Source organism: Mytilus galloprovincialis, chromosome 6 (assembly GCF_965363235.1).
Source record: "Mytilus galloprovincialis chromosome 6, xbMytGall1.hap1.1, whole genome shotgun sequence".
NCBI lineage: Eukaryota > Metazoa > Mollusca > Bivalvia > Mytilida > Mytilidae > Mytilus > Mytilus galloprovincialis.
The window spans coordinates 14495926-14547051 of NC_134843.1; the positions used below are offsets into that span (position 1 = coordinate 14495926).

General features: G+C 32.2%; 3 protein-coding genes across 3 annotated transcripts in view; 1 reads left to right on the forward strand and 2 right to left on the reverse strand.

The window, feature by feature from the left end:
- Positions 1-4989: 4989 nt before the first annotated feature.
- Positions 4990-17807, forward strand: LOC143077996 (uncharacterized). The gene is made up of 7 exons (XM_076253030.1): positions 4990-5085; positions 8629-8763; positions 12292-12390; positions 14560-14592; positions 15555-15662; positions 16512-16570; positions 17672-17807. The coding sequence occupies exons 1-7, from the start codon at positions 5034-5036 to the stop codon at positions 17735-17737; spliced, it is 552 nt and encodes a 183-aa protein (XP_076109145.1). The 5' UTR covers positions 4990-5033; the 3' UTR covers positions 17738-17807.
- A 4576-nt stretch (positions 17808-22383) lies between these two features.
- LOC143077998 (uncharacterized) lies at positions 22384-34157 on the reverse strand. Its single transcript, XM_076253031.1, has 8 exons — positions 34140-34157; positions 31711-31897; positions 30840-30949; positions 29203-29310; positions 25767-25859; positions 24087-24200; positions 22887-22945; positions 22384-22527 (listed from the first exon to the last, which is right to left on the reverse strand). Exons 3-8 carry the CDS (start codon positions 30889-30891, stop codon positions 22489-22491), a joined length of 465 nt encoding a protein of 154 aa, XP_076109146.1. The 5' UTR covers positions 30892-30949; positions 31711-31897; positions 34140-34157; the 3' UTR covers positions 22384-22488.
- A 6589-nt stretch (positions 34158-40746) lies between these two features.
- LOC143079008 (carboxypeptidase B-like) overlaps positions 40747-51126 on the reverse strand; it is a 21061-nt gene continuing 10681 nt past the window's right edge. Inside the window, exons 10-12 of the mRNA XM_076254107.1 lie at positions 42892-43094; positions 41656-41740; positions 40747-41076 (exon numbers count right to left, since the gene is read on the reverse strand). Of these exons, the coding sequence (XP_076110222.1) occupies positions 40883-41076; positions 41656-41740; positions 42892-43094 (482 nt within the window). The 3' untranslated portion in view covers positions 40747-40882. The remainder of the gene's footprint in view (positions 41077-41655; positions 41741-42891; positions 43095-51126) is intronic.

Here is a 51126-nt window from a genome sequence, read left to right on the forward strand (position 1 = left end):
TATCAATAATTATGTTATAAACATTGGACAAACATTACATCTATCATGGTTTAATATGGTATATAGGCATTGGTTGTTAACTTGTGTTTCCTTTACTGTTTTCACTTAAACTGGCAATTTTTTTTTTTTTAAACGCATAAGTTTGTGCAATATAAAATATTAGAAATGCTGCTGCAATTTAAAAAGTATGACAAAATTAAAGAATGCAACACAATAATTCGTATGCTTCCCATTTCATTGTTTGTATTTACCTCCATCAGTAGCACTTACAAAAAGACTATTTGTAAGTAAATGATACATACAAACTAAAACAGTTGAAGAGCTGAAGGACCCACAAAAAGAGATGAAACATATTTTATGATTCATTTATGAATTTAGAATAGACACTTTAACAAAGTTTGTTTTTAATAATTTTTTGGCACTAACTTGCAATTGAAAACCGAATTTTGAAAGAAGCAATCCAAGGTCGTGCTAACTATATAATATATATTCTATGTTTTTGTTTTCTATTATACTAAAACTGTTTTGTAACATTGACAGAGTTATTTAGCTAAAACCAGTAAAGATTTAATATTGCTGTTTTGTCTCTAGCTACAGCTTTCATCTCTAGACTATAACTTTGTCATGAACAACGTTGTCAAGGGACTATGTGCGTGTGAAGTATTTTCACTGATTAACCACGTTTCTCGGAGGGTTAGGTTCAAATAAGCGTCAAATACTCCGATTCACCTGTGTCAACACTAAAGTTACTACACAGACACATATTTTCCCCTTAAGGTAGCACAATACATAGATTTTTGTAATTCCAATCTCCAACCTTTAAAATTCTGTTATTTTCTAAAGACTGAATATAAATTAATTAAAGAGATATGCATGGATAGATAAATGATTAATCTTTTAAATGAATGCAATAGTTTTGTTATGCCACCATTATGAAATCAATTATTATGCAATGAATGGCAAAATATTGGTCAGTTCACTTGAATTAATTTAGCTTAATTTAACTATACAAGAAATTTTAACGAAATCTTAATCAGCACAGCAGGAGCCATTCAAGAGAGATCATAAATTTACAGTATAAATATTATTTTAAATTATATTTATTCAGCTTAATTTTCAATTAGCAAATAAAATTGTTAAAAAAAAATGCAATTGTGTCATCAACAAGCAATGCAAAGTTTGCTATTTTGCTCGGCTTGTCGCCTGAAAAATAGTATGTTGACCCAAATTTATTATGTCATTTTCAAAAATAATCTATAAAAAATCTACCTTTCAATTTTTTTGGGATGCTATTAATAACTAGAAGCTAGATAACATGGATAAGTTCAAGTATGGACATCACAACCTAGCAACTAGTTATGTAACAATTATGTAATAATGAAATTAACATCATGTACAGAAATATTTTTAAAAATCGGTCACAGTATTATTTTGTTCCTGTTCAATTCTATTCAGTAATTCTATGGGTTTTTTTTGCGATAACCAGTGGCAATACAAACTGTAGATCGTAAAGTTATACAGCAGACAGAGTGCCTACTTGTTGTTTCTTTGTTTTCAATTAATAGTTGATTTGTTTCCCTCGGTTTTAGTTTGTAACCCGTATTTGTTTTCTCTAAATCAATTTATGACTTTTGAGCACCATTATACTACTGTTGCCTTTATTAAATTCTGGTAAAGGATAAGACAATTATATCAGAGAGAATAATACCAATAACCCACTATAAAACCATTAATGATAATATAAAAGAATATTTCGACATGCTAACCACAGAAAAACAAAGAATTCATTCATCAATTTATGACTGTGCAAAAACACAGCATATTAGTATAACGAACTGTGTGTCCGACAAGTGTATCAACGCCACAAACAGTGACGTCACAATTACATTCCTAAAAATATGATGTGAATCGAGATTAGGTTTGTTAATATGGTATTTGATTGATTTTATAACAATTACAAATACTGCAAACGGAGTATATATCTCCCAGTTGATACGATATTCCCGGGGCTTGTATTTCCTATCTTGCTTTTCTTGATAGAGGGTTGCTGCTCACAAGAAAGCTATTATTCCAAGAGTTCCAAATAGTTAAGTTTAAATGTTACCTTTTTAAAATTTTCGAACGCCATCACGAGTTGGTTTCACAGATTATATAGGATATGTTCCTTATGTCGTAACTACAATCCCCTTTCCTTTTCACGAATGTGACCTATTGAATAAGACTTTTTATCGGATTTGTAATAAAATGAGCAACACGACGATGGCAACACATGTGGACCAGGATCTGCTTACCCTTCCGTAGCACCTGAGATTACCCCAAGTTTTTGGTAGGGTTCGTGTTGCTTAGTCTTTATTTTTCTATGCTGTGTCTTGTGTACTATTATTTGTCTCTTTGTCTTTTTCTTTTATTAGCCATGGCGTTGTGTAATTAATTGTGCAACTAACCGCACCATCTAACATTGTTGGTCTTTCCTCAAAATCAATCTGTGTAAAACAAATAAATCCTGTGCACATAGTTGCTTTAAACTAAACTATATAAAGGGACTTGGTGATTAATTATCTTTACTTTTGCATACAAACAGAAAATACAAAATAGAATTACAACTACAAACAATTTTAGTGGGAAGTCCATCTGTGTGAATATTTAGGAGGACATCAAGGTATCAAGCAGTCCTTGAAGTTTCAGTAGTATCTATAAATTCAAGTTCACTGAGGTATATGACAAGCAGTCACAGACTGAATAGCGGTTTATTCTGTGATAGGGTATCAATCAATATATCTTAAAGTACAATTAAATAATTTTACAAGGAGCTCTTTCATTTTGTCTTTTAGAAAGTTCTAAATAAATTCTGCTTCATACGAGTAAAAAACTCAAATCGGCCAGTAGGGGTACATAATTAGTACTTATTGCAATACCGACTATCTGTTAAAATATAAAACCTCCAAAGTCCAGCATTTTGATAATATCATCTTTAGTATATTTTCTGGTAGAATCAGTGTGGTTCGTCAAAAAATAAAAAACAAGCAAAACAAGAAATTTGTCTCTACGATTCCCATTTTGATAGAAAAAGCTCTGTATAGTTAGAAGGTGAAGTCGATCGTTCAATTGAGTATTAGGAATATTAGCGTAAAGCGTAGAACAATCAAAAGTCTTAACGTTGGTGCAAAATTGCAGAGATTTTGATCAAATATTTAGCAGTTTATCTTTAGAATTTTTGAGAATCAACATCTAATTAACACCACTAGAATTTCGATTTGCAGACGATTTATATAAAATTGCAATACTTAGCTAAACAACCTTCGCACTGTTAACCATTCTGTCGACAATGATAACATTAATGGTACAAATTTTACTGCACCTGATGTCCATTGTGACATTAAATGTCGTCCTGTGATTACCGAGACCAACATTTGAGGAAACAAAAACAAAAGAGCTCAAAATAAAACAGGAACATATAGAATGACAAAAGCTTGGCAAGTTAGCAAAGGTTTGCATCGGTGTGATTTCTCTTAATATAAAATATTTTTGGAAATGTCTAAATGAAGAATGTTTTACCCCCTGAACTAATATTTCCGTGCTCCGTGCAAATATCGAACACAATGTCTAATTTAACGATGTGTTATATACAAATATTGGAATCGTCGATTCAAATTTCTTTTTTCAAGTCTTTTGAAGACATTTTTAATGAAAAATCAACTTGAGTTTGACCAGCAACACATGATGTTCATTAACAATTTATTTATTTCAGCTTGCGTTACACTAATATATCATCCGGAACTAGAATTTATAAAAAAAACTAACAGAAACGGTTTCTTCCGTCTCAGTTTTAGACTATCAACTCTAATTTGACATAAGCGTTCATCTCAGTATCAGAATCCATGACAAACGAGACGATTCTAAATTTGAATTTGCTTTTCCCAGTCTCGAATGATCAGCAGCATATACTAACTTCACCTGCATATGAAAAATACAATTTCCAATTTTTTCGGTGTATTAGCTTAGGTCAGGTCACAGCAGGTCCCGTCCTATTTTCTAAACAAAAAATCTTCGGAAGACATGAAAGATACCATATTACGTATAATGCAACATGTTCTTGAAGGATGCCACATGTGGAGCAGGATCTGCTTACACTTCCGGAGCAGCTGAAATCACTCCAGTTTTTGGTGTGGTTCATGTTGCTTATTCTTTAGTTTTCTATGTTGTGTCATGAGTACTATTGGTAGTCTTTTTCTTTTTTAACCATGGCGTTGTCAGTTTATTTTCGATTTATGAGTCTGGTATCTTTCGTCCCTCTTTTTTATAATATCAGTTAGCGTGAGTCTGTATTTACACATCCCGCCATTTTATTATTGTACTATGATAATCTTTTATTTACTAGTCCTTTATTTGTGATTATGTGCTTAGTCTATAGATAAACTCATCATAGAGTGTCTGCATGTCATTTTGGCTTTCTTTATTGACATGTATCTTATAGTGATTAGGATTATAATATGATAATGAATGCTATACTCCAAATTATGACATTTATATGTTTTATTTTGACCTCATCTATTTGTTTTTCCTTGCACATTGTTGTCGGTAGAATGACAATTTATGCGACTGTCATGATAGTGAAAGATATAGTTTATTATAAAACAAGATTTTATCCTCCATTGTCCACATATGTTAATGCTTGTACTGAGTAAGGAACATGACAGTTATTTTCCTTTCGATTCTTGTGTTTGAGATTTTAATTTTTTTCTTGTAATAAGGCACTTTTGGTTTAGATTTTTACTTGAAATAGGTACGTTATTTATGATATTTTTTCTTTATCAGGTAATTCTTATAGCTTCTCTCTTGACATGCATAGACAAACATATGTGGCATACTCTATTTGTTACCAAATAAATAGTAAGACACCATTTTTATACACGAATATTTCTTTAAAAAGAAATGATCGTATGATAAATTGTTTTCTGAATTTTTTTTCTTTCTCTAGAAGTGATAACAGCTTAAGCTCAGCTGCAGGCGGCGCTGAATACTATTATCTGTGTATGAGGATAACGAAAGTTTCTGCAAATTCTTATTATTATTACTTATTAGCAGGTATGGTCAATTTATTGTCAATTCAAAATTCACAAACCGGCAATATTAATACGAATAGGTCTTATATTACTTCGACTAAAACAACCTGAAATAATATATGATAGCTTTTGAATTGGGTATAAAACCCAAATTGGTGGATTTGCAAATAAAACAACTCTAATATTTTCAGAGGAGAACTTTACCGTCAAAATGCTTTCAGGGGTATTGCCATGTTAGGTTTTATAAATATACGATGTGATACCTCATTTGACATGAACCTATCTCCCAATTCAACTACACATATATAAAAATGTACCTTGTAATATTATAGATAAGTAATATTCAACAGAGGTAGCTTATAGGTTATGAAGGAGTATATAATAAAGTAAAGAACATGTTGCATTATTGCTAATGATATAACTATCCGGGGATGGTTGGGATCCCGCTAAAATGCTCAACCCCGCCACATTGTTTATGCATGTGCCTATCCCAAGTCAGGAGTCTGTAATTCAGTGGTTGCCTGTTGTTTGTTTTTCGTTAATATTTTGTACATAAATTAGGCCATTAATTTTTACATTGTCATTTCTGGGCCTGATATAGCTGACTACGAGACATGGGATTGCTCATTGTTGAAGGTCTTACGGTGACCTTAATTTGTTAATTTCTGTGTCATTTTGGTCTCTTGTCTCATTTAAAATCACACCTCATTTTCTTTTTTTATTTCCATCAAAGTTCAAATGAAGTAAAGGCAAGCAATTATAGGCACACGAACTGCCGTCAATGGGTTAAAAAAACATACCCAGGAGGTGGCTTTAAATACCCTGACATGAAACATATAAAGCAATTCAATTGAATCCTGGAATATCATTTTTTGTCGATTCCAGATGCATAGGTTAACCACGAATTCAATGATCAACAAAGTAGATATTTAACGAGGGCTTGTATGTAGACTTTTTTAAAACCTTGCTATCAAATATCAAAGAAAATATATTTGATGTTTAATCTACAAGTACTGATATCCTCGAAGACAAAACTACCCTTATAGGTAATTCTTGTTTTTCTCGGCAAGAACGTCATTCATTAAACACCAAACAGTAAACTCGTTTTAAACAGTATTAATGTACAATCCGAGATATTGTTTTCGATTCCCAATTCAGTATTGTGTGTGTCTCGGTACATAGGTTCGTAATACTATCTCGTGTCCTAATGTTCACACGGTCTATGTACCAGTACGCACGGTAATTTTTCTGCATGTACCTGTAAAAAGATGTAGATTCCTGTAAGCATATTCCTTTAAAGCAAAACAAAACATATACATTTAGAACAAGATGTTGAATGGTTGCCAATGACACAATTCTTCACGAGAGACCAAATAACACAGAAATTAATAACTACCTGAACCTCCTTCAACAACGAGCAAAAGTCATACTTGTTACGCATAGTCAGCCCTAAAAGGCTCCAAAATTACAAAATAAAAAATATTCAAACAAGAAACTTAACGGCATTAATAATGAACAAAAAATTAACGAAAACTCATATGTAACACAGCAGCAAATGACAACCACTGAATTACATGCTCTTGACTTTGTACAGGCACAAACATATAGAACTTGGCGAAGTTCAACATGTAAGTGTGATCTCACCCCCCCCCCTTCCCCCGCACACCCCATTCACACCCCGGTCTTTCTAACCAGGTACAGTGGTGAACAGTACAACATTAAAACAAACTATCAAATACAGTTGAAAACGGCTAAATGTATCAGATGGATACAAATAGAAATACATCTAACAAAAACACGTGCACACGGTCCATGACCAAAGTATTCAAAGATGCTAAGACGACGATATACATACAGTTGGGTTCAGACCAAGTATTATATGAAGTAAACGCACGTTAACGTCGCGTTTAATTTTCTCGTATTAACTTCAATTTTTACGTTTACTATTAAACGCGCTTTTACTATAATTTCGTTAACGCGTTCAAAATGAAAAATTTCTATTGTAGTAAACGCAAGTTTACTCTGTGTCCGTTTAATTAGTACTAAACGGGCGTTCACTTCAGATTTCACAATTTTTTTTTACGTACACTTAAAAGTAAACGGGCGTTTATTACAGATTTTACAAATGTATTTTTACGTTCACATGAAAGTCAACGCGCGTTAACTAATTATGTAAATTATATTATAACTTCGTGTACATTTGTACATTTTTTCAGATTTTATTAGAAGGATTTTTGTACTATCATTTTACGTATAAGTGTTTAAAACCATAACCATAACAATTCATTTTTTTTTTAATTCGAAATACTAACTTTTATTAATTGCAAAAAAAAACCAGTAGTAATAACTGTAAATAACGGCTTTAAAATTATGTTGTATACAATATTATACATTCTATTTCCGTTGACTGAGGGAGATATGAAGATTTGTTCACCCAAGAATATTCATATTTCACGAGGGTGAAAAAATCTTCATATCTCTCGAGGCCAAGGGACATTATTGTTTTATTCTACTGCCTATGCTTTGTTTACTATCTGAACATCAATTATTAGTTTGCATACATTCTTCTTCTTATCCGCTTGTTTTTATTACTAAACATGACATATATTGATAAACAGTACGGATAAAAAGTTGATTATTAGTCTTTTTGTTTTAACGTCTGAAATAAACTTGTACAAGATAATGATGTTTGCTATGTCTATTTAGAAAATAAGAAGTTTTTAAAAGACGTTATGTATATTAACCGCGCGTAACGTCGCATGATTTAGTCCCGACATTTTAGAGGGGAATATGATACTGAGAGTGGAATATAAAGATTTGTTCAATGACACATGGGATAGTCTCAACCAACCGAATACTTTTTAAACTATCAATATTATAAACAGTGGAATAATATGAGTTATTGGTCATCATTCCTAACAGCAGATACGATTACATCTGCGTTAACGGGCGCTTACTACTTTTACAAAAATTAAAAAAACGTGCCCTTTTTTCGAGTTTACACGTAAGAAAACGCGAAAATAAATATCAATTTTCTCTTTATAAAATTAGAAAACGCACCGTTTTTGCGTTACCGCGGAAATAAACGTAAAGTAAACGCCCGTCTACTAATTATGTCTACTGAAATGTCGAAGTCAAGGCAGAGTAAACGCGGCGTTTACATAAATTAAACACGAGTAAACGTCGCGTTAACTTTTCCATCCCTTTTACATGTAATGCTTTGTCTGCTACCAACTGTATGCCATGAATTTCAATAACATTGTAGATTTTGTTAAATTGTTTCATATAGAAAATCATTTAAGATATCAATCTGGTATATTTTCATTGTTTTCGTAAACATTGCTCCTGCAAAATGATCAATTTGAAAACAGTGTCGTGTGGCCGTTTATCTCCATACATACTTTGAGAACACGTATATAGGGCCCGTATATAGAAATTAGGTGAACTACTGAGATCTTAGCGTTATTTCACAAGAATTATACATACGTAATAGATATGAAGAAATTAAGATGAAAAATGATGTATTTACCAAAGATGTCTACATTTTATGATTTAATGTTTTCAGATGAAAATAGTAGTACATTTCCTACTGTAAGAGCTGTAAAGAGTACCGTCTCACAATCTGATGCTAGTAACCTTCCACCGTGCAATTTCTGTAAGGACGTAAACTCGGGTGCATCTTTACTTCGAAGATCGACAGGTAATATCATAATTCAATATTTTTCGGTGATTTTATTCAACATTAAACAATTCTGTTTCATTTTTAAATATTTACTGCGTGTGGGTCCGTGTTTCACTTGACAATTCAAAATATTAAAAAGTTTTTAAAATTTTAGATTTTTGAAATTTTGATCAAAGTTTTAGAATATCAAAATACCAAACGTTTGAAAAATTTAGAAATTTAGAAATTTTCACCAAATAGTTAAGCAAGTGTACATTGCATTTTTAAAGATGTAAATGCATGAGCAGTCGTGTCTTCATTTTGGTGAAACTTTTAGAACAAACAAAGAAGTTCCCGTACATATTTGTTTTAACTACTGTTTAAATCGATATACATTTAACACCGAACATGTCAACAAATCATGACGAAACGTGTATTTTTTTTATTTTTTTTTTATTTTCCTTGTTTAATATTAACTTTTAAGTGTTTATTAGATTGGATAAGTATGCAGTCACCCAAGAAATAACTTGAAGGTTGGTGATATTACATTAAAAGAGGGACGAAAGATACCAGAAGGACAGCCAAACTCATAGATCGAAAATAAACTGACAACGCCATGGCTAAAATTAAAAAGACAAACAGACAAATAATAGTACAGAAAACACAACATAGAAACTAGACACCAAGAAACACGAACCCCACTGGGGAGATCTCAGGTGCTCCCGAAGGGTAAGCAGATCAACATGTACCACCCGTCGTGTTGCTTATGTTATTACAAATCCGGTAAATAGTATAATTCGGTAGGTCAAATTCGTGAAAAGGGAAGGGTATTGTAGTTACGACATAAGGAATATATCTTAATGGTTTAATAAAGATTGTCTCGCAATATGTTGTTGTATTTTGGCTACAAAAGATGTTTCAAAATGCTAAAGTTAAAATTATCCTTTCGTTAATTTTACGACCGCCATTACGAGTTGGTTGGCTGTTATGGTATACCTGTTTCATAGATATAAGTGGATATGTTCCGAATGTCGTAGTAATACTACCGTTCCTTTTTCACAGAAATGACCTACCTAATTAGACTTGCAACGTGGTGATAACTAACATGAGCAACAAGCAAGGTGAAACATTTGGAGTAGGATCTGCCTACACTACCGGAGCATCTGTTAGTTTTACGAATATTTGTCTATCAAAATAAAAAAAATATTTACTGAAACACCAAACTTCAAGGTAAACTCAAAGATCTTAAAATTTGTAAAATATCGATTTTATAAAGCTGTTACTTTTATATCTTATTAAATAATTCTATGAATACGTGAATATAGCCGTCAAATAAATAAATTTTGACATGTGTAAGATGTCATACTGGCATCCCCATACACCTTTCTTCAAAGATAGAAAACAATTGTGTATATTATAAAACTATAAGCCTGGAACCTTTAATAACTATTTCGGATTAACATGCCTGAAATTTACTATGCGACAACTGTTATTTGGAATGCACTCTTATCATATCGGTAAGTTATATATATATACATATATAACGCCCTATATAATTGATAGAATATAACCAAGGTCTCTGATTTCGCTTTTCTGTGTATGTGTCATACCTTAATTGAACAAACCATCTTATCAATGCTTGATACAGTCACGACGTTTTCGCTGCAGTTTTAAACTTTTATTGTTATAAAACGACCAGTTTAGTGGCCAAATCATGCCATTATTTAATTTTCATATCAAATAAAAAATTTAAAAATATTTGTAATATAGCTATAAACATATTGTTAAAGAAAGTTCGTATGACAGGTTTCTCAGATATAAACATCTAACGTTTAGATATTACATTTAGCTATATTTACTGGTAATCTATATATTCGTGTTTGCTGGGTGTTCAATTGTTTTTACTACAAAAGTTAAGGAGTAAGGAATCAATTTCGATGTGAAGATCCAGCTCTACGTGCACTTATTGCATTTCAAATTTGTATGAAACTTTGATGTATTTGTCACACAGTTTCGGAGTTGTCTTTTGTGTTTGCTCATCTTTTACTGCGTTTTTTAGTTTGACCATCCAACTGCTTTGCGTTTTTGATTATTCTTGTGTAGCCGAAATGCACGTGTTGCATTCATCATGTTCATAGTTATAAACAAATTAGAGATAAAGGATACAACAGGTACAGTTTAGTTTGCATCATATCTTTACTTACATCCACATATTGACATTAAAAGCAAATTCTAATATGACGTGCTTCTTTCGCTTTATGAATAAATCCATGCTCTAAATCCAATAAAAAAAATTTGCACATGCGTATATTGACTACTGCAGATTAATGAATTTTATCAAATTGGCATGCATTTAATATATTTCATTAACTTAAAACATTTCCAAACTCATAAATGATGCACATGTTGTTACTAATTCATTTATTATGACTGTTATGTGTTGCATTCCGAAATTGGCATATTTGATCTAGATACGACAACCGTTCATGCTGGCTGTTTAAAACTCCTCCCTCTAAAAAATCACAGTGCCAGCCGTTTGCTTCCTTACAAAGAAAAAGGGAGGTTCAAGGAAGAGCCTTCACAATCGCTTTACACTTATACACATCGGACATATAAATTACCTTAATTTTCTTAATCAGAATCGAAATAATTGATGCAAGCTATACTTTATTGTATTTTTAACATGAGTAGTCATTATATTCGTGTTATTTTAGCCCTCACTATCGCTCGGGCAAAAATAAACTACAATAAAGTATAGCTTGCATCAATTATTTCTTAATCATTACAACAAAAGATATAATTTCAGCTTCCAAATTGTATACTTTCAATTTTTATGAAGCATCATTCTCCAAGCTAAAACGATATTCCAGGGCTTGTATTTTCTCTCAGGATTTTTCTGTTAAAGGGTTGCTGCTCACCAGGTAGCTATTTAACAAATATTTCCAAGTGGTGAATTATTCCTTTTTTAGTTTGACGGACGCCATCAATTGGTTGACCGTTATAATAGCGGATATATTCCTAATGTCGTAAAAAGAATCCAGTTCCTTTTCTCGAATGTGCCTTACCATCTATTACCGGGTTTGTACTAACAAGAGCAACATAATGAGTGACATATGTGGAGCAGGATCTGCTTACCCTTCCGGAGCACGTGAGATCGCCCAATGTTTTAAGTCGCGTTTGTGTTGCTCAGTTTTTAGTCTTCTTTATTTTTGCCATGGCGTTGTCAGTTTATTTTCGACTTGTTAGTTTGAATGTCCCTCTGATATCTGTCTGATATCTGTCTGTCTATTATGTGCCTAGAAATTTAATAATTTTTCTGTGTGATGTTGATTCATTATCATTCTTGGGATACCAATTGTCGTTGGTAATCATCAGTATATAGAAACTGTACACATTACAGACAAAGACGCATTAGACTTGAACGCTCACTGAAAACCTTTTGTATATTAATTTAGAGCTATTGAAGCTGAACGTTCTACGAATATTGAAAATTGGAGAAATATTCAAGGTATTGTACTATTCACAAAGTTATCCTCATAATGATGTTTTGATTTCTATAATTGACAGTTCCCTCTGTGCCATCTGTGACAGCTGCTCCACCTTGCTTACCGTGTGAAAAGCTACAGACAGTTTGTGATCTCCCAGCAGTTGTGCCAGACCCAGCAGGTAGTGTTTGATAATAAGCAACATACTATTAAATGTACTCTAAATGGTGAAGGCTTTTGATATGAAAATTATCAAAGTAAAATATTAAATGAATCGGAAAAAAATTAATTTTTCTTGTATTTTTAATTGATTTTCTTCTCTAATGTATCAATTGACAAGTGTTTTGCTCATTGCTGAAACCAGAGCGGGGAATTGTAATCATTCCCATAATTGTCCATATCGTTTTATGTTTAATATATGTCTCTCTTGACATCTTAGTTTAATCGATTTAGCTTATATATACATATATATTTATTACGACGCTAGATAAAAACTGACATGGAAAGGTAACAACCGACCACCGAAAGCTATTACGACGCTAGATTAAAACTGACGAGGAAATGTATCACTGAAAGTTTAATTATTGTGAAGCCTAGGTGGTCGAGTGGTCTAGAGAGTAGAATACAGTGCTAGGCGATTTAGTGCCACGATATCTCAGAAGAAGGAGTTCGAATCCCGGCGAGGAAAGAACAAAAAATTGCGAAATCTAACATGGTTGGGCTGATGTTTAGACGAATTATGTATACAGAATGTATTGTCAGCCCTATATCCTCATTATTGCTGGTGATCAGATAGATAAAATCGGTTGCAGAGTTGTCACTGGTTCAGACGTACTTAATATAATAATTTATGTGATTGCATATTGCATTCATTTGTAGGATCCGTAACAATAGATTATTCAGCTGATCTGTAATAATTCCATCTTCATGCCTTATATATCATGTACTATATTATGACGCTAGATTAAAACTGACGAGGAAAGGTAATACACGGCGACTAAACGCTTTATTATTGTGAAGCCTAGGTGGTCGACTGGTCAAGCATGTCGGATACAGTGCAAGGCGATTTGGTGCCACGCTATCTCAGAAGCATGGTAGTCAGCAAGGTTTATGAACATCAGTTGTTCGAACTGTTAGTCAAATGAGTTTTGTTAAAATATACTTTTTCATTCTTTCAGTCAATTTTGAAAATGTTGTTTGTGTTGTATTTAGACCATCGAAATTTGTTTTACATGCACACGTATAAATATAGATGTATACGTTCTTCATGCGACGATAAAAAAAAAACATATGTTAGCAATACTACAATGATTTAGATTAGGTATCAGGTGCGTACTGGCGTCTTTCTCAATACACAATACATCATTTATGAATTTATTTAGCCATGCAACTCTGTGTTTGTTTTATACATTCAGATATCGCTCTAAAAATATATATATGTATCTGTAATGAATCAGAATTATGAAGTATAATAACATCAACGAAAGATCGTTAATAATCACTAGAACACACCCGCGAAATTGCGGGCATTTAGAGATTGGTTGAAAGTATGTAAACTGTTGTAAAATGAATATTTATAAAAAAAAACTGTCTGAAGAATTTGAGAAAAGGTATCATAAGTCAAAGGTACTTGGAGACAGGACAATTGTTTTAAGCCTTCTTCTTTTCTTTTTTTTTTTTTGCCAAAGTCCGTTATGTTCTTTTCTGTTAATTTCGATGACTTTTCGCGTTTCTGTATACTATTAACATACGTATATAATAAATAAAGTGTATTTGCTATTAACTATCAATTCCAAGGCGATCACCGCTATATTAGTTATAGAGTCTCTATATACTATAGCAGTATAATCAAAGTATACATGCATAATATCGTGAAAAAAATTGTCCTGTCCCCGAATATGTTTATAAGTTTAGAACCGGAAGTCTTGTCTATGACTGAAAAGTCGGTCTGATGACGGAAACAATACCCGGACGCCTTTTTTCCTTCGTCTTCTCCAAAAAAAATCCAAACTATATAATCATAAGAATGGATGACAAACGCGAATCTGCCTGGTACATATAGGACAGAGAGGCATTATGATTAATTTATTGCAGAAGGAAGAGAAGCGACACACAAAATGAGGTCTTTTCGTTTAATAGTATAAATTATACAGTGCCATTACATATTATAATCGTTATGCATTCTGAATTCATCTTTATCACGAACACTTGAAAAGATGAATTTTAAAAAATATCGATACCAAAGCCCCATTAATTGCATCTTCTATAACGATTTTAACTTTAATATTGATAGATATAGCAAACAATAACCATAAGTAAAGCACTAGTATTTTATTTTTATGTATTGCAGTGACAACTATGGCGACATCTGGAAGTTCACCAAGTAAGACATGCACAATATATTTGTTTTTTCTTTTTTTCCTTTCAAATGTAGATGAGGTATATGCAGTACGGAAGAATATATCTCCCAGTCGATATGATATTTAAAGTTTGCATTTCTTATCATGACTTCTTTGATAGGAGATTTCTGCATATAAAGAAGCTATTAAACTAAGAGTTCCGAGATGTGAGGTTGAACTTATGCCTACAATCGGGGATGACATATTTAAAACTGCCTTGATGCCTTATGTAGAACTGACAACAACATTGAAAAAAAAACGGCGAAAAGACGAACAATTATACACAAGATATATCAGAGAAAATTAACGACTGAGCAGCCAAAAACAAACCGGGGGTGATATTAGATTATATGAAAGAGGAAGCATATGTTGTTGTCAGTTTTGATCATGTGTTATATAGTTCTTATCTCTGACAAAACTTTGACCTATTGCTGCGGTCGAGGCTGCAATACAATCATATTGACCAATCTCGTAAACATAATACGAAAGTTAAGCCGTATGTAACATATACACAGCTTCATTGAAGATAATCTTGATACGATAAACATTTGCCCAAATTGCCAATACATTTTTTATCAAACACACTAGACAGTCGCGAGAAGGACACAAGTGTTAAAAAACAATATCTACAAAAGTATAGCAATACGAAAGATTTATCAGTTTTGAATTTATATCGGGCCGCCTTATTTCTCCTCATACGTTTTTACCAGATAACAATAAACATTACATGAAATAATTCATTTGACCAAATTGTGGAATATATAAATACTTATCTCAAGATTTAGATTATCATTTTTGAAAAGGTGAAATATTAATAATAAAATAATATTGCATTTAATCATTTGAAATTTAAAAGTTGTGAAGATAATTTCGGTTGAATTGAAATATTAATTCAATACAAAAATGTCTTTGTATATTCATAGTGTAATGATTCATTACATTACAGCTGTATCTAACAGTGTCTTACCAATAGCTACTAATTCTCAAAGTGCAGGACAGCGCTTACCAGACGTTTCAGGTGTAGCAGGCAATTCAGGCGTGGCAGGCGTTTCAGGTACATCAGATAAATTTGGATTTTTTTCTCATTGCACGGAATGCCTGTATACAATTATATATTTATCAACCATGACCTTTTTGCGAGCGATGTAACAAAGGAAGAATGGTTTTTAATGGCACAAATATATACATGGATCCTGTCTTATGTAAATATATAAATAACTTTAGAAAATCGCAAAAAGACGTCACCGCGAAGTCGACTATAAAGACCTATATATGAAATGATAAACAATAATCAAGTATTTTTGAAATAAATCATAAATCGGAGTCTAACGTAATATATTTCTAAATATCTAACAAAAAACTAGAACGAATTAAACTTTTGTAAAATGATTTGAAGTGACAAACGTTTACATTCAGAAAGAAATCGCCCTCTTTTTTGTCATTATATTTGGATTTATTGTGTAATATATACATAATATATTTACATGTGTAAGAAAGATTTCATTTTTTAAAACATACATTATTTTAAGCAAACCTCGTTACTTATATTGTTTCGCAAAGTGTTATTAACAAGGCCTTTTATTACTGGCCATACTGTATTAGTTTAAATCTTTAATGAAGGCTGTAGGGCGACTTGTAGTAAATTACATCTACATTGTGGTGACTTGGAAGGATACTTGTCTCATTAACGTTATTATCACATCTCAATCTGCTACAAATACTTTGTAATTCATTTTGCTCTTGTCGTATTCTTCCCCGTATAAAACTCAGGATTTTTTTCTCAATTACTAAAATTTATTGAATTGTAAAAAAGGTAGACTAAAATATAAACGTGACATTGATTGAAAACAATGTTAAATTACATGTTTACCAATTCGAAATCGTATTAATTTGTTTATTTTAGAAGCTGGTTTCATTTTTATTGATGCTATTCTATTACTAGCAGCGATTGTAGGTATTCAGGTACGTAGACTTATGTTTTAATGACCTGATTTACAAATGACAATGAATGGACAAACACATATCGATTCAAGTTAGAAATATTTAAAATTTGATTTTAAACGATTTGATTTAAACACACAATGGACATTTCTGAAACTGAAATGAAAATAGAATTATTAAAACATATATGAAAATACATTTATTAGATAAAATACCAAAAGACACCAAGTGACCATTTAAAACATACATTTCAAGACAAAGCATACAATTCCTGTGCTAAAACAAAAGGAAATCGGAGATATCCCACAACGGCCTACAAACTCGTAATTGCATCCGTGAAAAGCATTTATGCAATTAGTAGGAGCCCTTTGCCTCTTTCAAGGTAATCATGATTTGAAACGCAAGCACTGGAAAAACGTATAAACTTTTAGATATCAACCCAATCTTTAGGCGCTGCTTGAATGTTGCTATGTAGAAATGGAACGCTTACAAATGGCCAAATGGAATCATCGGAAATATTCTAAAAAGTCTGCATGATTGTTAGAAATTTATTCAAAAAAAGAAATATACCCAAACTCAAACTAAATGTTAAAAAGAACATCTCTTCGAAATGAAAGATTAAAATGCAAACATGAATGTAAGATTTATCTGGAGTTACTTTATTACGTGAAATCATTTTACTGCTTCTTTTTTGACAGTTCAAAATGGAAAGAGTGCCATCAAACAAGTCCTGCAGATAAAATGCAGTTCACATTTATCTAAAAAGAAGTTTGGCACTGTCTTTCGTAATTAAAACTTTGAAACGATAACATGTGCAACGTTTAATGAAATAATGAAGATACCAAGCTGCTAATCCTAAGTTTTAGAGAAAAATACCTAAATAAAAATCCATGAATAGTTTATTAACACTTTTCAGGAAACTGAAGTTGATCAATACAACTCGGTTGTGGGCAAATAGTAAAACCGCATCACGAACAGAAGAAAACACTTTTCTTAAAATTTGTATATTCGAATTGTTAGAAAAGAATGAACGTTTAGAAATATGAATTATTACTTAAGACGAATAACCAAACCTTTGCTGATCTAGACATACGATTGTTGATATTTTTTGCTTTGTTTTAGGCCATAATATTTAATTCAGTGGAGCCAGTTAATGAAGTATTCCAATTTGACGATACAATCCTTTAATATCAGGAACTGATATACTGCACATTTCATGTGATATATTTTTTTTTACAATAAATACAGGTTCAGTGCCTTTTGTGTTTTTGTTTACTATCGATCAAATCAGGGATGGGGTAATTGAAAATGTCATGGTAATTAAGTGTAATGCATTGCAATTTTTCATGTAATTGAAGGTAATGTGTAATTGAGCATTTTTTCAATTATATGTAATGGTAATTTAATTAATTACAATGAAAAAGCATGTAATGCTCAATTACTTCTGAATTACATTTTAATTACATGCATACATGTACTTTTGTGGTGTTAATGATAAAAAATAGAGATAATATAAATATTCTTTATTTGACATACAAAAATTTATGCTAAATAGTCTTATAACTTAAAAAAAAAATGTGAGATTCATATATTGGTGTAGTTCAGTTTTTGATAAAGATCTTTATCTTAATAGATTGATAACATGTTTATACATACTATCAATGCAAGTATGTATGGTCATGGAAGTAATATTGAATATTTTAATATTACTTCCATGGCATGGTTAAACAACTGTGTAAATCTTTCTTAGACAGTTCATTCAGAATTTTAAATCACTGCACACAATCATTTTGTCAAATTAGTTTACACAAAAGGATTATAGAAATAAAAATTATCAGCTGTAAAAAAAAACTGCAATTAATCTGATTAAAATGTGTGATAAAACAGCCTAGGAACCATACCACTATTACATGTATGTTATCTAGTTAGCAAAATACTGGTAATATTTAGACATAATACATTGTTTGAACCAAAATTTATTTCAATCTAGTGACAAGTATACTATTGAATAATTGTAAAGTAGAAAAACAGAGTCAAATTTTTAATTAATTTATAAATTATTTATTTATATTATGTTTAATTTAATGGCTTCATTTATAAGATGTTAAAATACCCCTTAATGTATTGGCAAGTTAATAGGAATACATTCTCCCTTCTATCAAAACACCTTAGGATCTAGCAGTACCTGCCACATCAGATCCCGTCGAAACAAAGTGTGCAAACCAGAGAGATGCAGACTAAATAAAAAAACCTTAAAAATACTAATGATGATCAAATACAATGCAAAAAATATGTTGTAAGTGTACATGACTATTTTACACATGCTATATACACATGTACATGATATATATTGTTTAAAAAAGTTATGATGAAATGTAATGCGTTATTTAATTAATTACTTTAGTAAAGTAATTGTTATTTGATTAATTACATTTCAAAAACTATGTAATGTGTAATAAGTGTAATTGATTATTTTTGCAATGTAATGTGTAATTTAATTAATTACATTCAAATGTAATTGCCCCCAAGTCTGGTTCCAATATCAAGACAGTGAATAGGATGATATACAAATGGATACGGTTTATTGTGTCGTGTATTATTGCAAAAATATACATGAGTGTTTTGTATAGGGAAAACGGTACTATTTATTCTGCCATAGGTGATAATATTAACATTTTCTGAATTTACCACTTTTTATTATAAAAACCTGGATAAAACAGTTAAATGTGGTGTACCAAGTCAGGAATATGACAGTTTTTGTCCATTCGTTTTTGATGCGTTTTGTTATTTGATTTTGCCATGTGATTATGGACTTTCCCAATTGATCTTCCTCTAAGTTCAGTATTTTTGTGATTTTACTTTTTAGTACTTTATTAGTCTGTTTTAAAAATTAAAGCCAAATAGGATCATGACCAACTTTCAACGGAGCTTGTTTATGCTATTCATGCCCATCATAATTTTGCACTAAATTTATTAAATTTTGAAAGTCTTTTCGAATAATTCTCTAGAAAATATTTCAATAGGTTTCAAAATTTATATTATAAATATACACACTGCAGTTATTCATAGATAAATAAAAAATATATTGTTTCCCTTAGATCCAATTACAGCGCTACTAATTTGACTTTCTTCACCTGCCTTGGGTACACAAGAGGCCAACCTAATGCTGGGAAAATGTAATAGTACCGTGTTCCCTATAATATAGCTATATATCATGTTAAATGATAACCAAGTCATATAAAATAGTCCGTGTCTATGTATATTGCATAGGCGTTTGCTTTTGGTGCAATTCAGTATTTCTGTTGTTCCGTTTTTTCCTCTCATAATTGATGTATTTCCCTCAGTTTTCGTTTGTTACCTGGGTTTGATTTCTCTCGATAAAAACAAAATGTGAAGTGGTATTTAAATCATGTTTGAAAAGTTAGAGATACCATACTTATATGTATGATTTCAGTACACAACATATACGTTTCGTTCATTCAAGATTTCTTCGTGCACTTAAATCATAACATCTGCTAGGCATACTTAATTCAGACGTTGACAACTAAACATTTCCCAAAGAGTTGTACCAGGTAAAGCAAAGTCTATCATGATCTGTACTTTTGACGTATATATGTAAACTTTACAATTCTATAAAAAAAACGGAAAAGTATCTCTTACTTTATATACCTCTTAGCACCACAAAGACACCAAGTTACTACTGAATACATTATATGCACATTTACAATCACAGGATTATTGCAAGCAATGCATTACCTTAAAACAGTTGTTTTTGTTGTATGCTTATTTTTCATATTTGATGTTGGTGAGTATAATATATTGTTATAACATAAACCGTAACAAATTCAACAATGCTCGTGGGTAGACTTATGTACCACGGGACACATAGCACATAGTTCTCTTATATTTGATACGTTTCCCTCAGTTTTAGTTTGTAACCCGGATTTGTTTTTCTCTATCGATTTATGAATTTTGAACAGCGGTATACTACTGTTGCCTTTATTTATTCCTTATTTCAAATACATCTTGTTGTATTGCTATGTTTGGTTTTCGTGGTTATAATCCAACTCTGAGTATTGCGTAATACTGCTAGTTGACTTATTGCGTAATAACACATATTGATAATTGACTATTATACATGTAATAATGCATATTATAAGTTTTATGTAAAAATGTATTTTGTTATATGATTAATATGTAATATATGCATAGTGCAGAGTAAATGACTATTTTAAATAGTTATCTTTTAATTCAATGTCTTTTGTCGTAGCTTGACAATAAAGATTCAAATGATTTGTTTCACATTTGATTATGAAAACCTCTGTTCTTGCAGCTCTCAACATGGTTTTATTGTTAATTGTCGTCACCTGGCCAGAAGCTTTGTAACTGACAAGACAAATTGTATTACATACAGGATCAAACATTGAATATTAGTTGAATATTTATCAAAGCCGATAAATTGTTATAACAGTCAGTTGTTGGTCATTTTAAGATTCCAAGTTTGTTTATTAAAGCAATTTTGGAAAAAAACTCTTACCTTTTTTCATAAGAAGTGAAAATAAACACTGACGCCGCTGACATTGAAACTAAATTCATCTTGTTTATTATGTTGATTTAGACTGGTACAAGAAAGTACTTAATATCTCAATAATAATAAAGAGGATGATAGTTCCAAGACAGATGTTGTTTGTTTATCTTACTAGTGGAATAACAACGGAGCATGCCGCTTGGGTTGTTGTCACCAGCTCGAAAATGTTTAATTATGGAATCTTTACACTATCGGGTGTGTCTTTCGTAGACACGGGGAAATCTATGTATGCCTTAACTGCAATGCAAACACCGACAATGTATATGTCTTTGAGTAAGTTACTGGTTGTTTTTACTTTGATTCTGCATTTGTTCAAAGTTTTGACTTTTCTATGATGTATACCACTTTTTCTCATAAACTTAAAACAAAAAAAAACCACACACCTTACTTAATTGGCAGAATGTGAATATTTAAGGTCAAACTCTTTAAGGCCTTTTTAATAACAACAAACAAAAACAATATTTCAATCCTGCCAACTGGACGTGCTCTGATACTATAATACTTTTTTATACTAGAATATTTTTTTGTTCGCTATGGAAATTCCTAAAATCGTCAAATAAGCGAATTACGATGTTGCACCACTTATTTTTGGACTTGTGTCTTTATTGTAATGATTTACAATTTATTACAAAATCGACAAAAGTATAATTTTTTTGGAATTCTAAAGATTTTCTAATCCAAGCCATAAATTGCCTTAGTCGTATTTGGCAAAACCTTTTTGGCATTTAAGGTCCTCAATGCTCTTCCAGAATGTACTTGTTCGGCTAACTTGTTTTGTTCTTAGCGTCACTGATGAGTCATATGTATAAGTAACGTGTGTATGGCGTATTAAATTGTAAATCCTGGTACCTTTGATAACTATTAATCAGCAGATCAAAGGATCAGATAAGACAGAATTAATAAGTTAGATTTAACAACGTAGGGATTTGAAATCAGTATCGGATGGCGGAATTGACTGGTTTCTGAATATACACGGGTTTTTTTTTTAACAAATATTGTTAAAGACATTTTTTTGGATCAGACATTTTTTATAGGATATTAAACAAGTTGTCAGAATACTCAGTTGTCGTATTAAGCCAGTTGCACTGTAAGAGTCAATATAAACAACTCTTTTAGCGTTCATGATGAAGGTAAATCCAGAAAGCTTCGAACGCATACCATTTATAAAGTGTTGTTTTTAAATGTTTATATCACGTGCGTCCCATCTTCCTAAAATTGAATGACAAAAATAATAAAAACAAAAGCACTGAGTCAGTGATTTATTTTTAAAAACAGATCAAATGTAGTAGGCAGCATATGCGTTTCTGATTTGTTGATATTAAACTGTTGTACCATCAAGTAACACTAGTTCTTAATTTGGCTCCAATGATGAAAAGATACTGACAACAGTCTAAAAAAACAAACATATATCAACACTTTCAATAAAAAAGGATAATCATAATTCGATTTTTTTCCTATAAAAATTGGATATTTGTAAAAACAAAACATCTAGCATGTCGAGTCGTTCGTTTCATTTCGATTTTTCGAATTTGTAAGTAAAGTTTTTGTTTTTATATTATCATTTTTCTATTCGTGATACCATTTTGTCTTTTGTCGATATGTTAAGCTTTCTGACTGAACCATTCAACATTGAGTTTGTATTTAAATTCTACTGATTTAAATATTAAATTTCTAACTGATATGTTTTTGGTTTTTCTATTTTGACAATTGGATCTACAACTAAGGTCGCTAAAACATATTTCTACGTACCTCAATGCCTACAATGGCTAACAATACCTGAATCGCATCTACAAAAGCATTCCCAGGGTCTACGAAACACAAACAATGAACATGAACTAAAGCAACAACAAAAAACAATTAATGAGATGACTCATTGACAGCAAACTAAACTTTTCTGTATTTTGAAAGGTGATTTCAGATTTTTTTGACCGTCCAAAAATATGTGCCTATTTTCCATATAACAAGGACTATAGTTCCATAACGGCTAAAATGAATTTTAACTTGGTCATCAATTTGTCATCAGTAGCAGAACGTTACAATTTTAAGAGCCTTTATTAAATGGCTAATAATTAACTGCACAGGATCGACAATAGGTACAATTTTGTCTATATCGAAATCGATCATCATTGTGTCATAGCTATCGACATAATAACATTTAAATATCATTGGTTAAATCGTTATAAGTTATTGCAATAAAACTGTTGGCAACCGGAGTCGAGCTTCTGAACGCCCGTCGCCACCCTATTCTACGTCTACAATTAAATAACTGGAGATTTTCATTTAGAAATTACATTTAAAAATTAAATCGTAATAGATATTGTATGATATCTAATGAGATGCCTGTCCTTCCGAGTCACATTAATGTAGATGTAAATAACTATAGGTCTCTGTACGGCTCTCAAAAATTGACCACAACTCATATCTTTTAGCCAGCTATATAAGGCCCGGACAATGACAATTTTAGAAAAAAAGTGTTGATTGTAACTAAGTTGAATTCTTGATTTTAAAAAAATACAAAAAAAATCGTCAATGAACTCTGTCAATACAAAACATGCAAAATGGAAAATAAGAATATTAGAAGAAAAAAAACGAATGCTTCTTGGCTTCAATTGTTTCGACAATTAGAACATGTACGTACGTTTAGAGGGCGAAACAGTTTTATATTTTTTATCCAGTTTTATATGTTGCTGGTCTTTCGTTTAATGCTTAACTTTATGATCGATGCATACGGGTAATAAGATATACAGGAAATTTTATACTAAGTCTGAAACTCCATTAAAGTACCTGGTTGCTGTAAAACAACTGATTGTTCATTTCACTTTAAGTTTTTCATGACGACTTCTCAACTTTTTCTATTAGTCAATGTATTTATACAATGGCGAATTTATGTTAAAAGAAACAAGAGTTTCAATATACCTAAAACATCTTGTACGGCTGCTACGCTCTTACCTGAAACTTGCGAGTTAGAAGCTATTGGCGAGACATTGTTGGGAACACTTTGTTCTGCTGGTATAGTAGCTATTGGCGAGATAATGTTGGGAATACTTTGTTCTGTTGGTACAGCTGAAATGAAAGGACTCGTTTTAACAACAAATTAACATTGTTTACATTGTTTTCAGAGTCAATTACTTTGTTTTTATATCGTCATATCGCCCACATCGCGATGAAAACACGACGTCGTATCCTAATTGTATACATTACGATATCGTCTATGTAACCACTATGCTAGCGTTCTTAGAAGGTTAACGATGTTGACGCAATGTCGAGATAAGTTGATCAATATCGTTTATATTGTTTACCGAATCAATTTCAATATAAAATATGTAATCACGATTTTGTTACTAATTTTCCTGCTCCACACCATGATAAAAAACAAAAAGACAAAGAAAATGCCAACACTTGTACCTCCAAATCACTAATGACACTGAAAACTAAAGTATTAGCAATTCGAACAATACAGAAAAAAATACGGACGATCTCAGGTTAAAGGTGAGCAGATCCTGCTGTACTTGTACCATCAATCATATTGTTCATGGTAAGTACACATCGATGATGGTATGGGTTTTGTTCATTGTAGAAAGTCGTACGGTGACCTATTTCTGTGTCATTGGGTCTCCTGTGAAAAGTTGTCTCATTGCAAATCATACCACATATTCTTTTTCACAGGGAAGACAAACATAAACATAAAGTTGTACTGCTTAAATACTAGTAGTAAAAAAATTCAGTATATAAACTAATACACAATCTCAGTCATGCTAATGTTATAATACATATAATAATATTATCAGACATCTTTAGCTTTACACTAAATCTAATGGATGTTGGATTTGTACTGATTGATATTTTAGCCTTTACTGCATGATTTGTTTCATTAGTTGTCATTGGTTTAGAATTAGCTGTAAGTAACTGCAAGAATTGTTACCTAGTACTATTTGGTATCATCTGTATATAATGTAATGTTTGTTATATAAGAAATTAGACTTGGTTTCTGTTGTGTAATATGTAACAGGGTCTTGATGTCGGTTCCTTCAATTCTGTATCTTTTTAATTTGTCAGGCCATTTGTATTTATTCTTTATACGTTTTGCACATTATTCTCTGTTCTGTAAACACCAATTCTTTATATTTTAGGACCTCACTATTCTCTATTCTTTATGTTTTGCCCATTATTATTTTTTCTGTAAACTCCAATTCACTCCCTCGTGTTATATCAACAAATAACTGTAGACTAGAGAACTAGTCTTATAAAAATGTTATTTAAAAGATGATACCAGTGGTGACAAACTCTGAGTTGAAAAAGACAGAACTTGTAAATAGAAAATTCCAGATCATGTAAGGCAAAAAGTTTTCTTTTTCTTTATATAGTTTCATTAAATACAATTATATTAATCTGATCTGTAATTCTATGTGCCAATTTGACTGAGTGCAGATTCGCATGCCGAGTGATTCATTTATAGAAGGAGACGTTTATCCTGTTGACGATTCCTGTCTAAATTATTTTGGAGTTCATGTGATATTCACAATTTTTTGTGTTATCTTGAATAGTCTTGCTTTACGATTTATGAGATTTCAACATCGCTAAACTACTGTGTACTTACTTAATCAGTTATGATAGTTTTTCATACATTACCTGCTTGGGTGGTCGGGGATGTATCACACTCTGCCTGTGTCTTCGTGCATGGTGCACAAACTGGAACCGGTGTTGGAATTAGCTCAGATGTACCTTTATTCAATTAAAGAAAACATTTCATGATTAAGATAACTTTGGTAATGTCATTATAATTCGAATAAGTGAATCATAAAGAGAAAACAGATAATGGAAATTAAGCTATCAGGGGATTTTTCACATCTATATATTACTATATGAATAGAGTTGAAATTGGGTGTCGCGTTTTCTTCTTTCATATCAAATCCATGAATATTGTTTTATACCTCAAAGGGGTAATGGCCAGCGAAGTTTATTATGTGTTATTTTCAAAATCTCTTGGGGGTATTTGGGGGTCAAAATCAGAAAAAAGCCAGTTCGGATCGACCGTCCTTCACGACGCTCGGCTCTGAAATTTACGTGCTCTTTCTTTCTTTTTTAATTGATCCTTCCGCTATCTGGAGCACCACAGGTTGCCTGTGTAATTAGAGCATCAGGTTGTCATCATTTCTGTCATTCTACATCTGTCTGGCAAAATTTAATTTTATTTCGTAGCAGAAGCATCAGTTCAAGCAACAGCATCGATTCAACATATAAAAGGGTTGAAAGATTTCTTCAGTTGTTGGTTAAACATGGGTACCGAAGTGCGGCTGGAATGTGACCCCCCTAATTTATATTGTCGTGAGATCCGACCATATAAATATAATATAATAAAATTACAAATAATAAAATCAAAATCAAACGTGTTTAAAAACAAATTTGCATAAGGATTATATACTAAAAAAAATTGGTTTTAAAAAAGAATTCATAAAATGGGTTGAAACTATGTATACAGACATAAAAGGATGTATTTTAAATAATGGATGGGTGTCTGCCCCCTTCAATACTTTTCGTTGGATTAAACAAGGATGTCCGTTATCTTCGTTAATTGTTGTCTTGTGTGTTGAAATAATGACAATTAAATTAAGAGAAAATAAGGAATTAAATTAGATGTAACATCTTGCTCACTAAAAATATGTCAACTGGTAGATGATACTCAATTGTTTTTAAAAACACACAAAGATATAAGTATTGCCCTTAATATAATTGAAACTTTTGGAAGCCTTTCTGGGCTCAAACTGAATAGAAACAAAACAGAAGGCTTATGGCTTGGCAAATTTAAAAAGTCAAAAGATAAATTTGAAAAGATAAACTGGAAACAAGACCATATTAAAAGTCTAGGAATATATTTTGGATACAATTATTAAGAATGTCAAAAATCAAACACAGAGAAACAAATAGATAAATGTGAAAAATTGATTCAAGGATGGAACAAACGAAACTTAACATTAATAGGAAAACATACTGTAGTAAAGTTCCTAATTTTACCAAACCTAACATACACAGCATCATGTATGATAATAACACATGAAATAAAACAAAAGTTCAAAAATTTAATACATAATTTTATATGGAGTGGAAAAAAAGATAGAATTAAACGCTCTATATTATGTAAACCATATATTGATGGAGGATTAAAAATGATTGATTCAGACTCCTATATAAAATCCTTGTAAATTAGATGGGTTTCAAAACTAATAAAAAACGAAAACGACAACTGGAAAATTATTCCAAGATTTTATCTTAATAAATTTGGGAAAGATTTTCTTTTATTCAGAATGAATTTAACAAAGGTAAATTTACTTAATAAAATAGATTATAAATCCTTGCCTGAATTCTATAAACAATTAATCAAAACTTAGGAAGAAGTAAAAGGAGGTCAAACTATGACTCCAAAAAACTTTCTTGAAGTTAGAAAACAACTTATATGGGGAAATAATCTTATCATAGAAAATGGAAAATGTCTGTTTTTTTTCAAAATGGGATTAGCAGTAATATTTCGTACATTAATAATATAACAGATGAAAACGGACACATCTCAGCAAAAACAGTACTAAAAAAATTAAAGAATAAACAAGATTGGATTAGAGAATTTTCTTTAGTTAAAAATGCCATACCAAAGCACTGGCAAAATATTTTAAAACAAGAAAGCTCTTATAAAACTGTTGTCAATATAAAGAAATCAGTGAACTTAAATATCCTACTAAAACATGAAATTTCACCAGACACGAGCAACAAAGAATTATACAGATCCTTACAAAGTCAATTTACAAATGATAAACCAACAGGAATTTTAATATGGGAAAGAATTCTGCATAAAAAAATGTATACAAAATTTAAATCCACATTCAACTTTATTTTTAACTACCTTGAAAACAACAAATTTAAAATGTTTAAATGGAAAACAATGCAGTATATATTAGCCTGTAATGAATTACTTTATAAATGGAAAATAGTACCAAGTAGTTTGTGCCTCCATTGTAAACAACATGATGATTATCAACATTTTTTTCCCTGTTCATACAATGTTCAGTATTGGCACAAAGTTAACCATCTACTAGCATTATTAAAAGTTGATAAGCATATATTCAGTCTTGAAAGTTTAGTCACTGGCTATAAAATTGAAGATGAAGATTATTTTGATACGAACTATTTATTAACTATAATTTACTTTTCAATTTACAAAGCCTATTACATGTCTGATAAGAAAGACAAGGTCATTGATATTTTTAAAATATTTCAAAATGAAATCAGGGACATAATTAATATAAATAAAATTAGAGAAAAAAAATTAAGAGAATCATACTTAAAACTTTGGAATATTTCGAATTTCTATAATTGCGAAGCAAATTCAAGCTGTGACCTAGTTAGTTCATGACTGCACATGACAGGTGACCGGTCAGGTGATATGCATCATATGAAATTCGCTGTTCTACTCTTTTGTCATGTTTATATATATAATTTATCATATTTATTATAGCTACACTGAATTAGTAGTGTTATTAGTTGACACACTACAATGCTTGGATATTGCATTCATGTATCGTTAATTATACCACGTGTACTTTCGATCTTTTTTTGTTCTTTGGTTTGATCGCAAATAACCATTTACTGAAAAATTTATGTTGTTTTTTATAATGTGTGAAAAAACAACTGTCTTACCTAATCATTTAAGATTTTCCACAATTATACGGAGTAAACTAACAAAAAATTTCGAAATTCTACTGTCGGCTGAAAAGTCATGCTGTCAGTATCAAAGATCATCATCAATTTCACGGTTCATTGAAGCTTCAATAAATAAATCAAATGCAGTTTAGGTTAAGAAACGTACCGTATTCCGGTATGAAATTGTACTCTGTAGAACTGCTATTATGTATGTAATAAATACAACTAACTTTATAGATATACTTATTGAATATTTTTCCCTAAATATCAATGACTAATTTAAGGGATACTTAATTGAGGCTGTAGATTGGGTAAATTGTTAACAGCAAAAGTGCAATAAAACTTTGATTAATTAAAACAACAAAAAGGTTTATACCTGATCTCCTAAGAATGAAAACTTGCGAAGTACCGGATTGACAGAATTCACATGTTGAGGTTGTGCTGGCTAAACTTGGGCTTCGTAATAGAGGAAAGGAACTTACATCTGTAAACATCAATTTTGGAATCAATACAAGCTCTTTCCACGCTACGTAAACGGCGTCCTCTATGAAATGTGCCTTGGCGTTCTGGGTCTAGTGTGACTACCTATTTGCAACACCAGGTTTAGTATGTTTATTTTGTTTTATATATTGATTTTTCACTTTTTAAAAACTTGATGTGTTACAGAATGCTTTTGTGAATTCCTAAATTGTATATTTACATAAAAAATATTAACACAATTCAAAAGTATTTGTTTGTACTGTATAAACGTTTGATACCCTAACCGTATTAGGCACAACTTTTTGGGAACTTTTGGTTCTCAGTGCTCTCTAGTTTCGTACTTGTTTTAGCTTTCGAACTTTCGAACTTTTTTCATCTGAGCGTCACTGGCTGATCTTGTGTGGACGAAACGCGCGTCATGCGTATAAGGTTTTAAACCTGGTACCTTTTTAGCTATTATTTGTGTGTTTCTCTGTCCTATATGTTCTCCAATTTATTTGTATTGTAGTACTGGCATGTAATATTGTCATTTTAATGTTATATTTAACATTGCCATAAAAGCGGAGGTTTGGCATGCCACAAAACCAGGTTCAACCCACCATTTTTTTCTTAAAATGTCCTGTACCTAGTCAGGAAATGGCAATTGTTATATTATACCAGTAGTTCATTTCTCTGTGTGTTATAATTTTATGTTGTGGTTCTGTTGTGTCGTTGTTCTCCTCTTATCCTCTTATGTTTGATGCGTTTCCCTCAGTTTTAGTTTATAACCCAGATTTTTTTTCCCAATCGATTTATTAGTTTCGAACAGCAGTATACTACTGTTGCTTTTATTGATAGGGTTTTACGGTGGTTTTAGTTAATATTGTTACAAATGCAAACTCATGAAATAAATTCCTCTTTAAAATCCTTTATTTTTCGTAGTAACAAGGATAGCTCCTAATATTGCTGTATAGTTATGCATGTGATGAACAAATATAGTCAGGTAAGCATTTCATCACCGCCATCTATACAGAAAAACAGTTCGAAAGTTTTCCAGATCCGATTATATTCTAAAATATATTGCTTGATTTCTATACATTAAATATTGACGATGATGGTTAAAACCCGAATGAAATGTCTTTTGGTGGTAATATGCAAAGTATAATCGAACTTTTACCATAGGTCATAATTTTCTTGAAGGAAAATGCACAGCTTCAAATAAAAAAGCAGTATTTTAACATGATTAAAAGACAGAACTTTTTTCTTCTTGTTTTAGAAGTTGATTAACAAATAAGTTACGATAACGTAAGACAAATGGGATATTTAATTAAAAAATCTGACAAATATGATTAATTGTTCACTAGAATATTTCTTCGATTACTGTCTTTAGAAAAATCCACTTTCTAATTTTTAAACGGCTGTTCAACAAGCTCAACTTTGCCGTGCTGTAAAGGTCAAATTTACCAACCAACAAGTTGACAAAAAGAAAGGAAAAAAGACCAAGAGATGTCATTTATATTATTTATAGTGATTAAGTTATTTATTATACTGTACCTGTTAGTAATTGTAAAGAAAATGAATTGACTGTCACTTTATTTATCCTCATACACAGATAAAACCACCCATCGCTTCCGTCTGGAAGGGACTTCGAAACGACTTCACTACTAAAGAAAATAACACAAACATTTATATGTTAAAAAAATTATTGAAATAAATATCTAACTAACTTTTAATGAATATTTATGTATGTATATTGTTCTTTAATAAATATCCGGTTTATGAATACAGTTAGAAGTAACAGTTGTATACCCGCAAACTCTAAGCCCTTTTTCTTAATATACGAAGCAAAAAATCGATAAACTCTAAACGGAGCAAGACAAGATAAGTGTCTTCTATCATGAATCCATAAAACTTCATGAAAATCCAGTCTTAATGTTTAAGGGAGGCAAAGACAATTGCTAAATTATTAAAAAAAAGCCAACATTTCGGGTACCTAAAGAAATAAGGTCAGGAATACGAGTCGCTAATGTCTGAGTAGTTTCTCTGTCAGGTGCACTTGTGTAACTGAAAATTTACAAATATAGCCGGTTTCTCTTTTTATATCGAGATTTAAATCATAAAAATGGCATCACATTGCAGTTAACGGTACAATGTATATTTGGTGATGCATTCTTTCAGAAAGTTATCATTGAGATTGTGCACGAGTACAACTATCAGCTAAAAACTAAACAAAAAGGTAATTTTTAAGAAAGAAAACTATTTGCTCCAAATATACAAATTCTTTGCCATACACCATATTAAACCCTGCTAGGATCAAATGTTCAATTTTGTCACATGTTGACAGACTGATTGATGCATACAGTTTAGAAATAAATTGCAAAGAATCCGGAATGTTAATGTAGTAATAAAACATTTAATATTTTACCGAAAGACATAAACATTATCCGTGCTACTGACACACGTAAAATCCCTAACCAGAGGATTATTTGGGTCATTCAAAGTTACGTCTCCTTCTCCTGCTGTATTAATTTGAAATGTAAGTGTCCCAATGTTTGTCTCAGAAACCCAATGGTTGGCTGTTAATTCCGGTGGAAAGGACGTGCAGACAGGATCTGCAATAGATAAAAAAATGCATTTCAAAAGGTGTTACTGTTTTCGGATTTATACTCATTTCAGTAGTCCGTATCTGTTACTGACATGATTTATAACACACATCTCTAATCATGATAAGACGGTGAGGTTTCAATTCCCACAGTCAAAGATACCTTAAATTGGTGTCGGCCCTTATTTTCATGTCTGTTTTAATTATATAGAACTTCAATGGTTCCGGCTCTTTCAATCGTTTGATATCAAATATTCGGTTTTGAGCGTTCCTGGTCGATGTGATTAGGAAAAGCTCTTCAGACGCATACGATTTAAAACGTGTCATTTTTATCGCAGTAGGTCGATACAGCTTCGGGCGGTATATCAGTCCCGGAGGTACCACTGCCTCAGTACTTCAATACCAACATGTTTTTTTTATATATCTTTCTTAGATTGTCTGTTTAAAAATTTATAAATGTTTAAGTTGATCTAAGATTGTATCTGCTATTATTGTGATGTTTCTTCGACCATGAAACTCGCCATCTAATTTAGATCTTTGTCTTTCAAATATTTGGCTTTCAGCGTTCCTAATGAAGGAATATCAAGCAAAGCCCTTCGAACGCATACAGTTCATGAAATGTCATTTTGTTGTCAGGTTTTTCCTAATTGACTATATCTAGTTTAATCTTGTGAAGATAGGCGGAAGATACAAGAGGGACAGAAACAGTTGATTAATTTAATAAATTAGATAGATTTTGAAGGTCCTAGTATCCTAACCATCTATATCGCAGATCAAATTTATTCGTTCATAGTGTGTTAATTTACGTTTTTTGATTGAGTTAAGCCTGCCAATTGATATATTATCGTGTGTTTTTCTATGTTGTGATGTTATACTATTGTTTCAGAAAAAGGGAGAAGGTTTGGTACCATTAAAATGTTTAATCCCGCTGCAAATGTTTATAACTGTCCTAAGACAGGAATTTGATGTACAGTAGTTGTCGTTTGTTTATGTAATTTATACGTGTTTCTCGTTTCTCGTGTTTTATATAGATTAGACCGTTGGTTTTCCCGTTTGAATGGTTTTACACTAGTAATATTGGGGCCCTTTATAGCTTTTTGTTCGGTGTGAGCCAAGGCTCCGTGTTGAAGGCCGTACATTGACCTATAATGGTTTACTTTTATAAATTGTTATTTGGATGAAGACTTGTCTCATTGGCACTCACACCACATCTTATTATATCTATATATTATATAAGCAGATCATGTTAAGCTTTAAGATAATCTAATCTTTTTATCATATACCAAATTTAATTACATGTATTTTAGTAATTATTATGAATGACTTTCATGCATTTTGTTTTTCTTTGGTGAAATAGTTGTTTGTTTTTATAGTGATTAAGATTATATAACAATGCTGACTGCTGTGCCCCAATTTTAAACCTTTTACCTATTATGTCTGCTTGTTTTGCTCACACGCCAATATAATGGAATTCTAGTGGTTTAGCTAGATATACATTCTACATGTAAAACCAGGTTTCAACCATCATTTTTTACATAATGAAACGTCTGTACCAATTCAGGACTAGAACAGTTGTTTTCCATTCGTTTGCTGTGTTTGAGCTATGGATGTTTCCATTTCATAATGATCGATAGCACTGATGGTGGAGATTGTCTTTCCAATGTTTTCACTATAGCCCAGTAGTCAGCACTATAGTGTTTACATGAGTTATAGTCATATTTATAAAAAATTACAAAACGTTGAATTTTTCGAAATACGAAGGATGTTCTACACGGGAAGTGATTATCTTACATTCATTCGGCAACACCTCTCGGATATCAAGTTCTCGATGGTCTTCAATAGTTTCGTACTTTATTTGACCTTTTTGATGGTTTTGATTCCAACATCATCGGTGAGTCCTTTGTAGATAAAACGCATGACCGGCGTACAAAAATTTAAACCTGGTATCTAAGATGAGTTTATTCATTAAGATGACAATAAATTTAATTTGTCACAACACAATATCATTAAGGTTATAAATTAACCAAAACTGTTTGAAGATTTTATGATGCTTTAAACTTCTATCGAGCTGCTGCATTTTATTTTCTTACTACTTGCTACAACATTCTTGATGTATGAACATGTATGTAACTTGAGACGCATGTTTAACACGTTTGCGTATATTTTTCACTTGTGAAAGTTGTTAAAATAAAGTTTGCTTTTTAAGCATCTATAGTTGTATGACATGATGCAAAATTACTAGTTAAAATTACCTGTTCCTACTCCAGTTGAGCCTGTAATGTAAAGACACGTTTTGAATATATTACTAGATAATTGTAACTCAACTAAACATTGTTAAAGGAAATCAATGGAATACATTTAGATATCAACACTTAAAAGTGTTTATTGAGTTGTTTTTGACTATCAATATCTAGCATATTCGTGTAACAAAACAAAGATACCAAACGGGCAGTAACATTCACAACTATGTGATAGAGTTAATTTCCTAGTAGATAAGTCGTTAATATTATAGAAGCAAAAAAAAACGTGAGGCATGACGGCCATCTTCTGTTTTAAAGGAGATATCCATGATAATTACGTACGTAGGAAACCAGATGCACGGTACTTATGAGACTGGTTATTGTCAAGCATTGAATTTAATAAAATACATCATTTAAGTTTAAACAATTTTTTTCTAGACTTTTTAATATCACCAGCAGGATTTTTTTCCATCTAACATATGTTTTGTTTTGTTGTAGGTTGTATCGTTGGTAATTTTCGATGTCATTTGGTCTCTTGTGGAGAATTGTCTCATTGGCAATCATACCACAACTTCTTTTATAGATAAGAAACATAGAACAAAAAAATATTATAAGACTTTGTTGTAGGATGCGGATCCAGGAGTTTAAAAGGGGAGGGGGTCTAGGCAACGTTCGAGCATAAAATATAGGTCTTATCATTGGATGTAAGGCTATAGAATTTACAGATCTGACATTATTGGGCTGATTGTTCGACGAATTGAATATACATAATGGTTTATAGCCTTGCATCAAAATCACTTTGCATTTCTACATTTTATGCAGTACACTTCCTACTGACATGCACCTTAGTTAATAAAAACAAGACGGTATAGTTCTACCAGTTATTATCATCCATGATGACAAAAGCTAAACGTATTAACTAAAAATACATGGTGGATCTTAAACTTTAATATCTGCAATTCTATAAAAACTTTTCTTAAATGCAGCAAAAACAAATGAAATTACTTCTGATTACTGAGACGACTTCTACGTTATACTTGGTATGCTGAGAGAATAATTTCATAACAGACATGGAAATTTGTCTGAGATTTTATAAATTAAAATTATTATATACTGTATTGAAAATATTTCACAAAAAAGCAACAACTTCATACATGTAAATAACATTTCTTATGGTTCGTTATTCATTTCACTTATTTTTTTTCAAATATACATTTAATATTTGACCTGACATGATTAAAATGGTTATACATGTAGTAGTATTTGATTGGCTATTAAGGGTATTCAGCCAATCAGAATTAATCTGTCATTATATTCATGTTAGCTGCGAGAAAAACAAAAATGACTTGAACTAATTCTGAACTGATTCAAAATTTGCACAATCCTGAGCGGGATGAAAGACTTTTTTTCTTCAAATTCCAGCATTTACTATAAATTACTAAACTTAATTCCTATGAATTACTGAAAATACATTTTGTCATCCTTATATATGAATTACAAGAAATTACTAAAATTAATTACAAACATATACTTATTTCTCTTATTAAAACTTTTTGAACAAAGGAATGAATCATTAGTTTTTATAGATCGTGAACTCATGTGCAAGTACGCAGGAAAATGATTTAGTAAGTAAGTACTAATAATAACTTACAATGATCAATTATATTGTCAGTCATTAACAAGTACCGATTCGAATAACAACTTTTTAGTTAAAATATTAATACTCTAAATTCAACAATAATGTTGTTCATAAAATAGGCCAGTAATTTAAAAATATTAACGTCGGTGTACTTTAAAAGGCATGTCTAAATTGACAGACTAACATTGCCATTACCCATAATATGGCTTTATTTAGGGAAAGGAATTGATAAAGGGAAGTTTTTTTTATAAGAAAATTAAACAAAGGTTTCAAAGAATGGTATCAAATAGGTAATAATATATTTTGTAAGTACTAACTGTTTCAATTGTTTCAAAAGTATTCCAAAAGGACCATCATAATAGCGGAAGTAAACGTCAAAATGTGACTGAATAAGCAATGTCAATAAAGAAATGGTTATATGACAAGTACCAATTGTGTTCCGGAGAAAGAAGCCAAGTAATATATATTTTCATAAAGTTACAAATATTCAATTTTTGTACATAAATAGGGACGTAATATTTCTCGTTCAAATGGTTATACATTGTCATTTCGGGGCCTTTTATAGTTGACTATGCGGTATGGGCTTTGCTCATTGTTGAAGGCTGTACGGTGACCTGTAGTTGTCAATTTCTGTGTCATTTTGGTCTCTTTTGGAGAGTTGTCTCATTGGCAATCATACCACATCCTCTTTTTTAATGTCCGTTAATTCGTAAAAGATATTTCTACCAGTCCTTTTAACGATTTTTAGCAGTACAATTTTATTAATGTACTAATCTACCAAATTCCTTAAACATAGAATAAAATGTTTTACAATAAAAAAAAATTAATGCTATGTTTAAGCTTGGCTTTCAAATTTTTGGCTTTCAGTTTTCCTGATGAGGGTAAATAGCAATATGCGCTACACACGCATAAAAATAGAATGTATTATTTTTATTTTTAAAAGTACTGGGTCGATACCGCCATTGATGGTACATCAGTTCCTGAGGGTATCATAATCTTTCTGTAGTTCGTACTTAATCACTGACATTATTTTAAAAATCACTTTCTTAAACTGTCGTTTATCAATTTGGAAAGTAAACTTTTGACTCCCTCAGGCAAAATTGACTCTAGCTATCTCTGTACATTATTTCTATGCCCTTTTTGGTTTTATAGCTCTCCACGTGTTTCGGTTTTCATACGTCTTTGGCTTTTAAATAGTTGGCTTTGAACTTTAATACAGAACAGTGCTTATAACGCACAAAAATTATGAATATTATATTCATTTGTTTTTAAGACCTGGTTCGATTCTACCAGTTTGAGAATTTTATGGCGTGTTACAATATATTCATCAAATTAGTTGAAGATCTTTCTATACCTTAATCAATGGACGCAAAATTGAAAGACAACTATTAACGAAGTAGAACAAGACAATCCGTTTTTCTGTCTGTAAAAATGCTCATAATTACACAGTTGTATTGCGCGGCCATGTATACACATATGGAGATGTGGAATGTTTGACAATACGACAACTATCCAACAAAGTAAACATGACGTTAATGTACGCAATTATAGGTCATAAAATCGTCTTCAACAATGAGCAAAGAAAATAGTTCAGTTACTTTTTCGTGTTAGATTATTGTTGACCCGATCATTATGGCATCTGTTACCGTCCATGTTATAACCATATAGTGTACTCACCAACGTCAAATTTGAAAAATAAGTATACAACAACAACAACACTTTTAATGTAATGCATCGCTTGCAATAGTCCTGTAAATGTGAACATGTATATGATGTAATCAGTAATAACATGATGTTTGCATGGTGCCCAGAGGTATAAAGTACTTCTCAGCACCAATGTGTACGCTTACCATCTATCAGGAAGTTAAGAGATACTTTACAATAATTAATAGAATTGTAAAGTGTACATATCTGTCAAAGTGCAGATCGTGATAGACTTTACCATACATGATACAACTCTTTGGGGAATGTTTGGTTGTCAAACCACCTCTTCAACGTCTTAATTTAGTATGCCTTTCAGATGTTTTGATTAAAGTACAAAGAGAAGTCTTGAATGAACGAAACATCTTTTTGTACTTTAATTATAAATATAAGTCTGGTTTTTCTAACTATTTGAACATGATTTAAATACCACTACATATTTTGTCTTTAGTTATCTGTTTTTTGGTTTTGAGTATGGTTGTTGTCTTTAGGTCGGGTCTGTTTTATGCCCTGGCCTTGTCAGATTGTGTTCGATTTATGATTTGAACATTCTTTTGATATCTTTCGCCTCTCCTGGATACATATCAATACAGACCAATTTTGGAACATTCATAATTAACAACGTGCTTATAGCTTTCGTCCAAATTGTAGATTAAAAACAAAGGAATATGAAAATTTGTGATACAAAGTAAAAGATACAAAGTAAAAATAATAAAAACTAGGGAAAATTCAAAATGAAACGTCCCTATAGCTAATCAAATTCAATTTTCGTTTTCTCTATATATTTAAAAGTAAAGATAAACAAGTCAGCTACTTATTTCATATGAGTTTTTAGCTTAAAGCAATGATATGTAAAGTACTATATGATTAAGTTATGTATATCTCTGTGCTTGAATTTGTTTCTACTCTTTTTCAGTCACGACGTGTTGTATTTTCGGCGGTATTTTTACTATTGCCATCTAAGCGGAAAGTTTTGCTAGGCCTTTTAAGTTTTCTTAAATTTGCCTCAGGAATATGACAGTGGCAAACGATAATCGGTTCAGTGCTTTTGTTCTTCCGTTTTTTTTTCTTATAGTTGATGTGTTTCTCTCGGTTTTATTTTGTTATACCCAGATTTGTTTTTGCTAAATCGATTAATGATAGGAATAATCAAATTTGTTTTGTAACCTTACTTCGTTAAGTTCATGTGCTAAAATAATGTTAGTAAACATAACAGTAATATTCTGAATCTATGGCCGTTCTGGCTATGAAAAATCAGAAAAAAGCCCGTAAAATATATAAACAATAATTTTTATGGTCTTATAAATAAGCTCATCATAGATACCAGGATTAAATTTTGTATTTACGCCAGAAGCGTGCTTCGTCTACAAAAGACTTATTAGTGACGCTCGAATCCAAAACAAATTACAAAGGCCAAATAAAGTACAAAGTTGAAAAGCATCGAGAACAAAAATGCCAAATACAGCTAAGGTAAACCCACTCTGAAAGCTGAATTAGTCATCAGCTGTCTAACTGAATTTTATGTTTAAATGAATTTTATTTCACATTAATTTTCATAGTCAACAAATTCACGGAGGCAAAATGAATGCAAATAGTTATCAAAGGTACCAGGATTATAATTTAGTACGCCAGACGCGCGTTTCGTCTTCATAAGACTCATCAGTGACGCTCATATGTTGCGAAGTCAAGAAAGTTATCTATACTTGTCAATTAGTATTTATTGCTTAATTTACAAGTATATTCAAAGAGCGATTAAAAGTTCAAATAAATGTTTTGCACTGAGACACTGGCCGAGATGTGACGAATTCTGGTGTGATCGAATTGTGGTCTAATCGAATTCTGTCCTTGTAGTCCATTGAGGAATCTTATATAGTCCAGTGGTCCATACAAATAGCTGTAGGCCGATTACATAGTCGTCTGGATGTTAAATCATTCTAGTCTATGGTTAATTGTCAAACTATGCAATTAAACCCCTGAAGGATACATGTTATTTCATAGTAGACATGGTCATTTATTGGCTTCAGGGTATATATGTCTATAATATTTGAACAGATCGTTATTAAGTGTCCAAAGCGTACATGATTGTCATTGAATTGTTTAATTCCTTTTTAATAAATTTCCTAATTAATACTCCTTGATAATTAATGATATGAAACACAATTGTGTTACAATATCAAAATATTTATATATTTAGTACAAAGTTGAAGAGCATTGAAGATCCAAAATTCCAAAAAGTTGTGCCAAATACGGCTAAGGTAATCTATGCCTGGGATAAAAAAAAATCCTTAGTTTTTCGAAAAATTCAAAGTTTTGTAACAGGAAATGTATTAAAATGACCACATTATTGATTTTCATGTCAACACCGAAGTGTTGACTACTGGGCTGTTAAAACCACACTCCGAACTGTGAATTGCTAACTTTAACTATTGAATTACAGTATACTAATGTTGTCTGTATTTGATTATCAGCCGATAAGATAAAGAAGTCAATCTCAAGGACAAAAATACCAATCAGTTCAGAATAAATCGATTTGATTTTATAGATGTTTTTTTTTTTATTTCGAAAAATCCTTTTTCAACTTTTTTAAGCTGTCTTAAATATGTAATATAGATTAATGCTATACGCGTTCGTTTTTAAATTTACATGTAGTAATACTTTTTCATGTTGCTATGTGTATTTTTTTCCTGCTGTGTATTTAGCATATTGTTTATCGCCACTAGTATATTGGCAACAGAATATACGAGTTATACCCTTTTCAGAAAGTCTATGGTATAGAGTGGCAACATAACAAGTTACGTGACATTTGGGTTGTGTCCAAAACAACCCTAATAACCCCTTGTTCCTTAAAACTAAGACTCTTTGAAGAAACAATCATGTTTTGTGTACACAAAACTGTTATGCTTTGTTTATAAGCATAATCATTAACATAGCTATTGTAGAAGAGTTGCTCGTCGTCAATGTATGATTTAGGGTAACAAAATGGAAGTATCGCTATAGACACCCCGTGGTATCTTTAAAAAACATTTGGTACATATATTTTTAATTGGGATATGAGCGTACCTTGCCAGGGTAGTTCAGAGCACGTCTTCGATACCGTATAAGTTTTTATTACTAATATTATATATTTTTTGAGAGGAGTTTAAAAAAGTTATCTATGTTCGATATTTACATGCTAAATTTGAGTTACAATATACTGTAAATCAACTAAATCGCGAGCACTTTATTATTTGCGACATTCGCGAGAAATAGAATATCGCGCAAATAAATCACCACAAATAATAAAACTTCGATCTTTTATAATTAACTAAATCAAATATATTTCAAACTGTTTTACTGGAATTCGAATGAATAGAAAATAGGCGTTTAAATCTAATATATCATTGAGTTTGACACAATTCATAACAGAGACACTTTTCTACAGTCTCTCATATGCATATAGTTCGCTGGCAAATGCTATTATTCCCTTCAATGTTTCTTCCCCGGATGGGATAATAGTGCTAGCTGGTAGAACAAAGCCATGTCGTCCAGTATCCCGTAATTCAACGGTGTATGAATATTTTATACCAGCGCCACCTTTAGCGAAATCGTCAGCTCCTCCAGCAGCTGGGTCTGTTGATAAAGAACGTATGTAAATCAAGTGGTGACAAATCTTGTTATTTGTTTATAACATTGCAAAATTAACACAAAACAACATTAAGATAATATAATTGTTATTGTGTTTTGTACATCTCCATCGATTTATAATCGTGTATACATAGACACCTAGATGAAACCAATTATGTCTGGGTTTTTCAACACAATGGAATTTTTATGCAATCGTCATACAAGTGAAAGGTGTAGCTATCAATAAACCCAGGTTTATTCCATTAAGAAAATGTCTGTTCCAAGTCAGGAATAAATTAGTTATTATCCATTCGGTTGATGTCTTGAGCTTTTAATTTTGCGATTTCATTCGGGTATTTCCGGTTTAAATCTTATTCGGAGTTCAGTTATTTTGTTTTTTGTACTTTTTATATATTGATAAGAACATGTCAACAATCAATCAGAATAATTATTGATCAAAAGTTCGTGTCGCAAACCTTAACATTTTCGTTTTACAGTGCCTACCTAGACAAATATGCACAAATATAAGAAACATAAATATACTATTGATTCTCCAACAGAATGCTCATAAAAAACAGCACTTACATAAATCTGTTGCATCACCACCGGTTGTGTAATGGGCATGATGGGAAGGGTAGATAGCAGCAGCTCCTCGTCCAGCCATGTGTTTCTGTAGAAAAAAAAGAGAACATAAACGTTTTAAGTAATGCTTAACATAACTCCTATCGATCTCAAAGGATAAACAAATAATGTACGTTTCTTTATATATATACCGGTAGGATATGAATCATAAATTTGGTTGGAAAATAACACATTTGTTGTGCCGAGCTGGCGCTTCCCTGACAAACAATATACACACATGTAAGCACTATATTCACGAACAGTAGAGGAAACATTTCATTAAAATTGACCTGGGAATAAAATATATGTCCCGTTACAGTTGACCTTTTGTTTTTAGGTGCCTCATTGGAAGGCAACATGTTTTATCCTTTCAATCATTTCCTGGAGCAGTCGATACTAGTATTCCGATCTACCTATTTGATTTATTATGATTTGTTTTCAATCTGAATAATCATAAACAATGTACCGCTGTACGTTCAGCAATCAACAATCGTTCAAACGTAAAACTTTATGAAATATTGATTTTTATAGGAAAATGTTGTGCTTTGTTTGAAATATAATATGTACTTATATAAAGAGTATATAACTGTAAACTTATATACAATAAAGGGTTGCTTATCTATATAGATATAGTGTATTTATCGTTGTAAGTTAAACAAGAGGCTCCAAAGAGATTGTGTTGCTCACCTGATTCTACTTTGGTTTTGGAAATAATGTAAAACAGATAAAAATCATAACAGATACCCTAATAACGATTGAGGCCAAATTTGGTTTATTATTTAATATACATGTACAGTGGTTCTCTAAAAAAAGACATTGTTATGGATTATCCCCCGTTGTCCGCCATCTTGAATGATGGATCGTATACAAAATTACAACACTTGGTCAGAACCTAATAAGGAACACTCATGCCATGTTTTGTTTCATTCTATTCAGTGGTTCTCTAGAAGAAGTCCAAAATGCAAAAAGTTAACAACGACGACGACGAAGACGGACTACGGACTCCAAGTAATGTGAAACCTCACTTGGTCCTCCGCCCTAGGTGAGCTAAAAAGTGCTGACTTCATTTCGATCAATAACGTGTCAACAGGAAGTTATGCGCAACATAGTAAAATGTAAAGACTGCAAAAGATATATTCCAAATCAATTTAGAAGTAAATGTCCAAGATATTTTAAAGCAACACCAATCTTACATCTTACCAGATCTGCCAAATCAGAAGGAAGACTAGTAGTATATCCCCATGGCCAAAGCCACAGCTGTCCATACGAGTGCAAATTAAGGTATGCTATTGCCTGACCTCTAAGACTTTGCATCAATTGACCGACTGCTCGGGACTCTGGTTCTGAGAAAGCTTTAGTTCCAGCAAATGTCTCCTCACATTCATCTCTACTTCCGCCGATCGCTGAAATTTAGAGTTGTAATATTTTACAGTATATTGTTCTCCTATGCGTAATTATGATATATTTCATCAATTTTAGTATGGAATCTTTTCTTATCCGATGTCATTTAAAATAATGACCATGATGTAATCCACGCTTAATAAATTTAAACACGAAATCTTATTTTCCAATGTAATCTAAAATGATGACCATGAGGGGTACCACAAAGCTGTCTTGCATACATGTACACAATTGGAAACGCAATAGTGTAAAAATAACAGCCAACAATAGGCATAGTACACATCTGTGTATGATATAAAAATCAAAATTCTAAACCATGTGTTAATGTCGATGGCGTGAGGGTAGGCTGAAATGTGATTGGCGGAGGGGAGTCCCTATAAATTATTCGCATCAACACAAAAAATCATAAAAACATGAGTTCCGCCAAATTAATAGTTACCAGGATTATAATTTAGTACGCCAGATGCGCGTTTCGTCTACATAGGACTCATCAGTGACGCTCATAATAAAATATTTATAAAGCCAAACAAGTACAAAGTTGAGGAGCATTGAGGATCCAAAATTCCGAAAAGTTGTGCCAAATACGGCTAAGGTATTCTATGCCTGGGATAATAAAATCTTTAGTTTTTCGAAAAATTCAAAGTTTTGTAAACAGGAAATTTATAAAAAAAAAATGACCACATAAATGATATTCATGTCAACACCGAAGTGTTTACTACTGGGCTGGTGATAACCTCAGGGACGAAACGTCCACCAGCAGTGGTATCGACACAGTGGTGTAAATAGTTATCAAAGGTACCAGGATTATAATTTAGTACGCCAGACGCGCGTTTTGTCTACATAAGACTCATCAGCGACGCTCATATCAAAATATTTATAAAGCCAAACAAAGTTGAAGAGCATAGAGGATCCAAAATTCCGAAAAGTTGTGCCAAATACGGCTAAGGATAAGAAAATCCTTAGTTTTTCGAAAAATTCAAGGTTTTGTCAACAGGAAATTTATAAAAACAAAATGACCTAATAAATGATATTCATGTCAACACCGAAGTGTTGACTACTGGCCTGTAGATACCGTCGGGGACGAAACGTCCACCATCAGTGGTATCGACCCAGTGGTGTGAAAAGTTATCAAAGGTACCAGGATTTAGCGCGATGAAAAATATCCTGATTACCTATGGAATTTTTTATTAAAAATAATAAGAAACTAGAAAACATTCTGAGATTATTAGGACCATGATAACATGCAACGCTGACAAAAAAATACTTAAAATACCTGTTTGAAAATATTATTATTGATCATAAGCATGTAGGTTAATCATACAAAGAACACGTTCTCATCTAAAATTAGAAATTCTCATATGCCACTTAACTTGTTTTTGTGTGAAAAGGCTACAACATTTGGAATTATTGATATATTTCGCGTTAAAAACTCACTGTATAGCATTAACAATATTTGTTTGTCATCTTTTGGCAAGATTTGTGATCTTTCTTTGTAAATGCGAACCAAAATTTCATCATTTTATCATAAACCTTTTTCATAGGATGCTAGAATGAACTATTTTAACACCAAGGAAATAGTTCAAGTAAATAAACCTTAAAAAGATACTCATTCTGCATTTTTGATATACTTTTATGTCATTTTTGAAATATATACATAACATAGCATTTACCCATCTTTATTTCAGATGTTTCAATGAAAAGAATGCTAAATTAAGTCTTTTTTCTCTTACTTGTATTTGTCAGGTCTGTATGCCTGCATACCACCCTGATGTATGCTAAAACCTCACTGTATGTGTATACTAGAATTTGTCAGGTCTGTATGCCAGCATACCGACCTGGTTAATGCTAAACTCTCACTCTATGCATATACAAGTATTTTTCAGGTCTGTATGCTAGCATACCGACCTGGTTAATGCTAAACTCTCACTCTATGCACATCCTAGTATTTGTCAGGTCTGTATGCTAGCATACCGACCTGGTGTATGTTAAACTCTCACTCTATGCATATATACTAGTATTTGTCAGGTCTGTATGCTAGCATACCGACCTGGTGTATGTTAAACTCTCACTCTATGCATATACTAGTATTTTTCAGGTATGTATGCTAGCATACCGACCTGGTTAATGCTAAACTTTCACTCTATGCATATACTAGCATTTTTCAGGTCTGTATGCTAGCATACCGACCTGGTTAATGCAAAACTCTCACTCTATGCACATCCTAGTATTTGTCAGGTCTGTATGCTAGCATACCGACCTGGTGTATGTTAAACTCTCACTCTATGCATATATACTAGTATTTGTCAGGTCTGTATGCTAGCATACAGACCTGGTGTATGTTAAACTCTCACTTTCTGCGTATATAAGTATTTGTCAGGTCTGTATTCCTGCATACAAATCTGGTGTATTTAGAACCTTTAATATATTTATTTTGGCATAGTTAAGGTCTGTATGCCTGTATACGAACCTGGGATATGTAAACCGATTTTTTTTTAAATTTATTTTGGCTTTTTTTCTGCTAGGTACTTGTATGCCTGCATGGATTCTAAAATTTTATTCTGGATTCATGTTTGTATTGGCAAGTCTGTATGCCTGAATGCTAAGTATTTACTGAGTAGTAACATTTCTTATTTAATTATGTTTGCATACCTCCCTTAGAAAATAAGGAGATGTGTATGATTGTTAAATGAAAAGGTCGAATTACATGGATGTAAGAAATTACTTATGTATAGCCTTCAACTTCATTTGAATTTGAAAGAAAGCTCTTAATTCTTAACTGCAACACTCAGGGGTTTATTCCCATATACTAACCCGCTTTTCAATAAACTCTTGTAAAACAATAGAATTCATAGGTTTGATTGTCGGCATACCAACATATAATCCTATACACATTGGAACATAAAAGTTTGCATATTTGACATTTTCAGTTCACGGTATTCTTGCATACAACACTGGTGTACGGTGAAAGCTTATTTTTCTTGCATGGATACATACAAGCTTTAATTGCTTGTATACCAATCTATCTTTTATTGAATTGCAGTTTTACATACATTCTAGTATTGTCAAACCAAGCTGGTGTTCAGTAAGCTTGTGTTATTAATATGGTTTGCCCCAGTTTTAAAAGAGGGACGAAAGATACCAAAGGGACAGTCAAACTCATAAATCTAAAAGAAACTGACAACGCCATGGCTAAAAATAAAAAAGACAAACAGAAAAACAATAGTACACACGACACAACATAGAAAACTAAAGAATAAACAACACGAACCCCACCAAAAACTAGGGGTGATCTCAGGTGCTCCGGAAGGGTAAGCAGATCCTGCTCCACATGTGGCACCCGTCGTGTTGCTTAAGTGATTACAAATCCGGTAAATAGTCTAATTCGGTAGGTCATATTCATGAAAGGGAAGGGGATTGTAGTTACGACGTAAGGAACATATCCGATATCATTTGTGAAACGGTTATTCCATAACGGTCAACCAACTCGTGATGGCGTCCGTAAAATTTACGAAGGGATGATTTCAACTTCACCATTTGAAACTCTTGGTTTAATAGCTTCCTTGTGAGCAGCAAACCTCTATCAAGAAAATCATGATAGGAAATGCAAGCACGGGAATATCGTATCAATTGGGAGATATATACCCCGTATGCAGGTGCTGCTGGAATGTTGCTACTTAGAAATGGAAAGTTCACAATTGGAAAGCTGAAATCATCTCTTTTGTCGTAAAGTTTTGTTTTCAACCGACCCTCATTGTCAATTTCTAGATGTAAGTCAAGATATGAAGCCGACTTAACTGTATCTGTAGTATCCTTTATCTCTAGTTCGATTGGATAGATGCGTTCCACATAGTCACCAAATTTTGAATTGTTTAGTGAAAGAACATCATCTATATAGCGGAAAGTAGAGTTAAAGGATATTGCTAACTTCTTATCTTTCTTCCTAAGAAGTTCCTGCATGAAGTCAGCCTCATGATAATAAAGAAACAAGTCGGCGAGTAGAGGGGCACAGTTTGTTCCCATTGGAATGCCGACAGTCTGTTGAAAAACACGTCCTCCGAACGTAACAAATATGTTGTCAATCAAGAAATCAAGCATCTTGATAATGTCAGTTTCAGAGAATTTTTTGTTTGAATCAGAGTGATTCTTTACAAAGTAGGATTTATCCCTCCCTAAGACAAGATACTTGTATCTACGTTGGCCATTCTTTTTTATGAAGCAAAGTAATATCAACTCTTTCAATTTGTCTTTTAGTTTGGAATGTGGAATACTTGTGTACAGGGTAGAAAAGTCAAATGTTTTAATACTGTTACAAGATGAAAGAGAGTTAGATTGTATGTACTCTAAAAGATCTTTTGAATTTTTAAGTATCCACATCTGATTCACGCCACCTCTAGAATAGGCAGTTTCACAATAACTTTGAAGCCCGTCTTTGATTGCTGATAAAATAGATGTTAATAATTTAGAAAGAGGTTTCGTGGAGCACTTGGAAGACCCAGCAATATACCGTTGTTTGTAAGGACACTTATGTAGTTTAGGTATCCAATACAGTGATGGAAGATCCAGTTCTTCATCTTTGGTTGAAATTCCAAAGGAACATAGAACAGACCTATGATTATCAAGGATTTCCTCTTTGGTAAGTGTCGTGAGGGTATATGTTGAGTTACCAAGTGAATTGTCAATACCTAATTCGTTTATCAAGCAGTTGATGTAGTGACTTTTACACACAAAAACGATGTTATTTGGGGCTTTATCTGCAGGGACAACAACATATTTGTCATGGAGGTCGGATAAGTGTTTTGCAACATTTGGGTCTTTAAAGATTGACGTAGCATGGGCATTGATGGACCCATTCAGTTTCTTAATTCTGATTTGTATCAACGACCTCACTGCCTTAATCCATTCGGAAAGAGTGTCTACGTCTTCCTTCTCGCGCTTAGCCCATTGCCTGGCATAATCCTCGACTGAATCCATCAAAATTTTAAAGTTGTATTTCCAATTGATGGATTTAGGCTCACGATATTTGGGACCTTTCGATAACACATTTCGTAAAGAAGTGTTATTAACAATGTTAAGGTCACCGGTAATAACGTGGCCAGCAGGATTATATGTGAATTTGGAACTAGCACAAGTGCAATCAGGAGGTTTAGACTTGTCTGTATATTTGGTGGCACTTATTAGATATTTTAAAAGCAAGCTGAATGGTTTGCATTCTAACCAGCCTTATATTGTATTCATATTTTGAATTGCAAAACTATCATTTTTTCATCGTTCTCTAAGTTATAGACTTCAAGAGGGGCGAAAGATGCCAGAGGAACAGTCAAACTCATAAATCGAAAATAAACTGACAACACCATGACATGAAATATACAAATTAAAGTACACAAGAAACAGCATAGAAAACAAACACAGTCTGAGCAACACGAACCCTGACCAAATACTGGGGATGATCTCAGGTGCTCCAGAAGGGTACGCAGATACTGCTCCAAATGTCCAACAGTGGCACCGTCGGGTTGCTCATGTTTTTACAAACCCGATAACTAGCTTTATACAGTAAGTCAAATTCATGAAAAGGGAAGGGGAGTTGTAAAAACAAATCCTTCAACCAGGAGAGCCAAAGAATTGATGTCTAGTGAAGCCATGCATACATTATTAGCAGGAACAACAAAAAGACTGGTGTTGTTCATTGGTGTCATAGTTTTCTAGGAAGGCATTGGTTTAACCTATCCAGTGACTAAGAAGTGTTACAATTAAATTCATAAGCAACACATAAATAGTTACATGAAAGGTATAGCCAATGTTTGAAAAATGCTGAAACGAGAAATGGAAACTACATATTATATACATATACATATATGCGAGTAAATATTTTACGCTTCACAAATTTAACATTGATGTGGCGTGGTCAACTACATCAAAGATTTGATGGTCAATTATACTTAATTTGTTGAATGATCTTTCATCTTGATTATTAAATGTGACAGTTTGCATGTACGGTACATTAGTTGCACAGTATGCAGGATTTTAACGCTATGAACCCCAGAGCTTCTGGGGGCCTTGAGCGGCCCCCATACCCTCTTCCGTAGGACGCTGGCGGAACACTTCCGTGTCCCATATGTCTAATTTGCCAAAAAACGTACCATTATTTATGGGCCTGCTACGCCTATGTATTAGTGAAATAAAGTATCTGAAGTATCTTAAAAAAAGATCTTCATAAATTACCCTGTTACAGTATTGATTTAAACAGTCTATAGCTAGTGGCGGATTAAGATATTTTCATAAAGGGGGAGGGGGTTCCAGCCAAGGTTCAGTAATTCCTATATAATCAACCAAATTTTTCCCACAAAAGGGGGACAGGTACCTTTTGTATCCGCCTATGGGACCAAACATAAAAAATAAGAAATAATAATGTATAGCAAAACAATTTACGAAAAAGAAAAAACGGAAAAATATGAACCAATGACAACTTCAACAGTCAGGCTCCTGACTTGGGAAAGGCATATAAAGACTATATAGTGTGGCCGGTTTTAACATGTGAGCGCTCAGCTTCCCCCTTTTTTTACCTGGGAAAGTTGTTTCCCTAAAAGTTGTACGAATAAGACATGAATATCCAGAAGTTTCATAAGGGGGATGAAATAGGGAGGGCACTGCATGACTTCTTTAGATATGGACGCTTCAGTACTGTTTCCCTCGATAAATCAACTAAAGTTTTCCCACAAAGCACTGGCATAGCACCTCCTTATATAGATTCTATCTCTTGCTACATGTCTACATGTTCAAGTCGACCTCCAAAATTTTTTAAAAGAGGGTGTTAAATGAAATCGTGAAAAATGTACAAAAACAGCTAGGTTTACTTACCATAAATATATCCGACATTCTGTTTTGCTTCTGGTTTATTCAAATCAAGATAATAGAGCGTATTTTTGTCCATTTTCATCTCCGTGAGGGGAACTCCTTCATCGATCATTCAAATTGTTTACATTTATAAATGACGTCATGTAGATGGAGTGCGTGACTCCGCAGATAAATAGTCCTTTTTTCTTTGACTTTTTAATAATTACCGATACCAAGTATAAACAAAACAGGTTGTTTTGTAATCAATTGCTACTATTCTAATTAAGTGTACTGGTAAGTAACTTGTGTAAGTCAAGGCTATCCGTCTATATCCCTCCGCATCACGTCAGAAGGTCCCTGACGTCATATAAATTTTTGTCAACAACTTCGAACTTGGAACCTTGTACAAATTATGATCGCCTCATTTTTCCGTAATTTTAATTTGCAAACAAAACAGATAACTGCTAGGTCAATAAAGCGATCATAGTCATGGAACTTGAGAATTGGTTTTCATTTATAGATTTACAAAAGTGAACGCTTTACCGGGTTGCCTTAACCGGCGCTTTTCTGTTTACCAACGGGAGAAAATAAAAAGGTCAGTGGTAGGCTTTTAGTTTTAAAAAAACTTGAAATCGGCAATAAAGTAAAACCACAACTATACTGACGTAAATGATTTTTTAAACACCCAGGTTCGTATGCTATCATACAGACCTGTGAAATACAACATCTGATTCAATATTTGCTGTTCTGCATACACCAGGTGCGTATGCTAGCATACATACCTGAGAAATACAATGTATTAATTAAATGTAGACATTAGCATACACCAGGTACGTATGCTAGCATACAGGCCTGAGAAATGCAAGTTAATTTATTACAATTCAGTTCAGCATACACCAGGTGTTAAATATGCCAGATTCACGATTTCCAAGTGCTTGATAAAATAAAAATGTGTTTTTTCCTTTATTTTTCTCTTTTTGCATAAGTTTGTCTTATGAGCAATAATTCGACCTATTTGAGTACGAATTATGACAAATTACCGTTAATGAGAATTTCTAATTTTAGATGAGAACGTGTTAAAGGGAATGGCTCTTTTACACATACTCTAGGTCAGTGTTGTGTTCAATTAACTTTGCGGTCATCATATATCGTTAAAATATAAAAGAAATACTAGAATTCTTATAATGCAAAAAATCATCAATG

Excerpts from the sequence above, each read along its gene's own strand:
- LOC143077996 (XM_076253030.1), top strand. The coding sequence starts at position 5,034 with ATGAGGATAACGAAAGTTTCTGCAAATTCTTATTATTATTACTTATTA. Across the intron at positions 12,391-14,559 it reads AGTTGTGCCAGACCCAGCAG|TGACAACTATGGCGACATCT; the intron begins GTAGTGTTTGAT and ends TATGTATTGCAG. Across the intron at positions 16,571-17,671 it reads CAGCGATTGTAGGTATTCAG|GCCATAATATTTAATTCAGT; the intron begins GTACGTAGACTT and ends GCTTTGTTTTAG.
- LOC143077998 (XM_076253031.1), bottom strand. The coding sequence starts at position 30,891 with ATGAGGATAAATAAAGTGACAGTCAATTCATTTTCTTTACAATTACTA. Across the intron at positions 24,201-25,766 it reads ATCCCCGACCACCCAAGCAG|CTGTACCAACAGAACAAAGT; the intron begins GTAATGTATGAA and ends CTTTCATTTCAG. Across the intron at positions 22,946-24,086 it reads TTCTAACTCGCAAGTTTCAG|ACCCTGGGAATGCTTTTGTA; the intron begins GTAAGAGCGTAG and ends TGTGTTTCGTAG.